The sequence below is a fragment of the Geotrypetes seraphini genome, chromosome 8 (genome assembly GCF_902459505.1).
Source record: "Geotrypetes seraphini chromosome 8, aGeoSer1.1, whole genome shotgun sequence".
NCBI lineage: Eukaryota > Metazoa > Chordata > Amphibia > Gymnophiona > Dermophiidae > Geotrypetes > Geotrypetes seraphini.
Genome location: NC_047091.1, coordinates 140,740,950 through 140,813,038, shown reverse-complemented (window position 1 = coordinate 140,813,038; position 72,089 = coordinate 140,740,950). Strand labels below are relative to the sequence as shown.

The window sequence follows — 72,089 nt, the reverse complement described above, 5'->3', positions numbered from 1 at the left end:
TTCTGAGCAAAGACCGTCTTATGTATGTACAATGTTTTTTTTTAAACATCTGTTTCACAACATCTACTATGCCCATTATTTCACAATACACATATGGGTAGCAGAGATGAGGGAAGGTGTTTTCAGGGCCTGTTTAAGTCGAGGGGGGGGGGGATTTATCTGTGCATGTAGTAAAACTTTATTTTCAAATTCATATGCATAGCTTTGCACCCATTTCTTTGCCCACACAGATAGCAACTGTAAAATACACAAGTAATATTTTTCTAAATGTGAAATCTTCCCAAGAACAATGTGTTATGCAAATTTTGAAAAAGAAACTACGATGCAGACTATCCACTGCATCTAGCTCCATATTCAGCACATCAAAAGTACACTGTGTCCATGATCAGTCTCTAGGTGGCACTGTGGAAACATCCTTCAGCTCCACATTCTTTTTCATGAGTAGGAAGTTTAGTGTTTGACATTTATGCAACATTTGTGAATAAGACACCAAAAACTGGTCTTCGAGGCATTTGGAGCATTGAGATTAAGCAGCAGATTTCTGCGTCTCAATGGCCACGAATTTGGACTTGGAGGATGAGATGTACGGCGTCAACATCTATGAGACAAACATGGGGGTTTTTTTTGTTACATAGAAGTTTCTGGACCTCTGTTCGTTTGCAGAAATTAGATAGTTCCAAATCTAATAGATGCTGGCACTGTCATCTTGATATAGGGACACTGGATCATCTGCTATTCTATTGTTCTTTGATACTCAACTTCTGGAAGTCAGTATGGGGACAGATTAATACCATATTGGAGTCATCGATTCCGTTGACATATGATGTAGTCATATGTGGGATGATATTACATCTTAAACCCCCATTGGACCAATATAAATGTAGGCTTTTCCTTATTATGACTGGGATAGCCATGCAAATGGTTACTCACAATTGGAAAAATTGGGATTGCCTTAGTTTTACTTTTTGGTGGGCGAATATATGCCTATGTTATAAGTATGAAAAGATGAACGCTGACATTCTGGGGCACAATAAGTTATTTAAGTTAGTTTGGGGTCCATTGACGTCTTTTGTGGCTTCGTTATAGTTGTCTTTTACTTTATTTTAGCACACACACATCCAGGGGAGGGGGGTATCTCTTTTGGTTGGTTTTGTTCCCTGATGGAAATTTGGAAGGGAGAGGGGTTTTTATTTTTCTATATTATTATTGATTGATTATAAGTGCTTATTATGATTATTATTATATGGATGTATATAGGTTTGCACTTTTGTTAGCTTTGGAAAATTAATAAAGATTTTTTTTTAAACCCAACATGTGGGGCTACTGATAGGATCATTTCTATAGCCATTTTATTTTGGGCTTTTCTTTTCCATAATCAGAGGAATGGTTCATTCCTAAGACGATTGCTGGCTTTTAGGTAGCTTAAGTGTAACTATGTCTAAGGGATTTATTTTACATTAGGATGGATTAAGAGAAACGTTTCTAAACTTTTTTCCACTGAACAAACAGAACAAGGGTTGAATGTTTTCATAGAGGAGCATCCTAGGAGAGAGCACTGAGTGGCAGTTGCTTTTTAAAGCACATAAATGCTTAATTGGGCACTGTCCAGTGCAATGATAATTTTCTGAAAAGAGGTTACTGAATGCAAGTATGTGGGAGGTTCCACCTTCTGCTCTAGCTGAAATGGGGAATGGAAAACAAGATCAAAAGTCCCAGATCAATAGAGCAGACAACCCTGATGGTTTGCATAACACGAGGAAGAACCTAGGGAAACCTAAAGAATCATCTGAAATTTGGCAGCTAAGAAATGCAACGTCTTGCATTTCGGCTACAAAAAGCCAAGGGAATAGTACCGTTTAGGGGGTGAAGAACTTTTGTGCACGACAGAAGAGCGGGACTTGGGTTTGATAGTATGTGATGATCTAAAGGTGGCCAAGCAGGTTGAAAAGTCAATGACAAAAGCTAGAAGGACTCGTTTTACCAGATTTTATGTTTATAAAAACTGGACCCATGACCACGCCCCCTGAGGCTGGCCCAGCTCCACCAGCCTCATCCCATTCCACCCATATCATGCCCCGTTCCACCCACATCACACCCAGTTCCGCCCAAGCCCTGCCTCCTCGAGTGCTAGGAGCCACTTCTGAAGGGCATGTGCAGATGTTATGTGATGATGCCACACACATGCGCACATGCACGTGACATCACCATGTTGTATCCGGGCATGCGCAGATGCCCTCTCGACAATGTCCTGTCACACTGTTTTTTCGCCTTTAGATCTTCGGACACTATCACCCCAAGGTCCCTCTTCCCGTCCGTGCATATCAGCTTCTCTCCTCCCAGCATATACGGTTCCTTCCTATTATTAATCCCCAAATGCATTACTCTGCATTTCTTTGCATTGAATTTTAGTTGCCAGGCATTAGACCATTCCTTTAACTTTTGCAGATCCTTTTTCATATTTTCCACTCCCTCTTCGGTGTCTACTCTGTTACAAATCTTGGTATCATCTGCAAAAAGGCACACTTTTCCTTCTAACCCTTCAGCAATGTCACTTACATACATATTGAACAGGATTGGCCCCAGCACCGAACCCTGAGGGACTCCACTAGTCACCTTTCCTTCCTTCGAGCGACTTCCATTAACCACCACCCTCTGGTGTCTGTCCGACAGCCAGTTTCTGACCCAGTTCACCACTTTGGGTCCTAACTTCAGCCCTTCAAGTTTGTTCAACAGCCTCCTATGAGGAACTGTATCAAAGGCTTTGCTGAAATCCAAGTAAATTACATCTAGCATATGTCCTCGATCCAGCTCTCTGGTCACCCAATCAAAAAATTCAATCAGGTTCGTTTGGCACGATTTACCTTTTGTAAAGCCATGTTGCCTTGGATCCTGTAACCCATTAGATTCAAGGAAATACACTATCCTTTCTTTCAGCAACACTTCCATTATTTTTCCAACAACTGAAGTGAGGCTCACCGGCCTGTAGTTTCCTGCTTCATCCCTGTGACCACTTTTATGAATAGGGACCACATCCGCTCTCCTCCAATCCCCAGGAATCACTCCCGTCTCCAGAGATTTGTTGAACAAGTCTTTAATAGGACTCGCCAGAACCTCTCTGAGCTCCCTTAGAATCCTGGGATGGATCCCGTCTGGTCCCATCGCTTTGTCCACCTTCAGTTTTTCAAGTTGCTCATAAACACCCTCCTCCGTGAACGGCGCAGAATCTACTCCATTTTCTCGTGTAACTTTGCCAGACAATCTCGGTCCTTCTCCAGGATTTTCTTCTGTGAACACAGAAGACGCAGGAGGATTGCAAAGACCTGCAATGTGACATAAACACGCTCGAAAAATGGGCTGCGACATGACAAATGAAGTTTAACGTGGATAAGTGTAAGGTGATGCATGTCAGTAATAAAAATCTTATACACGACTACAGGATGTCTGGTGCAGTACTTGGAGAGACCCCCCCCCAGGAAAGAGACTTGGGAGTACTGGTCGACAAGTCGATGAAGCCGTCCGCGCAATGTGTGGCGGTGGTGAAAAGGGCGAACAGAATGATAGGAATGATTAAGAAGGGGATCATGAACAGATCGGGGAAGGTTATCATGCCGCTGTACCAGGCCGTGTTATGCCCTCACCTGGAATACTGCATCCAGCACTGGTCGCCGTACATGAAGAAGGACACGGTACTACTCAAAAGAGTCCAGAGAAGAGTGACTAAAATGGTTAAGGGGCTGGAGGAGTTGCCGTACAGTGAGAGATTAGAGAAACTGACCCTCTTCTCCCTTGAAAAGAGGAGACTGAGAGGGGACATGATGGAAACATTTAAGATACTGAAGGGAATAGACTTAGTAGATAAGGACAGGTTGTTCACCCTCTCCAAGGTAGAGAGAACGAGAGGGCACTCTCTAAAGTTAAAAGGGGATAGATTTTGTAACGTAAGGAAGTTCTTCTTTACTCAGAGAGTGGTGGAAAGCTGGAATGCTCTTCCAGAGGCTGTTATACGGGAAAACACCCTCCAGGGACATACGCAGGTAGGGCTGGTCTCGGTTAGGGCACTGGTCTTTGACCTAGGGGCCACCGCGTGAGCAGGCTGCTGGGCATGAAGGACCACTGGTCTGACCCAGCAGCGGCAATTCTTATGTTCTTGTGATGCTGTGAATGGGCAGACTGGATGGGCCATTTGGCCTTTATCTGCCATCATGTTTCTGTGTTTAAAACATAGTCTTATTGTTCCAATGTGCATAGTTCAAGAGCCTTCATTTGATTATTGTGCCATTTAGGGTGGACCGTTTGCCTTCACACCCCAATGCAGCTGGAAATGCGAAACACTGGTCGATGTCGTTGTGATTGATTTTTTCAACAACGGATAAGCACTTAAATCTTTTAAATTAAAATTATTTGAAGTTGATCTTTGCATTGCATTAAACCACCCTTACAGTTTTAGTAAAAGAGGGGTTTTTTTTGGGGTTTTTTGCCAGTGATTACCGGTGTCAGGTCAAAAGCGCGCCCAGACAATTGAGCGCAGCGCGGAGGCGCGCGCCGCTCTAAATTACTGTTTTTAGGGCTCCGACGGGGGGGCGTGGGGGGGAACCCCCCCACTTTACTTAATAGACATCATGCCACGTTGTGGGGGCATTGTGGGGGGTGTGGGGGGTTGTAACCCCCCACATTTTACTGAAAACTTAACTTTTTCCCTGTTTTTAGGGAAAAAGTTCAGTTTACAGTAAAATGTGGAGGGTTACAACCCCCCAAGCCCCCCATAATGCCAGCGTGATGTCTATTAAGTAAACTGGGGGGGGTTCCCCAACAAAACCCCCTGTCGGAGCCCCTAAAAACTGTAATTTTGTGCAGCGCATGCTCCGCGCTGCGCTCAATTGTCAGCACACGCTTTTGTCTTTCGCGCCGTTGTCTATGAACCGTGATTACCCCATACACAAATAGGGAGGTGATGGGGTTCTGAGGCTTTTTCCTCTCCGCTTCTACAGTTTGAGTGGTTTGTGGTTTGTTCACACCTGTGTTTGGTTTGTAGCAGGATTGGTGCAGAAAATAACTAGTCGGCAGTAGACACTCTTTAGCAAGTTTATTTATCTACTAAAGTAGCAGAGAAGATGGAATGTGTTTCAGGGCTGCCCAATACCGGTCCTTGAGATCTACTAGCAGGCCAAGTTTTCAGGATATCCACAATGAATATGCTTGAGAAAGATTTGCCTGCACTGCCTTTTTGGTATGCAAATCTCTCTCATGCATATTCATTGTGGATATCCTGAAAACCTGGCCTGCCAGTAGATCTCGAGGACCGGACTTGGGCAGCCAAGGTTGTAACTAATTGTATTCTGCATTAGTGACTGACTTGTGCTAATGCCCCGACTGCTTCCCAGGGATTTCTTCCTAAAATGACTGCACAGGTTTTTCCATCTACTTTAGGTTCACTTTTACAGCTACATCTGTTAACTACACAACAGTATCAAGGTTTAGTACAGTGGCATTCAACCCAGTCCTCAAGGACTACCTGGCCAGTCGGGTTTTCAGGATATCCACCATGAATATGCATGAGAGAGATTTGCACCAAGAAGGCAGTGCATGCAAATCTTTGTCATGCATATTCATTATGGATATCCTGAAAACCTGAGCACTGGGTTGAAAACCAGTGGTATAGTAAATCCGTTGTCCCTCTGTCCTCAACATGAAATCCTGAAGCTGGAAACTAACTTCTTCCGATTGATCCTTCCTCCTGAGGAATGCTTGTTACCCACCATGCAAATAATCTGTTGTCTCCTAGAATGACTAGATGAGTCAGACCTGCTTTCAGTTGCCAATGTGAACAAGCAACACTGGCCCTTTTCAATGTGCAAGAGCCCACAGCAAATTGCAGAGGTTAGGTGGGAGAGGGAAAATATGATAAAACATTTAAATACCTATGTGGCATAATGCTACTTTCAATCATCCTTACAAAATAGCCTTTAGTCACTTTGCTGCCACCGATGTACATAAGGGTTCACTTAACTGCAGAAGTGCTGGTATTCTGTATATTTGTGCAGGCACCTGGTTATAAAATTACTACTACTACCACTAATTATTTCTAAAGCGCTACCAGACATACGCAGCACTGTACAGAGTCATAAGAACATAAGAATTGCCGCTGCTGGGTCAGACCAGTGGTCCATCCTGCCCAGTAGTCCGCTCACGCGGTGGCCCTCAGGTCAAAGACCAGTGCTCTAAATGAGTCCAGCCTCACCTGCGTACATTCCAGTTTAGCAGGAACTTGTCCAACTTTGTTTTGAAACCCTGAAGTGTGTTTTCCCCTATAACAGATTCCGGAAGAGTGTTCCAGTTTTCCACCACTCAGACAAATGGTGACGGAACCCACAAGGGAAAAAGCGATATTGGATCTGGTCCTCACAAATGGAGAGAGTATCTCTAATGTTCGAGTGGGTGCTCACCTGGGTAGTAGCGATCATCAAATGGTTTGGTTTGATATAACGGCTAAAGTGGAGAGCGGCCGCACGATACTTGAAGTCCTAGATTTCAAACGTACGGACTATAATGCAATGGGAAAGTACCTGAAGAAAGAGCTGTTAGGATGGGAGGACATAAGAGAAGTGGAAAGACAGTGGTCTAAGCTGAAAGGAGCGATAAAAATGGCTACGGACCTTTATGTGAAGAAAATCAATAAAAACAAGAGAAAAAGGAAGCCGATATGGTTCTCCAACCTAGTGGCTGAGAAAATAAAGGCGAAAGAGTTGGCATTCATGAAATATAAAACAACCCAAGAAGAGGAGAGCAGAAAGGACTACAGGGTGAAACTGAAAGAAGCCAAGAGAGAGATACGTTTGGCGAAGGCACAGGCGGAAGAACAAATGGCTAAAAATGTAAAAAAGGGAGATAAAAATTTTTTCAGATATATTAGTGAAAGGAGGAAGATAAAAAATGGAATTGCTAGGCTAAAAGATACTGGGAACAAATATGTGGAGAGTGATGAGGAGAAAGCAAATGTGCTAAACAAATACTTCTGTTCTGTGTTCACAGAAGAAAATCCTGGAGAAGGACCGAGATTGTCTGGCAAAGTTACACGAGAAAATGGAGTAGATTCTGCGCCGTTCACGGAGGAGGGTGTTTATGAGCAACTTGAAAAACTGAAGGTGGACAAAGCGATGGGACCAGATGGGATCCATCCCAGGATACTAAGGGAGCTCAGAGAGGTTCTGGCGAGTCCTATTAAAGACTTGTTCAACAAATCTCTGGAAACGGGAGTGATTCCTGGGGATTGGAGGAGAGCGGATGTGGTCCCTATTCATAAAAGTGGTCACAGGGATGAAGCAGGAAACTACAGGCCGGTGAGCCTCACTTCAGTTGTTGGAAAAATAATGGAAGTGTTGCTGAAAGAAAGGATAGTGTATTTCCTTGAATCTAATGGGTTACAGGATCCGAGGCAACATGGCTTTACAAAAGGTAAATCGTGCCAAACGAACCTGATTGAATTTTTTGATTGGGTGACCAGAGAGCTGGATCGAGGACATATGCTAGATGTAATTTACTTGGATTTCAGCAAAGCCTTTGATACAGTTCCTCATAGGAGGCTGTTGAACAAACTTGAAGGGCTGAAGTTAGGACCCAAAGTGGTGAACTGGGTCAGAAACTGGCTGTCGGACAGACGCCAGAGGGTGGTGGTTAATGGAAGTCGCTCGAAGGAAGGAAAGGTGACTAGTGGAGTCCCTCAGGGTTCGGTGCTGGGGCCAATCCTGTTCAATATGTATATAAGTGACATTGCTGAAGGGTTAGAAGGAAAAGTGTGCCTTTTTGCAGATGATACCAAGATTTGTAACAGAGTAGACACCGAAGAGGGAGTGGAAAATATGAAAAAGGATCTGCAAAAGTTAGAGGAATGGTCTAATGCCTGGCAACTAAAATTCAATGCAAAGAAATGCAGAGTAATGCATTTGGGGATTAATAATAGGAAGGAACCGTATATGCTGGGAGGAGAGAAGCTGATATGCACGGACGGGGAGAGGGACCTTGGGGTGATAGTGTCCGAAGATCTAAAGGCGAAAAAACAGTGTGACAAGGCAGTGGCTGCTGCCAGAAGGATTCTGGACTGTATAAAGAGAGGCGTAGTCAGTAGAAGGAAGAAGGTGTTGATGCCCCTGTACAGGTCATTGGTGAGGCCCCACTTGGAGTATTGTGTTCAGTTTTGGAGACCGTATCTGGCGAAAGACGTAAGAAGACTTGAGGCGGTCCAGAGGAGGGTGACGAAAATGATAGGAGGCTTGTGCCAGAAGACGTATGAGGAGAGACTGGAAGCCCTGAATATGTATACCCTAGAGGAAAGGAGAGACAGGGGAGATATGATTCAGACGTTCAAATACTTAAAGGGTATTAACGTAGAACAAAATCTTTTCCAGAGAAAGGAAAATGGTAAAACCAGAGGACATAATTTGAGGTTGAGGGGTGGTAGATTCAAAGGCAATGTTAGGAAATTCTACTTTACAGAGAGGGTGGTGGATGCCTGGAATGCGCTCCTGAGAGAGGTGGTGGAGAGTAAAACTGTGACTGAGTTCAAAGAAGCGTGGGATGAACACAGAAGATTTAGAATCAGAAAATAATATTAAAGATTGAACTAGGCCAGTTACTGGGCAGACTTGTACGGTCTGCGTCTGTGTATGGCCGTTTGGAGGAGGATGGGCAGGGGAGGGCTTCAATGGCTGGGAGGGTGTAGATGGGCTGGAGTAAGTCTTAACAGAGATTTCGACAGTTGGAACCCAAGCATAGTACCGGGTAAAGTTTTGGATTCTTGCCCAGAAATAGCTAAGAAGAAAAAAAAAAAATTTAAATTGAATCAGGTTGGGCAGACTGGATGGACCATTCGGGTCTTTATCTGCCGTCATCTACTATGTTACTATGAATTTCCTTATGTTTGTACGGAATCTAATCCCTTTGAACTTTAGAGAGTGCCCTCTTGTTCTCCTTACCATGGAAAGGGTGAACAGTCTGTCTTTATCTACTAAGTCTATTCCCTTCAGTATTTTGAACGTTTCGATCAAGTCCCCTCTCATTCTCCTCTTTTCAAGGGAGAAGAGGCCCAGTTTCTTCATGAAGAAGACAGTCCCTGCTCGGAGGAACTTACAATCCAGACAGACAAGACAGACAAATAGGATGCCATGGATACAGTTTAGAATGCCATAGATATAGTTTAGGGGAATGGTTAATCTGCTGGCTAGGTTGGAGGGCAGTGGGAAATGTGGTTATGGATTGAAGGCTACATTGCCCTTCATGTGGCTTTGGACAAATCACTGCCTCCAGAACAATTTTGATTTTAAACGCAATAGGGCCTGGAAATGACTTTTGTAGTTGATTGTATCTCACCTGAAAAGCAGGGCCAGATTTCGGATTACGGCACCCATAGGCAAGACCAGAGAGCAGGTCCCAGAAAACAGTGGGAGAGGTGGAGAGGTTAAAGACCCCAAAGATTGGAGAGCCAGAAGAGGAGCAGAAGAAAACCACAGTGCCACACTGACATCCTTTCAAGCAGCCTAATTTCTCCTACTTTATGGTCATGTGCAATTGACACCTTCAAAATTTGGCGCTCTATATAGCTGCCCATGCTTAAAACCTAGGCATGTTGGGAAAGTGAGTAAATCTCAGTCTACTGTACTTCAGCCCTATTCTGGAAGCAGTTCAAGAGTTGGGAGTAATTCCTTCTTCATACCTGGTTGGGAGGTCTTTGGTCTATCTGATGAAACTGTCACTAGTGGTCTATCTAGTGTTCTGTTAGGAAGGTGCTTTCTTCAGTGCTGGAAACACCTGTCCACAGACAGTTGGACTGAGACTGCATTGCCACCAAAGAGCTTTCAAATAAAATATTGTGACGGTGTCACTAAATTCCTCTTGGCTGTTATGTTAGTGATAAATGACGGTAGACGAACTTATACTGACATTATCCCAAGAGAAGAGGTTTTAGAACTGACACCTTCTGGAAGAGGAGATTGGTCTGATGCAATTTCCTGTGAACAGGATATAGCAGAGGGAAGACCCAGGGCCTGTTGTGCCCTTCCTTAGGAATACCAGAGCTCAAGTGGAAGACCTTGAATTAAGGAAAGGTGGTCCACCGTGTTCTTTGGAGTTTGTGTGTGTGTGGGGGGGGTGTTGTCCACAGATCCCAGAGAGGGGTTCAGGGTATCATTTTGTCAAAAAATCCAATGAACCAAGGAGTAGGAAAAGAGAGTTGGAGAAGTAGGTTGGTGTGGAAGTCTGACCATTAGTCAGATGCCACAAGAGCTTGAAGACATGAGGAATCTGCTTTCCTGTGGGGTATAGAGCGAATCCACAGTAAAGGGCTTAAGGATCAGAAAATGACCATTCTGTGTTATCCTGCTTATGCCCAAATTGTGTTAAAAATAAGGAGGGAGGTTTATACTACACTGAAGAATTTCACCAGTAAAGACCCCTTTTGTTTGCACAGCCATTCAAACTGGACAGTGTCTTTGTGAGAATGACTGCACTGATGGCAATTGGGAGATGAGTGAGATAAGGAACTTCTACAGAGGAAGAGCCTTGAAAGTTATCTTCCCACAATCAACAATGGACTAAATTCACTAAGGGCACGGATCCGATCCGATCCGTGAGGGATTCAATCCATGTCCAGGGGGAGCTGATTCACGAATCGCCCTCATGCAAATGAGGTCAATCGGAATCACGCCCCCAACCAACTGCAGGGATTGCTGAATAGCGATTCCGATGCATGCACAGACCATCTGTAGATGGTCTGTGCATGTGCTGGCCCTTTGTGCCCGGCAGAGCTTTTTACCTTTTTTTTTTTTTTTTATTTTGCAAGCACGTGATTTAACCCACTTTAAACCCACGGGTTAAAACCACGGGCTTGCACTGTGGGGAAGAGAGCAGATGGGGTAGAGATCAGGAGATCGGTCAGAGAGCAGAGAAGCAGGGCAGAAAGCAGGGCGGCAGAAGGCAGGGCAGTCGGAAAGGACCCGAGCGACTGGTCCTCAGCAGTCGCTTATTTTTGGATCGGTCAGCCCAGTTGGTGTGCCTACATTTGAATGCCGTTCCCCCTCATTTGCATGTGCAGATCGGAGGATGATTGGGATAGAGGTTAGTGAATCAGGTCAGAGGGAAATCGGGACGTAAAGGGATCGCTAAGCGGTCGGAACTTGATCGGTGGGCTTAGTGAATCTAGCCCAATGTGCCAGAGGTAAGAGATAAACACAGCCCACCCCTATCCACTTACAAACCCTGAATTCCACCCACAAAATACCCCAATCTAATCTGGCTTTGCATAGGTGTCCAACAGGTACACCTTCTATAATCTTGAGCCAAAGCATTTGGTATATAGCCTATGCCTTTTTGCAGTAGTAGCTCAAGACAAGTTACATTCAAGGATCAAGAGATATTTTCCTATCCCCAGAGGTCTTAAAATCTTGTTTGCACCTGAGGAAATGGAGAGTAAATTAAGATCACAAGAAATGTCAGTGGGATTTGAACCTAGCTTACCTTGTTCTTAGGGCGCAGATCTAACCACATTTCAGCAACAGTATCCTTTTCTTTAGTGGAGATTCTGGGATAATTATTATATTGAAGGGGTTTATTTGCTTGTAAATTTCAGAAAGCTTTGGAAACTCTCTGTTGTACAATATCTAACTATGAACCTCAGATGGAAGAATCTGAGAAGACCAACATGTTTTTAATTAAGGTCATTTATAAAGTAAAAGCAGTCACAAAATATTGTGCTAAGTGAGTCATTTACACCATGCCTTTTGTATTCCCAATCAATATGTGTTTGGGAGGTGTGGGGAAGGTGTCTTGGGAAGATTTACCATTTACAACAATAGCCATGCCTAGGGGTAATTAATGTGGGACCTTTTGCTGTCTTCCTTCTACATAACTCTCATGCTGTCTTGCTGTTATAAGTGGGACATTTCAAAGCTAACCTGTTTAACAAGATAAAGATACACTTTGCGGTTAATGCGGTTACTAAAGACAGCCCACAAGAATGGAGTCTGTGCTGCTGAGAGCTGGTTTCCGCTCCAAGGACTTAGTATAAAAACAGAGTCAAAAATAAACCTATTCCAATAAGGAAGTAACATCGCTTTAATTGTATAATTTATCGTGCAATAAACTCTCCGGAAGGAATCCAGTAATGGGTCAGTCTAGTCTTTGAGGGGAACATCCATCAGTGTCCAGAATAATACTAATTAACCAGATACTGTACTATTTGTAGACTCTGAATTTTGGATTTTGTTCCAAATCACAGCAGAAAGAATTAGGCAGACGTGGTAGGAAGAAAAGGCATTTCTGTTTCCTAAGATAGATTTTTAAGGTTCTTGAGACAGGGATATCACCGGCAGAAGGGCCCACATCAGTATGCCTGGAGCTCTTGTGTGCCTGTCTCGAGTGGTGTCTCCAACATTTTCAGGTAGGAATCACTGAACATCTACCTGGGATTTTTGTCAGCAGTCCAAACATTCTTGGAGTTTTGAACATGGAGGGTAATTTTGTAGCAGGGTAACTCTGTTAAAGTGCCTGTTTTACAAAGGTAAAAATCATAATAATTATAATAATATCAAAAACACCCATCCCAATAATCAAGTACAGTGGTACCTTGGATTACGAGCATAATCTGTTCCAGGAGAATGCTCGTAATCCAAAATGCTCATTTAGCAAAGCGAGTTTCCCCATAGGAAATAATGGAAACTCGCTTTGATAGGTTCCCCCCCCCCACGAGAACCAGCATTGCTCCCCCCGAAGGACCCCCCCTGCGATTTGGCACCCCTCTGCGATTCGGTACCCTCTCCCCCCGCCGCGATTGGGCACCCCCTCGCTGCGATCTGACACCCCCCCCTCGCCGTGATTGGGCACCCCCCTGCCGCTTCATACCGTCATCCGGGCACCGGCACCGGCATGTCCTGTGCTTGGTGCCAGTGCCCAAAGATCAGCCTTCTCCTCTGCTGGGCCTTGAGCATCTGCGCATGCTCAAGGCCTGCGAGTTCACGGTTTCCGGGTACCGATTTTGCAAATGTTTTGCTCGTCTTGCAAAAGACTCGCAAACCGGTGCACTCGTAAACCGAGGTACCATTGTATATCCAAGCTGGGCACCATTTAAAGTACAGAATAGCATTTAGTGCTGGGATCCACACCTACCTTTTAAGTATCAGGATTTGCACTGGCTGAAACCTGGTACAAATCCTCATGGGTGCAGATCTGCCATGTTCTGTAACAGTGTGAGACAAAGGCTCCCAAACTATAAATCTAAATAACAAAAATCATTCACAAAATCATTTTTATGTTGGTAGGATATAGCTCACAGACATGGAGGGATCAACAAGGGGAACAAACCCCGACCACCTCACCGCCCAATCATTGCTTGATCCTCCATTTTTTTATTTTTCTTGCAAAATATCATTTATGATTAATAAAACTTGAACACTCTTCATAAATATTTAGGAAGTGGAAAACACTTAAGTTAAGTTAGTTAGTTAAGTGGTTTTTCACTTCCTAAATATTTATGAAGTGTTCAAGTTTTATTAATCATAAATGATATTTTGCAAGAAAAATAAAAAATGGAGGATCAAGCAATGATTGGGTGGCGAGGTGGTCAGGGTTCGTCCCCCTTGTTGATCCCTCCATGTCTCTGGGCTATATCCTACCAACATAAAAATGATTTTGTGAATGATTTTTGTTATTTAGGTTTATAGTTTGGGAACCTTTGTCTCACGATGTATATTTTTTTATATTTTTTGGTGTTATACCTTTTCCCCTGTATTAGTTTGACCATGTTCTGTAACAGTGCATGCTCAAATTTGCAAAGACAACATTGCACACCATATATAGAATCTGTGGGATAATGTGTGTGTTCATTGAGCAAAACACATGAAAGCTTATCTTCAAGAAAGCAAAGGAAGCACCGCTGCGATCATGTTTCGAGTGCTGGCTCAATTTCAGGTGGCATTCATTGAAAAAACATTTAAAGCTGATTCTTCTCCGAGTCCAAATAAGAGTAGAGGGCTGGTCTTTTGTGAAATCATACTTGCTGAAAGCCAACAAGCCTCTTCTCTGAAGATCCTATTCATTACTTGATATGATCTGATGATCTCATTTGGATATAATTGGTTATTGGGAAGGGCTGCTGAGTAGGGATAGTGTGCAACTATCAAAGCAGGAAACAAGTGTCCTCAGCAGCAGACTGGCTAACCTACTGAAGAGGGCTTTAAACTAGAATCACTGGAGCACTGGAGGGTGATCAAAGCCCCCAGGTGAGTACCGTATTTTCACGCATATAACGCGTGCGTTATACATGATTTTACAAACCGTGCATAACCTTGTGCGTTATATGCGTGAGCGCGTTGTACAAATTTTTTTTTACATAGTTCCCCCCGACGTCCGATTCACCACCCCGCAGGACCGCTCGCACCCCCACCCCGAAGGACCGCTCGCACGCACCCGCACCCCCACCCCGAAGGACCGCTCGCATGCACTCCCACCCGCACCCGCACCCCCACCCTGAAGGACCGCTCGCACCCCCACAGCCTCCCGACCCTCCCCCCATCATGTAGACGCTCCTACCGGTGTCCTGCTGCTTCCTCTTGGCAGTCCCGGCCCTTCTGTGAGCCCTGCGCTGCTTCCTCTTCTGGCAGTCCCGCCCTTTTTCTGACGTCAGAGAAAGGGCGGGACCACCGGAAGAGGAAGCAGAGCAGGCGCAGGGCTCAAGGGGGAGAGGAGAGTCGGGGCGGGCGAAAGGAGAGTCGGGGTGGCCAGAGGAGAGTCGGGGCGGGCGAAAGGAGAGTCGGGCAGCGACGGGAGAGTCGGGGCAGCATGTGCGGTATACGGGTGTGCGCGGTATACAAAATTTTTTTAACATATATTTCGGTTTCCCGTGCGCTATACCCGTGTGCGCGTTTTACACGGGTGCGCGTTATCTAACTCAGGATCTTCCATCTAAATTAATAGAGAAACCACAATTTGTGGTTGATTGTTCAATGTTATCCTATGGCTTTTCGTGTCGAGAAGTGAGTGGTAATACTAACACTCACTTCTCTTAATTAATACAATGACGCAGCATTTTTCACAATCCTTATCTTTATTTAACAGAAGGAGGTACAGAAGGAAAAGACCACGTTACCATGGTTACAGAAGAAGAAGGCGTGTCATTAGAAAAAGAAGAATTAGAAGACACAAAGTCCGCAGACAATTCCTCAATTTTAAATATACAATGATGGACACTTGGGCCTATCAATCTGGGGATACTGCTAAACAATTTGACATTACTTTAAAGCAAATTACTGATGATTGGGTTAAAGCAAACCCGGGCAGAGTCCATCCAATCCTTTATATGGATCAATACAGACTTACAGGTTGGGGGTTTGAAATAATACCCACCCATAATTGCTGGAACCAACCTGTAACTACTAATGACACACCTTGGATACATTTGTACACAACAGTCATTGACTATGATTCTAAAAGAGAAATAACATCACTAAAATTTACTGAATTTAACAATAGATCTACAACTAGAACAAAAAGAGCTCATATGTATACAAGGAGATTTTTTAAACCAAAGCCTAACTTTCTCCTTGTTGCTGTACCATCTTTAGAAACACAACCTACACAAGTGGGAGCTATATTTCCCAACTTTATAAGCAAAAAATTATGGGTAGACACAACAGATTACAATATTACCTGGAATGGATGGATTCTAGCCACACAAGGTGTTTCTGGCAATATTCCAGAAAAACTGCAAATAAGGCATACCTTTTATTTTGCAGGAATGAACCCCCAATTTTAAATTTTTCTCTTTGTTAAAAGGGGGGCTGCACCCCCCTTGACATCCCCTAGGGCCTTCGGCCCATAAGGTTAATAATCAATTCGAAACCTAATGAATTTCTGGGGACAATGCTCAAACACCCCAGGGGGATTATTCCACCATATGTACTTGTTTATTCTCCTATGTAAAGCAGGCATTCTTTGCACTGCATTCTCAAAGTTGTACCATTCTTGTGCATAACAATTACTTGTAATAAACAGCCTTTTTGCAACAAATTCTGTGAATCCTCCTTTTATTGGTACTTGGTGTGGATATCTGTCCATTATCCTCAATATCTGTCCATTATCCTCAATATCTGTCCATCTCCTCAATGGTGAAATACAACACGTATCCACCACTCCCCTGAAAAAGAAGGCCCGAAAGGAGAAGAACATTGTGGTAAAAAACAATGTTAAATATTCTAGATGGTGTTTTACATTGAATAATTATGTTAATAATGATATAGAGAAATTAAAGCAATTAAAGCATGTGAAAATACGGTATAAGCCCTCAAGTAAGTGAATCACTAAATACCTCTACACAAATGGGATAAGGGGGCAATGTCTGGAAAGCAGTACATGTCTCCCTCCGTATCCACGGCGGTTAGGGGCAGAGCCGGCTCACAAATATTAAAAAACCGCGAATAATATTTGGGCCAGTTCTGCCTCTAACTCCCGCTTCCTCCCGGCTATTTTAAGCCCTGTAAGCCCCCCCCCTTCCCCTAAGCCTTGCCTAGTGGTTTAGCGGGTTTTCAGGGCAGGAGCAATCTTCCCACGCTCCTGCCCCATGCAGATCGCTCACAGGAAATGGTTGCCTTGAACTCCCATAGTCTCTCGAGCCATTTCCTATGAGCGATCTGCATAGGGAAGGAGCATGGGAAGATCGCTCCTGCCTCGAAAACCCGCTAGACCACTAGGTAAGGCTTAGGAGGGGCTTAGAGGGCTTATAATAGCCCAAAAAAATTAATTTTTTTTTGTTTTAAAATCGCGAATAACCGAATTTGTGGATGCTGAAACCGCGGATTAGGAGGGGAAAGTGTATATACTAATGCTCGAAGTATGGGAAACAAGGTTCTGGATCTAGAGGCTGCGATGTAAGAGGTTGAGTTGGATCTAGTGGCGATCACAGAGACGAGGTTCAAAGAGGACCATGACTGGGATATAGTTATACTGGGCTATAATCTGTTCAGGAAAGACAAGGTAGGAAGAAAAAGAGAGAGAGTGGCATTATACAGTATGTTAAAGATCTTATTAAAGCTACTTAATTGCAGGATCTCCAGGGTAAGAAAAAGGCACTGTGGGTCAATCTGAAAAGATGGAATGGAAAATGTATTTACATTGGTGTGCCTCCTTCACAGACAGAAGTGGACAGAGATTTAATAGTGGACACTCAGGGCCAGAGCCTCAAAAATTGGCGTTAAATACCGACGGAGTGCTGTCGCAGGCGTTCTTGTAGCGATTTCAAAAACGTGAGTCATTCTCAAAAAATCGCTCATGCCAATGATGTCAGCAGACAGTAGTGAAGATTTTCTAAATTTTCATGTTCCCATCGCTGGTGATAGAGATGGGCACATGCGCAGAATAAAGGCATTAAAAAAATAACAAAAAAAAATCGAGCCACAAATAACCCTCTCCTGCCGCCAAGCAATATCCCTCTTGGCAATAGGAGAGTTGCCCATCCTCTCCCGGCACTAATTGACACAGCCTCCCGGTAGCGGGAAAGATGCCCACTCGCTCCTGCTGCCAACTGACACAACCCCCAACCCTCCTTAGCAGCAGGAGAGATACCCAAACTCTCCCGCCACCAACCGACACAACCCCCAACTTTCCTCGGCAGCGGGAGAGATGCCCATGCTCTCCCACTGCCATGCTACACAATCCCCCATACATCTGAGGACCCCATCCCTCTCCCCTTTACCTTTCTTTAGATAGCTGGCCGGAGGGATTACTACTCCTTCCGGCCAACAGGCCTGCCTCTTCAAAATAGGCCTTCCCCTCCCTAGTGTATCCTGGCATGCACCGGTGAGGGACCTGAGCCTCTGGCCCAGATTGGTTAAGGTCTCTCCTATGGGAAGGAAGACCAGGAAGGAGCCTAAGACTCTGATTGTTCAAGATTGTTTAAGGCCCCTCCTGCGAGAGGGGCCTTATGCTTCTGGACCAATCAGAGCCTTAGGCCCCTCTCCAGATGAATCGGTGAGGAGCCAAAGGCTTTGATTGGCCTGGACGCCTAAGGTCCCACCCATAGGAGGGGCCTTAACCAATATGGGCCAATCAGAGCCTCAGGCCCCTCCTCAGTGCATCCCAGGATGCACCAAGGAGGGGAAGGCCCATTTGGAAGAGGCGGGCCAGCTGGCTGGAGGGAATAGGCATCCCTCCGGCCAGCCATCTAAAGAAAGGTAAGAGGGAGAGGGTAGGGGTCATTGGAGGCATGGGGGTGTAGCATGGCAGCAGGAGAGTGTGGGCATCTCTCCCACTGCCCGGAGGGATGTGTCAGTTGGCAGTGGGAGAGTGGGTATCTCTCCCACTGCCAAGGGGGGCTATAATGCACACGCTCAAGAAGCATGCTTTTACTACTCCCACCAAAAAAAAAAAAAAAAAAACCCTGTAATTTTTATTTTTTGTCATTAGCCACAGACAAAATATACACTTTTAACAGTGCTGACACTTTTAACAGTTGCTGATTTTTGTTCCATCCCTTTTATCATCTTGGTTGTTCTTCTCTGAACCTTTTCTAGTGCCGTTATATCTTTTTTGAGATAAGGAGACCAGAACTGCACGTAATATTCAAGGTGAGGTCGCACCATTGAGAAATATAGAGGCAATTGTCGGTGCTAATTAGCTTGTTACTCAATTAAATTATACACGCAATTTGCATATGTAACCAAAATTGCGTGTGCAGTTTTTAGCATTTTTTTATAGAACTTGGGGGATAAGGGGAAATTCTATTTACATCGCCTAAAACTTGGCACTGGAACTTGCACCTAGCACTATTCTATAAAGTGCATCAGGAGTTAGGCGCGGCTTATAGAATAGGCGCAGCGCCCATTCACATGACTAAATTTTAGGAATGGTCATTTACACTAACATAAATGTCTGTGCCTAAATTGTGTGCAGATCAGGAGTATTCTATATCACTGTGCCTAGTTTGTCAGAACACTCACGGCTCACACATGCTTCTCCCCTAGCCACGCCCCCTTTTGAGATCCTTGCATTAGAATTTACATGTTTCGCTTTATAGAATATGCTTAGAGTTGTGCACATAAATTCGAATTAGAGCCAGTTAATGCCAATGTTACTTGGTAATTATCAGTGCCGATTGACTTGCTAAATTGTGAGCACAAATTGGAATATGCACAGATTCGCATCTTTAGTTGCACTATACAGAATCTGGGAGATAATATATGTTTGATATTTATAGCCCACTCTTCGCTATAACATCAAAGGGGTTTACAAAAATTAAGAACAAAAAAGCAAGGAATTCCACTATCAGAATAAAAGATTAAAATACATAACCAGTGGCATAGTGAAGGTGAGTGGCTTCTGGGGCGGTGGCAACCCTCCTCACCAATCCCACTTCAAGACACACTAATATATGTAAGCCAACCACTATTCAAGCACTCCAACAATAGTTTTATGGGAGTTCAGAATCCACCAATTCTTACGAAGTTGGCAGTAGTGGTATTCTTCATTAATCTCCTCATAACTGTTGTAGCATCTTATTTATATTTTTTAAAAACTTTTTTACTTTGCTTTACTTGTTAAAAATAACTATTAAGAATCAAAGGGACTTATCTTATATTCATTATCGGTTCCCCTTCCCATCTGACAGAAATGGGAAGAGTTACTCCTTAATTTAGTTCCCCCGACCTTGAAAAAGACGAACGAAACGCGTCGGGAAGGGGAACCGATAATGAATATAATTTAAGTCCCTTTGATTCTTAATAGTTATTTATAACAAGTAAAGAAAAAAAAAAAAAGTTTTTAAAAAATATAAATAAGATGCTACAACAGTTATGAGGAGATTAATGAAGAATACCACTACTGCCAACTTCGTAAGAATTGGTGGATTCTGAACCCCTCCTCACCATCATCTCAGCCCTCCGCTCCTTCCTGACCCTCTCCCCCCTTCCCCCCCCCCCCCCCCCGCTGCATGCTCTTCCCCTTCCCCTATACCTTTTGAAGAATGGAGTTGAGATCTAACAAGAAAAGACCTGACAGAAGGCAATCAGTAGCCTATAAATTATCTATTTATGGAATAACGAGTTACTGGAAAAATAACCCTCTTCAGGACTGAACTTGTTAAATGGTTAATACGTGCAATAATTGCTGTTATGTTATAATGTGCGATGTGTGTATTGCAAAGTTTTGTCTATAATGAATGTGGTTTTGTAACGAGGCTCACGGGGGGAGTGTAAGGTAATGTTATTTAATGCAAATTGTATGTTTATAAAAAGAATGTTAGAAGTGCAAAGAGATTAATATTATGATGATTAAAATTACATTTTATAATTGAAGTGCTCATGTAAAATAGCTTGCAGTGGGCGGTAAAGTAAATAGTTTTTTCATTTTCCAGGCATGAGCAACCTCATGAACTTGCTGCCTGTGTCATGTCAGCTATCCCTCTGATATCACTTTCTAGGTGGGGGGGGCCGGAAGTGACGTCAGAGAGAGGTGACACTGGCGTGGGTAGCAGGTTCGTAATGCTGCTCGTGCAGGGACAAAGTGCCGGGTTTTGAAAAGCCGTCCAGAAACACCCCCCTCCCCCCCCGGACATGTCCTCGAAAAGGAGAACATGTCCGGGAAAATCTGGACGTCTGGTAACCCCAGTCAGAAGGAAGGCTGTGGGGCTTGTACGAGTAGCACGCATCGGTCATGCTGCTCGCTGCCGGGAAGGGGTAAAACGTGGACCTGACGGACCTCACAGACCTCGCGGATCTAAACCCGTACGGCCTTAAAAATCTGAGGTCCGTGTCGGTCCGTGTCCCTGCCGCTTGTAGTTTCTGTCGCTGACAGACCTTGATGAGATTTTAGCGCTGACGGATCCTTCTCAGCATAGGGAGGGAAAAGTGTTAGGATCCGTCAGCGCTAAAAATCTCTTCGAGGTCTGTCAGAGCCAAAGACTAGTGCTGGAGCGGCAGAGCAGAAGCCAAGAGAGCGGGGACATAGGTTTTGGACGTGCGTTATGGAAAAGAAGTCTCCAAAGTCCAGCACTAGTCTCTGGCTCTGACAGACCTCGAAGAGATTTTTAGCGCTGACGGATCCATAGAAAAAAAAACATAGAAAAAGACGGCAGATAAGGGCCGCGGCCCATCTAGTCTGCTCACCCTAATAGCCCTCCCCTAACATTTTTCCCTCCCTATGCTGAGACGGATCCGTCAGCGCTCAAATCTCAATCAAGGTCTGTCAGCGACAGAAACTACAAGCGGCAGGGACACGGACCTCAGATTTTTAAGGCCATATGGGTTTAGATCGGCGAGGTCCGTCAGGTCCGCGTTTTACCCCTTCCCCTCGCTGCCAGCAAAGATCGGCCCTTTAAAGGTACACGGAGGAAAGATTTGGGGAGTTTTTAGCTGGTGAGGCTTAGGGATCCCCCACCAGCTCCCTCATAGATGTGCTGCCACTGAGTGGGCCTTGCTAACGGTCTTAGTTTCCCCACCTTTTTTTTTTTAATATGATACTGTAAACTGCTTAGATTTTAACCCTGGTTTTATATTTGCGGTATATCAAATAAACTGAACTTGAAAACATTAAAATACCTGTAACTGGATATTACTATAGAGTAAAATGTACCATATAATACTATCTCAGCTGCTATAATGAGGCCTTTTAGCCCCATGGATTCTGAATGTAGATAAAGGGGAATCAATGACTCAATTTGTAGTTACACTTCTGTGAACACTGAGCACTTGGAGTAGGGCCAGAAAGCACGCTCCGTGATTGGCTACACCACAAACCAACCGCTTTCACGAAATGCAGAGTAAATGCTGACACCGTGTTTTAACGAATTGCGCATTTTTTATTTGTTTGTTTGCTTGTTTCCAGTTGACAAACTCGGAGATTGTTTCCATGGTCCACCAAAACAATCTCATTTATGAAAAGCTAAGTACGCTAATCGTGTCTGGTACGTGGCTGTCATTTATTTGCAGTTGTCACAGGTTGGATTCTCTCCACGGACAAAGGTTTTACCCTTTATCTTAATACCAGTTCATTGCTATGATTGAGCCTCTCCTGGAAAGAAGCCCACTCTGACGATTACAGACTAAACAGTGCTATTCTGTTCTACAGCACTGAATAAAGAGCGTATTGTTACTTGGTTAAATGCCTTTGGATTGGCTCCCAGATGGGAAGGAAGCAGGGTAATTACTGTGTTCAGCATACACAGTGGTGTGCAGCATTGCAAGGGAGCCTGTCAGTGAGCACCTAGGAGGCATAGCAGCACTGTGGGACTGTACGAAATGGACAATTTTCAGATTACTATTCTGTCTGTATGAAGACAGAAAGAATTCCAGACTCGAAAACCAGGCTACCTCCAGAAACACAATGAAGTCAAGGATTGAGTGAACTGCCCCCAGGTACGTTATATAGATTGCAAACCCACCGGGCAGAAGGAAGGAATGGCCTAGTGGTTAAAGCTTCAGCCTCAGCACCCTGAGGTTGTGGGTTCAAATCCAGCACTGCTCCTTGTGACCCTTGGGCAAGCCACACAATCCTCCATTCCCCTCCCCCGGGTACGTTAGACAGATTGTGAACCCACTGGGACAGATAGGGTTAAATGCTTGAGTACCTGATTGTAAACCACTTAGATATCTTTGCTAGGCTGTATAGAATAAATTTAACAGAGATTTATAATTGTAAACTAAATAGTGTGGGAATGGCGCAATGGTTAGAGCAGCGGGCTGTGAACTGGGGAACCTGGTTAACTCCCACAGCTTTCAGACTGGTAGGTGGTATATAAGGAAATAAAACTCACATCCAGCATTCTCTCTTATGATGCGCAGGAGTTGGCTACCTCCATTCTTCTGTTGTCAGCAGTGATGCTGTACTCTTGCAGTTTCAATCGTGTGGTGCAGACAATTTCTGCAGGACCCCCAAGGAACCTGCCAGCCTTGCATGATTGAAACCACACAGGTGGTTAGTGACTCAGCTGTTTGGGGAGGATAAGGTGGGTGGGATATGGTACAGGGTAGAGCGGAGCAAGTTAAAATTTCTGGGAAGGGGTGGGTAACACCTATGTTAGCAATAAAGGGATATTGGGAACTTTTGAGCACAGCAAGGAAAGAGTCCTTCACTCTAGTGCAGCTGTCTCATCGGTGCTCGGGCCGCTGCTATTTAATATATTCATAAATGATCTAGAAGCAGGGACGAAGTGTGAGATAATAAAATTTGCAGACGACACCAAACTATTTAGTGGAGCTCGGACTAAAGAGGACTGCGAAGAATTGCAAAGGGACTTGAACAAACTAGGAGAATGGGCGACGAGATGGCAGATGAAGTTCAATGTTGAGAAATGTAAAGTATTACATGTGGGAAACAGAAACCCGAGGTACAACTATACGATGGGAGGGATGCTATTGAATGAGAGTACCCAAGAAAGGGACTTGGGGGTAATGGTGGACATGACAATGAAGCCGACGGCTTTAGCAGCGGCCGCTAAGAAGGCAAATACAATGCTAGGCATAATCAAGAAGGGTATTACAACCAGAATGAAAGAAGTTATCCTGCCATATCGGGCGATGGTGCGTCCGCATCTGAAGTACTGCGTCCAATATTGGTCGCCGTACCTTAAGAAGGATATGGCATTACTCGAGAGGGTTCAGAGGAGAGCGACACGTCTGATAAAAGGTTTGGAAAACCTTTCATACGCTGAGAGATTGGAGAAACTGGGTCTCTTTTCCCTGGAGAAGAGGAGACTTAGAGGGGATATGATAGAGATTTACAAGATCATGAAGGACATAGAGAGAGTAGAGAGAGGCAGATTCTTCAAACTTTCAAAAAATAAAAGAACAAGAGGGCATTCAGAAAAGTTGAAAGGGGACAGATTCAAAACAAATGCTATGAAGTTCTTCTTTACCCAACGTGTGGTGGATACCTGGAATGCGCTTCCAGAGGACGTAATAGGGCAGAGTGCAGTACTGGGGTTCAAGAAAGGATTGGACAATTTCCTGCTGGAAAAGGGGATATAGGAGTATAGATAGAGGATTACTGCACAGGTCCTGGACCTGTTGGGCCGCCGCGTGAGCGGACTGCTGGGCACGATGGACCTCAGGTCTGACCCAACAGAGACATTGCTTATGTTCTTATCCTCCTCCCCCTTCCTTCAGTATCTCTTTTTCTGATGGCAATATGCACATTGAATACACTCCAGATATTATAAACACAGTTCCATAAATTGATGTCTATGGATAGGCAAAACAAAAGAAAGGCAAAGCCGACATCACAATACAACACAAGGGGTTTTATTGGAAGTTGCTATGGGAAGTCCCAACTAGGATTCTGGTTTGGGCAGAACACCGCCTTCCTCAGGGGACAAACCAAACTGATAACAGGATATTCCAGTGGTATCTCTATTTCAGGGCCAGGAAGTGACATCAGAATGAAGGTTCAGCCAGTGCGAGCAGCAGGTATTCCAGCTTGCTCACTGCCGGTGAAGATGTGAAAAGGTACAGATGGTGTGTGGCAGCAGGGAAGAGCAGGGGGCACAGCATGTGATGTCAGGGTGGCAGGGAAGAGAGCATCAGGGGGTGCACGAGGCGGCGATGACGGGTGCCTTTGCCCTGGATGCCAACTTCCCTCACTACACCACTGCTGTCTTTGCCTGATTAGCCACGAAGGTACCAGCACTGTATATCAACTGGCAACCGCATAATTCCAGGTCAGCGGCTGACCCTAAATATTCAGTGCTGGTGCCCAGACACAACTTGGCATGGAATATCTAGGCTTAATCCTGCCCATCTGTTAGCGACTTTAAAACCACTAACTATCTTTGGATGAATATCAAATAAAAGATTCTGTTTTCTACCTTTGTTATCTGAACATGAAAAAAAAATTTTTTATTATTATTTTGTTGGTCTCCATCTCCGGTTACTGCTTTCATGTCTAACTCTCTTTTGCATTTCTTCTTCAACTCATTTCTTCTTTAACGCATTTCTTCTTTAACTCTCTTTTGCATTTCTTATATACATAAACCACCTACCTGTCCATTTTTATTTTTCTCTCTTCCTATCTTCTTCTTCATTGTGTCTAGCCCCATTATTGAGCTGTTTCTGTCAGCTTTTTTCCCATTGTCTCTACCTCTCTATCCACTCAGATTTATTCATTCTTATTATAAGTACCCCTTTTTTTTCTGCATTGTAGCTTTCCATCTCTTTCCCTTATCTCAGTCCTCTCATTCTCTTTCTTCTAATTCCCCCCATCTTTCACTAACTCCTCCTGGTCACAGAGCACCTCCCCTCCCTCCCAAACCATCCAGCATCTCCTCTCTCTTTACCACCTGCCATCCAGAATCTCCTTTCTGTCTGTCTCATCCTCCCCCCCCCCCCACCCCACCCACCATCCAGCATCTTCTCTGTAGCTCTGCCTCTCCCTGTCATCCAGCATTCCTTCTCTGTCTCTCCCTCCCATTTGCCATCCAAAATCTCCTCTCTCCCCCTCCCCCTCCCCATTTAGCATCTGCCCTCTGTTTTCTCCCCCATCCAACATTGTCTCATCTGTCTGTCTGTCTCCCCCACCCACTACATCTAGCAGTAACCTCTCTCTCTTTCTATACCCCATCCAGCATGTCCCCTCTCTCTCCATCCAGAATCAACTCACACGTCTGTCATATTTAGACTGTAAGCTCTTTGAGCAGGGACCGTCTCTTGCATATTTGCTGTGCAGCACTGCGTGCGTCTGGTAGCGCTTTAGAAATGATAGTAGTCGTGAACCTGAATGTAAGCAGTGTATAAATACTAACATTAATAAATCTTTCCAAGATTCAAAAAGCGAAGAAGGTAGCACTATCTCAGGTTGTTGAAAAAGAAAAAGAAAAAAAAACAACACCCCAACCCCAAAACAAAACAGGCTTTGAGAGATGTTTAAAATGGTGAAGAGCCTTTTAGACTCAGAGAGGGTGAATAAGAGCTGAGCAGTTAGCAAATTATTGTGTTGATACTGTCAAATTATTATGTAGATACTGTAAGTTAATTTACTTGAAGCAAGCTTTGGGCACTGGTGTTACCAAGGAGATGAATTTGGACAAGAATTCTTCATTCCCCAGGTTGAAACAATTTTACTCTGTTTCATTAGATAGAATTAAACAATCTGTAAGCTCACTACATGTAAAATACTTAATTCATGATCCTGCCCTAACATGTTTGTTTAAATGATGTTCAGACTCGATGGCGCTTATTTTCACAGCATATGGATGTGTCAAAAGGTCAAAATGGACATCTATGTACTTGAAACGTCCAAGAACCAATTTTTGCAAGACAAGGGATGTCCAACACTGCAGCACATCCAAATAGCAAGGGGGGGGGGGCGTGTTTTGGGCAGGATTAGGGAATGGCTGAAATCTAGACATCCGAGAGGGATGACCAAAGGGGAAGAAACGTAGGGTTGCCAGATTTTATAACATAACATAACTTTATTTTTCTATACCGCCTTAATCAAAAGAATTCTAGGTGGTTTCCACAGAAGAGAAAAACTGGGCAATCAGTGAAATACAAAATAATAATGATAAAAATACAGCCTATTATTTAAAAAGACGTTAAAAATTTAAATTGATACAGTAAAATAATTGTGTTAAGAATAAAAGCACAAATTAAGAGATAAATTTATCAAATAATACTGTCTTAATTTCTTTTCTGAAAGCGCCATAGGACAGCATGGCTCCGCTGATATTACTCAACCAGGACTTTTGTTTGCTTGCTTGAAATGCAAGCATCCTGTCTAAATAAGACTTAAGTTTGCAGCCTAAAATCTTTGGGTATGCAAAAAGGTTACAATTCCTGGTTATCCTCATGGGGTTATATAGCACGAAATGAGATAGCAGGTAGGTAGGTGCCAATCCCCAAACGGACTTAAAACAGAGGCATGAAAATTTAAACATTACTCGTGCCTCCACTGGCAACCAGAGCAATGATCGGTAATAAGGACTGATATGATCGCTTTTCTTCAGTCCAAATATCAGGCAAACAGCCATATTCTGCACTATTCTTAATTTTATGACTGTAATATCCAGATACATGGCCCCGCCCCAAGCACTGCCCAGTTCCACCCAGCCCCGTCATGTTCTGTCCAAGTCACGCCCCATTCTGCCTCAGCCCCGCCCCAAACCTCTTCTTCTTGAGCTCAGAGCTGTGTTTGGAGGACCTCCGAGCATGCGTGGGTGTGACATACATAGATGCCCTTCAGACGTGGCTCCGAGCTCAAAGCTTTTCAAAACCCAGAGAATGTGTGGTGGGCTTGCAGTCTTAAGGCAGGGTTTTTAGTGTACTGTTTGAGCATTGGGAGGAAATAGCTAATGACCTCATGTACATCCATTTGCATATATTTAAATGCAATTTGCATTAATCTTTGGCATGCATTCGGTTTCCTGTGTTAGAACCTTCTGTGCACATTAATGCCAGTGCTAGTCTGGTGCTAATCATCTCTAGTGCTGGCATTAGGTGTTACACATCGACCCATTAGTGCAGTGGTTCCCAAACCCTGTCCTGGAGGACCCCCAGCCAGTCGGGTTTTCAAGATATCCCTAATGAATATGCATGAGAGAGATTTGCATATAATAAAAGCGACAGGTATGCAAATCTCTCTCATGCATATTCATTAGGGATATCTTGAAAACCTGACTGGCTGGGGGGTCCCCCAGGACAGGGTTTGGGAACCACTGCACTAGTGCTTAGTGCGATGGCAGTAAACCAAGTGAAATATCTTCAAATTTGGAACACTCTCAATAAGTGAAAGCAGTAGCTCAAAGAGTGTGTGAGAGAGCCTTGAAATGAGTGTGACACACTCCTAATAAGTGAGGGAGCCTTCAAATGTGTGATACCAATTATGAGTGACAGAGAGGGATCAAAGAGTGTTAGTGAGTGAAAGAGGTTTGAAGTGAGTGTGATGCACTCCTAATGAGTGAGAGAAGAGGCTCAAGGAAGGAGAGAGCACCAAGTAAGTGTGACACACGCCTGATGAGTGAGAGAGCCTCCAATTGAGTGGCATTCCTAATGAGAGAGAGAAGGGGCGGAGAGAAGGAGCTCAAAGAGTGGGCGAGAGATGTTCAAATGAGTGTGACATATTCCTAATGAGAGAGGGAGCCTTCAAATGCATGATACTCATTGAGAGTGAGAGAGCTTTCAAATGAGTGTGACACACGTCTAATGAGTGAGAGAGCCTTCATACACGTGACATTCCTAATGAGTAGGAGAAGGGGTTCAAAGAGTATGAGTGAGAGAGCATTCAAATGAGTATGATACACTCCTAATGAAAGAGAGAGTGTGACACACTCCTAATGCGTGAGGGAGTCTTCAAATGTGTGACAATCCTAGTGAATAAGAGAAGGGGCTCAAAGAGAGTCAATGAGAGAGCATTCAAATAAGTGTGACAGACTCCCAATAAGAGAGACTTAGCATCTCTGTGAGGAACATGACTTACAAGCTTAGGCCCAAGGTAGGAAGTTAACATGAAGAGGAGGCCTATCTTCACAATGATTTATGTCTTTAATAGAGGATACAATGGCCTAAAGCTTGCATGAGTAATACAGGTATTCTATTTGTTTCCTTGTGCTGAATAAAGCTTTGCTTTCTGCTCTGAACCTGGTTCCGCTGGCTTTTGTTACTTGAAGGACCCCACCGCAGGTCCAGAATCCTTAAGTGACCCAGCTGGAGCTTACACTGCCCAATATAAGGATAAACTTACACATACACGGTCTGTATAAGCGTATCTTTACCTGGACAGAATGAAAGCTTTTCCCAGGGTGAAGCCGGGGAGGGTTTTTGTATTTACATACAGACTTCAAAAACACCTGCAAATGTGTGCAAATTAACGCAAAACATGTGTAAGTGTACCAGGACAGGTGTAAATGTAAATGTGAGCTTGAGTGCAATCCTTGATTCTTCTTTGTCAGTGAAATCACAGATAAGAGAACCGGAGAAAGTACTGTTTAATTTATATAGATAGATAGATATAGATATATATAGTGAGTTAAAAATGAGTTAAAAAGACTAAGTTATTCTAGATTACAAAAATTTTAGAATTGTTTTGTAGTTATTAGACTTAAGAAAAACTAGATTATTGTAATTTGCTCAACATTAGATTGCTGGAATACTTTAAGAGCAATAAAAAATTATGTAAACTATAGCAGCAAGATTTATTACTGGGATAGTAGGATAAAGCAAGTACTATCTTCACTTCATTGGTTGCCCCTGATCTGCTGTATTATTTTCAAACTATGAGAAGTAGGAAGCTTCGAAGAAGCTGGCTTTAGAGGAAGGTGCATCAGAGGAGGTTTCAGGGCAGTCACGTGGGACTTGCGGGAACGGTTATCGCATCCAGACACCTCAGAGAAAACTCTGAATAGCGCCCGCGAAGGTGAGGGAAAGGGAGGGAGATGGCTCGACAAGGGGAAGAGGTTGAGTGGCACTGAAGGGAAGTGGAGGGAGATGGGGAGGGGAGAGGGGAATAGACACTGAAGGGAAGTGGAGAGAGAGGGAGGAGCAGACACTGGATGAAAGTAGGGAGGGGAGAAAGAGGGGAACAGGCACTGAAGGGAAGTGGGGAGGAGAGAGAGGGGAACAGATGCTGAAGGGAAGTGAGGAAGAGAGAGGAGTAGACGCTGAAAGTGGAGAGAGAGGAAGCAGATGCTAGAAGGAAGTGGGGAGAAGAGAAAGGGGAGCAGACACTAGATGGGAGAGGAGAGAAAGAGGAGAACAGATACTGGTTGAGAGAAGGGAGCAGACTTTGGAAGGAAGGAGAGAGGAGAGAGATAGCACATACAGGATAGAAGGAGGGGATAAAGAAAAAAGGGCACATACTGGATTGGAGGAAAAAGGATAGAGTTAGTGAGATACTGGAAGGGGTGAAGGAAAGAGGTGATAAACTGTAGGTAGACACAATGAAAAGGAAATTGAGTACTGGAAAGTAAGAAAGAAGACAAGAGGTAGAAAACAAATTGAGAAGGAAGAGCAGAAAAGAAAAGGAAGGGAAAGGGAGAGGAGAGAGAGAGATACCAGAGCATTGAGGGAAGGGAAGGAGACAGATACCAGATCTGAAGGGAGGAAAGGAGGAGAGAGATGCTATAAACCACCTGGGGGAGTTAGTAAGAGATGGATGAAGATAGAGATGCCAGACCATGGTGGGAGCAGAGGGAAGAAGATGGGTGCTATACCAATAGCTGGGGGGGGGGGGGAGATAGAAGGGAGAGGCAGACAGTTTCTGGTAGAGGCATAGAAATAGAGCAGATGCCATATGGAAGAGGCAGAGAGAAGGCAGACAGGGAATGGAAGCAAGAGAATGGCGAGAAGATGAGGAAAGCAGAAACCAGACAACAAAGTTAGGGGAAAAACTTTCTATTTCTATTTCTTTTCTCTTTTTTTTTTTTTTTTTTTGCTTTAGGATAAGGTAGTATTATAGCTGTGTTGATAAATGTTTATAAACAAAGCCCTGCCAGCTGAAAATCTCTTCCTCTAGTTTGGCAGCCAGAACTCTGATTTATAAAATGACAATTTTACAGAATATTGTTTCTTTATATACTTTAATAAAAGTTCAGTATTATATTCGAGGCTTGTGCAGATCAGACGGTTAGCAGGGACGGAGCTCGTGGGAATGGGGCGAGGATGGGGACAGAGCTCACAGGCTGGTAGGCCCACCCCAGGAGCCGTGAAAGGGCCGTCACAGCCCAGGAGAGTCACAGGTTTGTTGGGGGGAGTTTTGCCACTGGTAATCGGGGAATGCTAGACATGCAATCACGAGGAGGGCTGCTGACTAGGAGGGGTGGGAAAGGAGGAAATACGGCAGATACTTTACTGTGGGGATAAGGCCATTCACCGCTCCACAGAACGGTGAATGACCTTGTCCCCATACCCGCTGCAACCAGTCTTTTTCCCTCCCTTTCCTGCGGGAAACAGTCACCGTGTCATACACTACCTGAGAACCTGACTGGCTGGATGTGTCCCAAGAGCTGAGTTGAGATCCTCTTTTCCATATAAGGGCCACTGTATAATATCTCCTTATACAGATATGCTTGGGATATCATCTTTTCAGAACATTAAATTCTTTGCAAGCCTCATCATTTTATCTATTCTATAAACTACATAAATCTTTTATATAACAGCAATGAATGTTATTTAATGTTATTACACCACAATAAACAGTGGAGATGACAACTAACCAGTTAATCAATGATGTTTAGAAGATCTCTGAGAAATATTTTCCATATGACTTGACACGGGCCATGTTTCATCTCAATGGCCTGCATCAGAAGTCTGAAAATATTAAAATCAACAATTGTTCTTTTTATACAATGACCTTGATGAGAAAGTTCAAAAAAACATGGCAGTTATTTGTCATATGTGAAAAATATATCATGCAACACCGACATCAACATGGCTGACCAAATCTTAAAAATTAGGGTTGTAGTTAATTATACAAGTTACCTGATGTCAGCCTGCTTTGATACAAAACTGAGAAGCATGTTAGACCATTAATGCGCCAACTTGGCAAATCACTCCTACACTTGGACTAATTTGGACCTGAGCATCTCTGGCTACCAATAGCATCTAGAATACACTTCAAAACATCTTGCATTCTGCACCAGATACGCCACGCCAACTCACTGGATGCTATAACCCAAACCTTCTCCAAACTTCAATTCTCTTCTGTCAGAATCTTCAGCACTTCCAAAATGTTCCTCCCCTCCCCAAAGGGAGTGAAATACAAACGCATATTCAGCATGCTATTCACCTATGTCACAACCAGTAGCATAGTAAAGGTAGGAGGCACCCAGGGCAGGGGCACCCCCTGCCTCCACTCCTTCCTCTCCATGCCCCCACTACTTCCGCACCTCGCCGCTCCTTCCCGCATACCTCTAAATTTTCATCAGTGCGAGAGGCTTCTCTAGCATGCTCCTCCTGCCAGCATTGGATTTCCCTCTGATGTCACTTCCTGGCCCTGTGACCTGGAACTGATTCAGAGGTAGACCAGACTAGCGCAAACAACAGGCAGAAAAAGTTGCTCTCGCTAGCGAAGAGGTACGGGGTGGAGAGGTGCCCCCCCCCCCCCCCCCCCGCGCGCTTTACTGCTCACAACAAAAACCTGGAACAGCCTCCTCATGGATTCAAGATCGGAAACCAACTACCTGAACTTCAGAAGAAAACTGAAAGCGTTCCTCTACAGCAGCTATCCCCTAACAAGATGACCCTGTAAACTTCCATGGATTCCAGGCCCTGACTTTTAACAATCCTCCCTCTCAGCTCTCCCACAAACCTTTGTCTCTTCTTGTTTGTAAAATGCTGTATTGTCTACCTCTGCAAATTCCTGTTTGTAAAATGGTATATCGACCACTTTTGTAAATTCCCCATGATGCATAGGCTCTTGTCTACTTGTAAATCACATTGAACCTTTATAGACACAGGGCCAACCACAAACCTCTGATTAGATTAGATTAACATCATCTACAGTAGTGGTACTCAGTGTAGTCCTCCAAGCTAGTGAAACTGTCAAGCTATTCTGATGATTGTGCATGAGATATTTGTATTGCTTCCAGGGAATGCAAATATATTCATGCATATTCATTTGGGAAATCCTGAAAACCCAACTGGCTTAGAGAGGAGGAGAGGGAAGAGCACTTACGGATAGTTTAAGCACCACTGATGTATTAAACATATGTGTTAAGAGCTAGGTTTATATTAATTCCTTGACCCATACAAAGTTTGGATACCGGTAATTGATTTTCTGTCTGATTTATAAACCAGGATGATGGCAGGTCTTTGCCAGATAATATAATTGCTATTCACATTCTTTAAATGTATTTCTTTGTTCTTAGAGTAGCAGTGAAACAAGCACACATACCCGGTGCATTCAAACATACACACATTACAAGAGGAGATGACCCTTCATAGAGGTTTTGCTTAAGACTAGCCTGCTGTAATATTACAAAGTAAACGAATGAATGCATAAAGGTCAGTGAAGCATTTGGAATTCTTTCCCCTGGCTTGTTGTTATTAATCTGCCGTCCTTGGTACCCATGAATCATCAAGGAAAATACAGAGGACAAGCTAAGGTTCAAACGGCTGTGACAGCTTCTGAGAAATGCATCAATGAAGCTTATGCTGGAAGTCCAGAGGAGTAATGATTCTAGGGAGAATTCTGAATGACATTTTTCAGGTCTTTTATTGTGTTGAATTACCAGGAAAGACTACTGGGAAATGAAAAAGATCTGTTGGTCCATTCCAAACAGGATTAACTGTTCCCTTTTTGCTATATTTAGGCACATGGAGCAAACACAGAAGTAGAGAACACGAAAAAAAAAAAAAAAAGAAAAGTGCACTGCTCTAAGAGATATTTAGAATGTTTTAGGTTCCCAGTTGGGAAGTAGGTGGTGATGAATAATGAAGTGTTCTAATTGGCCGTAACCAAGTGTTCCAAAGCTATTCCAATATGTCATCGCTCAGAGCTCTCTTTTAAAGAGGCAGAATCTATCTCTTTATACACCATACACTAGGGTTGCCAGATTTTCCTTTTGGAAAATCTGGACCCTCTAGCCCCACCCCCCAGGTCCCAGTTCTGCCCATCCCCACCCTAATTCCACCCCCAAGCCCGCTCTAGCTCCGCCTCCCACTGCCTGCTCTTGTTGGGCACATGATGTCATCGCGTGTCGGCACATGATGTCATCGCGTGTCGGCCGTGCATGCGTGGACTTCCTCCCTACTCAACACAGATTTTTAAAACCCGGACGAAGTGCTGGGTTTTGAAAAGCCGTCTGGGGAAATCTGGATGTCTGGTAACCCTACCATACACCATAAGGGGGCTATGGTGAGATGTGTACCTGGGACCTTTGATGTGAAGTTCACTGCGGTGCCCCACTGCTCTGATGGGATCTCTGTGTGGGCAGTCTACTAGAAATGCTGGCCCCCTCCCACATTCCAATTGCTTGTTTTGTGCATTTTTCATTTGGACGTTTTCTTTTTCAACAGTGGTCAAAAAGATTGATGCACTAAGGGTGAACATGTCTAGAAAAGTCATTTTTGAAAAAAAAAAAAAAAAGATAAGACGTTTTGTGGTTTTGAAAATGACCATGTTTTCTACCCAATTTTTGGACATACTTCACGAACAAAACTTGAACAACAAAATCCAAATAGCACCAAAAGGTTCCACAAAGGAAATGAAGCAGCAAAACAACAAAAAAAATTGTGAAACAGATCAGATGTACCAGTTTGTAAGTTAATAAGCATCAAAATTACTTAAAAACAATCCATAAAGGGTGTATACTGTCACATGTGACTCATAGGATAGAAATCAAATAATGTATAAAATAAAAATGACCCAACACAGACCATGTTTCGGCAAAATAAAAATGCTTAACTCAGGGGGCCTTGGCTGTCTTCAATATAAAAACATAAAAGTCACAAAAAAATCCAAGTAGTTAAAAGGCTACATACAAGCAGCACAGCTCACAAGACTTTGATGTAGGATTGTAGATTGTAGATTGTTTTTAAGTTATTTGGACCTTATTAAACTACAAATGGATAAATCTGATCTTCTGTTCCACAATCTTTTTTGTTGTTTTGCAAACTCAAACTTAGACATCATATCAAAAATACCCCGCCACACGTTGCAAAGATTTTAGTGGCAATGGACCTTCTCTCTGGAACATGCTTCCTTTACGCCTTCATTTGGAATCTTCTCTTTCACAATTCAAAGCAGGATTAAGAAACATGCTTATTCTCAGATGCATATGACAACATATTATACAGCGCCAACGAACTGCCTCCTCCTTGCTCCCCTTCCTGAACCCCTTCTCTCCTCCCCCTTCCTGTTTCATGCTCCCCTTCCCTGTTTCCATCCCCCTCCTGCTCCCCAATTACTTTCCCTCCCTTCCCTCTCCCCCATGCTCCCCTCCCCTTCCCTCTTGATGTCTTCTTCTCTGCTCTCTTCTATGAATGCTTCTGTCCTGTAATTTTTATTTTGGAATGTCAACTGTAACCTGTTCTGAGCCCCCAAGAGAACAGGATAGAAATATATATAAATAAATACATGGAGGAGTACACAGAGCCTGGAATCTGCTGTTCCTCCCCTAATCTACCCATTATATTACTATACCTATGATTTATTCCTCCTCACTACTAATTGGTAGTTAGGCGCCACAAGACGCGATTCTATACATGGCGTCTAACTGAAGATTGAGCTGCTATTTTTAAGCACCATTTATAGAATCGGGACCTCAGCGCCAAACACTCTACACGCTCCAACCAGTTCCACCCCGTCCCACAAATCGGTCTTAATGAACAATGCTACCTGTGAATACACTGCGTAGGCTGTTAACGTGTTTGTGTGGTAGCTGTTAACATGCACCGAGCCGCACATGAACTGCAATACATGTGAATGGCGTCTATTTGGAGGAGAGATAGCCTTATGAATGCTTTGACAAAAGCATCAATGACATTTAGACACTGAGCCGTCTGTCCAACTACTTCTAACTCAAGTACATTTCAGTTTTCAGGAAAGCCCTATCTATTCCTGTTGCTTCTATCTCTTCAATATCACCAAAATTCGCTCCTTCCTCTCTGAGCACAGTACTCGGACTCTTGTCCAAGCTCTCATAACCTCACACTTAGATTACTGTAATCTACTCCTAACTGGTATCCCTCAGTGTCGCCTCTCCCCCTTGCAATCTGTGCAAAACTCTGTTGCACGTCTCATCTTCTACCAACCTTGCTACGCTCATGTCACCCATCTCCTTAAGTCACTTGACTGGCTCCCTTTCTTCCATCGCATACAGTTCAAGATCTTATTGCTGACCTACAAGTGTGTTCATTCTGCTGCCCCTCAATATCTCTCCTCGCTTCTCTCTCCTTATACACCTCCTAGAGAACTCCATTCTCAGATAAGCCGTTCTTAGCTTTACCCTTCTCCTCCACTGCCAATTCTAGACTTTGTTCCTTTCATCTAGGTGCCCCCTATGCCTGGAATAAATTACCCAAGTTTGTCCGTCAATCCCCTTCCCTTCCCGTGTTTAAAAGCAGACTGAAAACCCACCTTTTTGATATAGCCTTCAATCCTTAACCCTACTTCTCTGCCCTCCAACCCAGCCAACTGATTAACCATTCTCCTTAACATGACATCCTGTTTGTCTGTCTTACCTGTTTAGATTGTAAGCTCTTTAGAGCAGGGACTGTTTTCTTACTCTTTATGACTCTGTGCAGCGTTGTGCGCATCTGGTAGCGCTATAGAAATAATTAATACTAGTTCCTTGTGCATCTTTCTGCCCTGAGTACAGTAGAACCTTGGTTTGTGAGCATAATTCGTTCCAGAAGCATGCTTGTAATCCAAAGCACTTGTATATCAAAGCAAATTTCCCCATAGGAAATAATGGAAACTCAAGATGATTCGTTCCACAACCCAAAAGCTTTAATACAAAATGCTATACATACTTGTATTGCAAGACCTCGCTCATTTAGAACAGTCACTACACTCCTGCAGCATCAGAGAGAGAAGAACCATCGGCTCAGTTGTGATGATATGACATGTGTATACTGTATGTACTCGTATTGCAAGACTTTGCTCGTTTAGAACGGTCGCTACACTTTTGCAGCGTCAGAGAGAGAAGAACCATCGGCTCAGTTGTGATGATGTGACGCGTGTATTCTGTATGTACTTGTATTGCAAGACATTGCTTGTATATCAAGTTAAAATTTAATAAAATGTTTTGCTTGTCTTGCAAAACACTTGCAAACCAAGTTACTTGCAATCCACGGTTTTACTGTATTTAAAAGAAGTGAATTCAGTGCCTTAAATAACCAAGGTCAGATCCCTGGTATCTTCTAACTGTAGCATTGTTCTCAGATTCATTGTCATGTGTAGACAGAAAGACCCTCCAAAGGCTGCTTAATAACAGATATTACTTTTCAGCAGTGATGGGAGTGGAACACACCAAAAATTACAAGCTTTCTTTTCAGAGTAATTTGATATTTTAATGCTGTCAACTGGCAAGAATGGATTTATTGTTATTAATAACAGTGATTTGCCACATTTTACTTCTTAAATTACAGTGCTGTATAGTTAGCTTCACAATAAAGGCTTGGCAATGTGCCAAGAGATTGCTCATAGTTGAGAACTGGAGCATTTGGCAACAGTCCCGTTAAGGCATTAAAATTTGAGTCAGAAACCCAGCAGATGCAAAACAAAACATGAGGCCGCTCGCGGGGATTATATAAAAACGATTAAAACAAATTACCAGTTATGTTAATGCTGTTTCGTGTTGGTGCTGAATGATTACAAATCCATGCAGGGGTCTTTAAGAGACCATAAAGTCAACAAGGGATTCCCCAGGGGCTGAAAAAGAAGTTGTGGACTGCAGTAGGGTGCATAGAAAGACGAGCACCAGAGACACAGCCGGCATGCCACCGGGGGATTTCTGCAGCGAGAGGTGCTAGGAAAGGGGTGACGGTGCCCAAAATTTAGGCATAAGGGATTGCACTTCACTCCATCACCAGACTATAAATGTTCCGATGTATAACTTCCCTGTAATCTTCTGGATATGACCAGAATTTCTTCCTTTTGTAATCCGCCTAGAACCGCAAGGTATTGGCAGAATAAAAGAAACTTATGTAACGTAATCTAATTACATTTGGTATGAGCTGTTGGATCTCTTTCGTGAAGCCTTTTCGGAGATAAGTGGAATGGAGGTGCAGCCTGATAGTGGTGTGGGCTTTGATCCTGTCAACACCGGATTCAGTTCCCACTGCAGCTCCTTGTGACCTTGGTGAGTCACCTAACCCTCCATTGCTCCAAGTACTAAGCTTAGATTGTGAGCCTACTAAGAATGGATACCTGCATATAATGTATACATCTAGCAGTGCGCCCTGGGCAGAGGGTAGGAGAAAGAGAGTGGTGCTTGGACCCGCAAACCATCTGATCCCATCCGCACAAGCCTCAGTTATGATTTTATATTGAAAATATTTTATTAAAGTATAAAAATAAACAATATTCTGTACAATTGTCATTTTATAAATACAAATATACAGAGCAAGGACCAACAAAACCCCTGTATCCCCTCCCCTTCACATATATCCCCTCTACTATCAAGAAAACTGAACAAGCCAAGTTATTACAGAATGCTACACAGAAATATCATGCTAACAGAATACTGCAGTCACACAAGACAGGAATAGTGTTAGGGGAGTGCCCCCTGGTCAGAGAGAGCCCTAAGCCAGCTGGAAGCTAAAGAAGCACTGCCAGGGCTTCGCAGTCCCCAGTTATGTCTCTAGCAGGATATATATTTCAAATCTGATATATTCTAATGACAAAATAGAAATAAAATTATTTTTTCTACCTTTTGTTGTCTCTGGTTTCTGCTTTCATCTTCTTTTCACTCTTTTCCTTCCAGCGTCTGCCCTGTCTCTTAAATCCAGCATCTGCCCGTTCCATCCACTGTCTGCCTTCTCCACCTTCCATATGTATCTGACTTCTTTCTATGCCCATCTCCCCTTTCCGTCCAGCCTCGTTCTCGGAGAGAACGTGAACTCGCAGGCCTTGAGCATTATAACATTTTCATCTTTATTTTTCATTCCTTTCCTGATAATTCCTAATATTCTATTTGCTTTCTATGCCGCCGCTGCACATTGAGCTGAGGGTTTTAATGTATTCTCAACAATTACACCTAGATCCTTTTCATGGGCAGTGACTCCTAATATGGAACCGTGCATCACGTAGCTATAGTTTTGGCTCCTCTTTCCCACATGCATCAGTTAAATCGACATTCAGAACTTAACCAGCCATGGGTTGCTGCATAAAGAGAAAAAATATGCTTTAGAGCAGGGTGCCCAAAAAATTGATCGCGAAGACAACGCGATTCGATCGCAGAGCCCATCCCGGGCTCCGTGATAGACTCGCGTTGCCTTCGCATTCTCCCTGCTTCCCGGTCATAAACAGGACAGCAGAAGCACTGGGCCCACCAGCCCCCCCCCCCCCCTGTTAATTCTGACGTCGGAGAGGAAGTTCCGGGCGAGCCTATCGCTAACTGGCTGGCCTGGAACTTTTCTCTTTGACATCAGAATTGACGTCAGGGGGAAGGCTGGTGGGCCTGGTGCTTCTGCTGTCCTGCTTACGGTGTTGAGAAGCAGGGAGAGCTCAGAATTCGGCAGCGGTGGACTGGGGGCCTGTTCCCTGATGGCTGCAACTGTGGCTGGGGGGGGGGGGGCAGGGAGACAGAAAGAAAGAAGGGAAACAGAAAGAAAGACAGACAGAAAGAAAGAAAGGGGGCATGGAGAGAGAAAGACAGACAGAAAGAAAGAAAGAAAGAAAGGGGGCAGGGAGACAGAAAGAAAGACAGACAAAGAAAGAAAGGGATAGGGAGAAAGAAAGAAATGGGAGGAGGTCAGGGAGAGAGGAAGAAAAAGTTTGGGGAGGGAATGAGGTCTGGAGGAGAGGAAGCATACAGGAGGCTGAAAGAAGGGAAGAAATATTGGATGCACAGTCAGAAGAAGAAAGTGCAACCAGAGACTCATGAAATCACCAGACAACAAAGGTAGGAAAAATGACTTTATTTTCAATTTAGTAATCAAAATGTGTCTGTTTTGAGAATTTATATCTGCTGCCTATATTTTTCACTATGGCCCCCTGTTACTAAACCATAATAGCAGTTTTTAGCGCAGGGAGCCTATGAGCATCGAGAGCATCGCAGGGCATTCAGCGCAGTTCCCTGTGCTAAAAACCACTATCACAGTTTAGTAAAAAGGGAGGGTTTATATTTGACTATTTTTGTATAGTTATTACTGAGGTGACATTGCATAATAGTCATCTGCCTTGACCTCTTTGAAAAAACCCTGGAATATAAAAGATAATTAACATTTTCCCTGTGTACAGTGTGCTTTGTGTTTTTTAAAATTTTATTGTTGGTAGATCATTTTGACTTGGTCATTTTAAAAGTAGCTCGCAAGCCCAAAAAGTGTGGACACCCCTGCTTAGAGAGTCCCATTTATGCTATCAGCATTTGATCAGCCAAGTGCTGACTCTGCCCCCAGAATGCCTTCAGAATAGCTGGCTTTTATTTAGGTGCTAATTTCCAGCAGCGATAACCAGTTACATGCCACTGAAAATTAGCAGATAGCCCTAAACAATTGATTTAACTGGACAGCAGCCATTTCCTGCTGGTTAAATCAAATTACTCTGGCACTGACTACCTATTGATTTCAGAATCTGTTGCAAAATTATAATGCTGATGCGTAAAATAATAATCAAAAAGATATCTCCAGGAGTGGCAGCATCTCTTCATTTACATTAGCCTGCTGCGGTACTTGACAGCTAACTCATTGGATGTGCCCTCTTATAAAATGATACCTCAAATTAAAAAAAAAAAATCAAATGTAGTAATCAAATATGAAGGTCAAATATATGCTCAGAGACCCGGAGACTCCATGAGATACCACTCTCAAAAAGGTCCGACCAACCAATCATTGCATATATATATATTGTGGAATTTTTCTATGCATTACTGAAACTCTAATGTTCCCCCCCCAAAATATCAAAACCAAAAACTTATCTCAAACTTGTAGGGTCCCAACACGGACCATGTTTCGTTGCTGCTTCTTCCTGCCATGTCGACCCCACCTCCCCCGCACAAGAAAAAATGGCAGAAAGGATGACTGCTCCCGTCTGCCATAGTGACTCACTCTTGCTATGGTGACTCCCCCCTGCCATGGTGAGAGCAAATGGTAGGGGGAATGCCTACTTCCTCCTGCCGGAATGCCTACTCCCTCCTGCCAATGAAGGCCCACTCAAACGCCAGGTGCCCTCCCCCCACACACACACACATCCTGTACCCTCACCCTTTCCCCCTGAAAAAAAAGGCAGGAGGGATGCCTACTCCCTCCTGCCATCGGAGGTGCCCTGAAACCCCACCCCCACCCTCTGAAACACCCCCCATACTTTTTTAGAGAAGTTGGAGCGGGAAGGAAGCTCAGTCTGTCCCACTCATTGGCCTGCCAAATCAAAATGGCAGGCCTTTCCCTCCTCGGTGCATCATGTGATGTATGGGGAGGGGGCCTAAGGCCTTGATTGGCTCAGACGCCTAAGGCCCATTTAAAAAAAAAAAAAAAGAAAAAAGGTTTCCTGTCCCAAACAGTTGAGTGGCAGAGGGCTGCCTTTTGTGGCTTTCCCTGCCTCTCAGCTATTTGGGCTTCTCTGCCGGCTCTGCACTTACGTGAGAGTCAACCTCACAGCGATCATCGGACAGCAGAGTCAGGGATTACGACAACCATCGGCATGAATCATTTGCATGCAGACTTCTTAGTGCATCAATAGCTCTTTCTGAATCAGCCAAAAAAATCAGATCGGTGCAGACCCACACGGTCTTACCGATCCTCTTAGTGCATCTAGGCCCCAGTAAGGCTCCGAACTGGTGAGATTCCTTTTTTACTACTATTACTTATGATATCTATAGCACTACTAGACATATACAGTGCTGTACATCAAAACATAGAAGAGACAGCCTCTGCTCAAAAGAGCTTACAATCTAGTCAACAGCAAACAAAACAACATAGGTGACCAACTGGTGTTCAGTCTCTTTTATTATGATGGACTCGACATGATCGTGTTTTGGCCCACGAAGGGCCTGCCTCAGGAGTCTTTTTATAATCAAATCGTACAGAATCCACAAAAATTCCACCACATTCTATAGAGATACAAGGGCAGGGGTAACTAGTGTCTGCCTCTTTCAATTAACCGCGGGCAGCAGCAGACACTAGTTACCCCTGCCCTTGTATGGCAAGACCACACCTTGAATACTGTGCAATTCTGGTTTCCGTATCTCAAAAAAGGGTCTATGACAATTGGTAGGAAGACAATTCGTAGGATACAACAATTGGTAGGACAACAATTGGAAGGAAAATCCTACCAATTGTCTGGATCCCCTCAAAAAAGATGTAGTGGAATTAGAAAAGGTACAGAGAAGGGCAATGGAAATGATAAAAGGGACGGGATGACTTCCCTATGAAGGAGAGGCTAAAGCTAATAGGACTGTTCAGCTTGAAGTAGAGATGGCTCAGGGGCGATATGATATAGGTCTATAAAATACTGAGTGGAGTGGAAAGGGTAGATGTGAATCGCTTGTTTACACCTTCCAAAAATACTAGGACTACAGGACATGCAATGAAGCTACTAAGTAGTAGATTTAAAATAGACCGGAGAAAATATTTCTTCACACAATGTGTAATTAAATTCTTGAATTTGTTGCTGAAGAATCAGTTGACATCAGTTAGCTTAGCAGGGTTTAAAAAAGGTTAGATAATTTCCTGAAAGAGAAGTCCATAGGCTATTATTGAGATGGCTTGGGGGAAATCCACTGCTTATTCCTAGGATAAGCAACATAAAATCTGTTTTACTCCTTGCTTATTCTTTGGGATCTAGCTAGGTACTTGGGACCTGGTTTGGCCACTGTTGGAAACAGGATGCTGGTCTTTATAGACCTTCAGTCTGTCCCAGTATGGCAATTCTTATGTTCTTTATGTTTTGTTCAAAGTCATATTTTTACTTAACTAAGTCCCACAATCAAGCCACTTGTCCAAACCTTCCACACACCCCATTCCAAACAAGCCTGGGAGTTAACAATGTCATTTTCTCCATGCCCTGCAATTGATCCTCATTGGTAAAAGATGTGGCCTGGCTATTCCATTGGCAAATTCTTACAACTTTGTTGCGTGTGGATTAGCCTTTAGATAAATGGCAATTTACACTAATTGCAACTAGAGCAGCATGATTTGTAATACAGAAAATTCTAGCCTAGACTAAAACCATTAATGACATTCCTAGTCCCATGCTGGAGCACACAGTTCAGGAGAGATTTGATAGAGGTGTATAAAACACTGAGTGGAGTGGAAAGGGTAGATATGAATTGCTTGTTTGCTATTTCCAAAAGTACTAGGATTATGGGGCATTCGATTAAGCTGCTAAGAAAAAAATATTTCTTCACTCAACATGTAATTAAACTCTGAAATTCATTGCCGGAGAATGTGGTGAAAGCAGCTAACTTAGCAGGGTTTAAAAAATGTTTGGATAATTTCTTAAAACTAACGTGACCATTTATTTTTTTCATCAAAATTGGGTATCTATTAATATTCGGTCCCGCCCCAACCCTGCCCTGGCCACACCCCCAATCCCACCCTAGCCCCACCCCAGCTCCACCCCCAATTTCTTCCATTCATTTTTCATGTACACATAATATCTTATTAATTCATAATGATAACCATAAAATTTTTTAAAAACCACAAAGCATACTATACGCAGAGAAAATGTTAATTATCATTTATATTTGTGGGGTTTTCAAAGATGTCAAGGCAGATGAATTTAAAATATGCAATGTCACCTCAGTAACTATAGAAAAATAGACAAATATAGTACAGATATAAATTTTCAAAACGGACACATTTTGATAACTAAATTAAAAATAAAATCATTTTTCCTACCTTTGCTGTCTGGTGATTTCATAAGTCTTTTGTTGCGTTTCCTTCTGACTGTGCATCCTTTCTTTCTGTACTTAGACCCAACAATTGTCCCTTTTTATTTCCTCCCTCCTTCCTTCCTATGTCCTCAGTGCCTCCTTCCTATGTCCTTAGTGCTCCTTCCTGTGTCCTTAGTGCTCCCAGTGCCTCCTTCCTATGACCTTAGTGCCCCTTCCTATATCCTTAGTGTCCTTGGTTCCTCCTTCCTATGTCCCCCTCACTGCCTTCCAGCCTTTGTCTCCACTCCCTCCACATGCTCTGGCATCTCTCTCTTCTCCTTTCCTTCCTTCCTTCCCACTCCACCCCATGGTCTGGCATCTCTATCTCCTTCCCATCTCTCTCCTCTCCTTCCATCTCCCCCTCCCACTCCATTTTCTGGCATCTCTTCTTCCTTTCTCTCCTTCCTTCCTCCTGGTCTGGCATCTGTCTCCTCCCCCTCCCCCTATATACCCTGACATCTCTCCCCCTCCATAGTCTGGTAGCTCATTTCCCTCCCTCCCATGGTCTTGGCATCTCTTTCCTCTCCTCTTCCTTCCCTGGTCTTCCTTTTCCCCTCTCTTTCCCCAATTGGGTACAGCAGCAGCACTTCTCTTCCCCTCCCCCCCTTGGGTGCAGCAGCAGCAGCTTTTCTCTTCCCCCCTCAGGTGCAGCAGCTTTTCTCTTCCCCCTCCCCCCTTGGGTGCAGCAGCAGCAGCTTTTCTATTCCCCCCTTCCCCCCTTGGGTACAGCAGCAGCAGCTTTTCTCTTCCCCTGTCCTTCCCTTGGGTACAGCAGCAGCAGCAGCAGCTTTTCTATTTCCTCTCCCCCCCTTGGGTGCAGCAGCAGCTTTTCTATTCCCCCCTCGTCCCCTTGGGTGCAGCAGCATCATTTCTCTTCCCATCCCTCCCATCGGCAGAGTCGCAAGCTTCCCTCCATCGCTGACCTATCTTCCATAGGTCAGCGACGGAGGGAAGCTTATAACTTGCTGCTCTTCCTTGCTTCGGGCCTTCCTCGTTGCCGGGTCCTGCCTTCGCGGAAACAGAAAGTAGGCAGGAGTCGGACCCGGCAGCGAGGAAGGCCCGAAGCAAGTTGTAAGCTTCCCTCCGTGTCTCCCTTAGCTTCCCTCCGTCGCTGCTCGTAGTGAACTCCTGCTCCGAGGCTCTAACGTGTGCGTGCCGGCTTCCCTGCTCTTCTCCCCCCCCGGGATGTAACTTCCGGTTTCGGAGGGAAGAGAAGGGAAGCCGGCACGCACATGTTAGAGCCCCAGAGCGTGGGTTCAATTTGAATGCTGGAGTCAGCCCGGGAAGGAACATCAATGGCAGCAGCAGAATTAGGGCGCGGAGAACACTGCGGGGGTTTGGTGCTGGACCAACTGTCCCCTTGTCCCCGCGCACAGCTTCGGGACGCTGTCCCTGAAAACGGGACATTTCGGTGTCCCGAAGCGGTGGCTCAGGACAACGGGACGGTCAGTCCAATAACGGGACTGTCCCGTTGAAAACGGGACGTATGGTCACCTTACTTAAAACAAAAGTCCATAAGCCATTATTAAGATGGCTTAGGGAAATCCCCTGCTTATTCCTAGGATAAGCAGCAAAAAATCTATTTTACTCTTTGGGTTCTTGCCAGATACTTGTAACCTGGGTTAGCCGCTGTTGGAAACAGGATACTGGACTTACTACTGCTACTACTTATCATTTCTGTAGCGCTATTAGATATACTCAGACCTGTACATTAAAACATAGAAGAGACAGTCCCTGCTCAATAGAGCTCACAATCTAATCAAGACAAACTGGATATGAGAGTGCATATATACACAGTGCTCAGGTAAGAGAATTACAACAGGAATGATAAGACAGATACTGGTGCTTAGCAGGTGGGTTGGAGTTTGGAATTGAAAGCAGCTTGATGGACCTTTGGTCTGTCCCAGTACGGTAACTCTTTTTATGTTCTTATGAGCATAGAGAACTCGTGCCACATAGCTAAACAGTGAGCAGACAGAGCTGCATTCAATTTTTGTGTAGAAATTATACAGTACTTTTATGCTCTAGTACTGTGTTTCTCAACTTCTTCAAGCAAGTACCCCCTAAGTCTAACAAAAATCAACTGAGTACCCCCGCCCAAGCTCTGCCCCAGGCCCGCCCAAGCTCCACCCCAGAACTGCCCAAGCTCCGCCCTGACCCCACCCGAATAATAATAGTACTAACTGTAATGCAATTTCTTCCATTCATTTTTCATATAATCTTATTAAATACATGATGGTAACCACAAAATTAACAAAGCACACTGTATGCAGAGAAAATATTAATTATTATTTTAGGGGGGGGGTTCAAAGCGGTCAAGGTGAAAGGGCCTCTTTCTTACAGTATTTCATCTTCTTCTTTCCACTCCCCTTTTTTGTCTCTGGAGTTGCTCTGTCTCCCACAGAGTCTGTGTGTCTTAGGGCTAGATTCATTAAGCAAACCGGCAGCGATTCACTAACAAAAACCCTGCAACACCGACTAGGCTGGCCAATCACACACAAGCGACTGATGGGGATCAGTGCCATCTCCTGCTCTCTGCCTGCTGTCTACCCCGACTTTCCAGCTCTCTGCCCCTAACTCTCCTGCTCTCTGCCGCGATTTTCTCCTGCCGGCCTGCTCTGCCCCGAATCTCCTCTCCTGCTCCCTGCCCTGACTCTCTGCTAATTTTGCTCCTGCTGGCCTGCTCTGCCCCCGACTCTCCTGCTGTCTGCCCCAAGCACTGCCCTGGCCTTCCCCTGCAGTGCGATCCCGTGGTTTTAACCCGCGGGTTTAAAGCAGGTTAAAACCACAGGCTTGCTGGACTAAAGTTTTTTAAAAAGTCGCTGCTCTTCAACGCATGCGCAGACCATCTACAGAGCAATCTGGGTGCTCGGTTGGGAGCGTGATTCTGACTGCCCTCATTTGCATGAGGGCAATTTGTGAATTAGCCCCCCGGACACAGATCCGATCCGATCCGTGCCCTTAGTGAATCTAGCCCTTAGTCTCCACATTTTTTTTTAATTATTATTGTATCTGGCTTAGACCCTCTCCTTTTTCTTTCTCTCTCCCCTTATCACTTCTCTTTTATCTGCTTTGTTCGCTTTTCCTTTCTTGACATTTTTCTTTCTGCTTCTGAACATTTTTTTTATCCACTTTAATTTAATTTAGTTATTATATACCACTTATAGCCTAAGTGGTTCATATTCAGGTGTTCAAGCATTTCTCTCTGTCTGTCCTGGTGAGGTCACACTCTATGTAATGTACCTGGGGCAATGGGGGATTAAGTGACTTGCCCAGGGTCACAAGGAGCAGCGTGTGATTTGAATCCACAACCTCAGGGTGCTGAATCTGTAGCTCTAACCATTGTGCCACACACTCCCCCTCGTTCTGTCTCTCTGCCTCTTTCCCTCCCTATTTTCTTTCTTTATGATCCATGTTTCCCTTCTGAGAGCAGCTTTTTAGCTAGAAAAATTGCCCAGCAGATGGCACTTTCATCCAATCTTCACAGCCAACTGAAGGATCAAGGAAATTAGACAAATTAGAAATGTCAGTACAAACAATGGTGAATTGAAAACGTCTCAGATGGCTGAAACCACAGTGTTTCCATGTTCCAGAAGTGAATTCTAGTCTCTGTCTGACCGCACTGCATTGTACAATACTACAGGGTCAAGGTATACTCGTAGACTCACAAAAAAATGTTGCATTTGAGGTTATTTTAATTATAATTAGGAACTATATCAATAGCTCCCAGTTTTCTGTGGCAGCCCATGGGCAGATTCAGCAGCAAGAGTTAGAAAATTCTAGCATCAAAAGTTAGACAGGTAGTACAAAATATTGGGGTTTTTTTAGACATATGTCACCCCAGTGAAAATATATACGATATCTCCATGTTTACCAGGTACTTGCTGGACATGGTCACCATGTTAAAAAAAATGGGACCACTTCTATACAAATAAAATGTGTGTAGAATAATAAATCTTGGCTCACAAACAGGCCTACGACAGAACCTCAAAATGATTATACAATAAACTATGCAGCATGATAAATATTCTTTGCAAATCATGATGTCATTATTGTAACCACACCCCTCAGAGCAGAAGTCCTGCCTTATTTTACACACTATAGATAAGTGATCTCAAACTCAAACCCTTTGCAGGGCCACATTTTGGATTTGTAGGTACTTGGAGGGCCGCAGAAAAAATAGTTAATATCTTATTAAAGAAATGACAATTTTGCATGAGGTAAAACTCTATAGTTTATGAACTTCTCACCCCCCCCCCTCCCCAAAGGCCTGCATGTTCCCCTCTCTTTGCAGCATCCTCCATCTTACCCCTGGCCTTCCGGTCTTATATTAGTTTCAGCTAATTACCGCAGCCTGCAGAGACGATCACCGGTGCTGTAGCATTCCTTGCAGGTTGCCATCGGTCTCCGCAGCACATTCCCTCTACTGCGATCCTGACCCTCTTCTGACGTCAGGGGCAGGATCGCGGTAGAGGGAACGTGCTACTGAGGACGACGGCAGCCTGCAACGATCGCTACAGCACCGGCAATCCTCTCTGCAGGCTGTGGTAATTATCTGAAGGTAAAAGTGGGAGGCCAGGGGGGAAGCCGGAGGACACTGCAAAGAGCGGGCAGCACTAGTACAGACTGCGGGCTGCAAAATAGTACCTGGTGGGCCGCATGTGGCCCCCGGGCCGCAAGTTTGAGACCACTGCTATAGATGTAGTCGCTGACCAGGCCGATACCTCAGGCAGTACTTTCACTCCAAGGAATGTGGGCAGAAATAAATAGGGAAAGGGAATGGGGAACTCAGCAAGCTACAGCTGCTGTATAAGTAAGAATAAGATGACAAAATCTTACATTAATATACGTATATAATAAATAAATGACAATACAACAAGAGTTTGTTTTTATAATATTTTTATATAGAAACATGATGGCAGATAAAGGCCAAATGGCCCATCTAGTCTGCCCATCCGCAGTAACAATTATCTCTTTCTCTGTCCGAGAGATCCCACGTGCCTATCCCAGGCCCTTTTGAATTCAGATACAGTCTCTGTTTCCACCACCTCTTCCGGGAGACTGTTTCATGCATCTACTGCCCTTTCTGTAAAAAACTATTTCCTCAGATTACTCCGGAGCCTATCACCTCTTAACTTCATCCTATGTTCTCTCATTCCAGAGCTTCCTTTCAAATGAAAGAGACTTGACTCTTGTGCATTTATATTATGTAGGTATTTAAACGTCTCTATCATATCTCCCCTCTCCCGCCTTTCCTCCAAAGTAAACAGATTGAGATCTTTAAGTCTGTCCCCATACGCCTTATCACGAAGACCACACACCATTTTAGTAGCCTTCCTCTGGACCGACTCCATCCTTTTTATATCTTTGTGAAAGTGTGGCCTCCAGAATTGTACACAATATTCTAAATGAGGTCTCACCAGAGTCTTATACAGAGGCATCAAACCTCCTTTTTCCTACTGGCCATGCCTCTCCCTATGCAATCTAGCATCCTTCTAGCTTTCGCCGTCACCTTTTCAACCTGTTTGGCCATCTTAAGATCATATGACCCTCCTCTCCCCCAACTGGATCCAGTTCACAAACTAGAATAACTACGATTAAATACGATTGGAAATTTCTAATTAAAAATTCTTTAAAACATCCTATTTAAAACTGTTCAATGTTTAAAAATATAACCAAAAGTGTGTAGGTACTTTTCCTTGTTTGTCCTCTAGCTCCCCAGTCTCCAGACTCTACCAACCCACTTTAATATCAGATAAGTATCATCTTATGTTTCAATAATTTACTCTAATATTTTCATAAAAGAAATGGTTCTTTGTGTATAAATCTTGTTTATTTTTTTTCAGCTCCAGTGACGCCCCACCTAAAGGCGAAGTCACTCCACCCGCAGGTAAGTAAACTCAGATTTGTGTTTTCAGTGTCCCAATGTAGGATTGTATCATTCGGAATCTCTTCAGGGCACACCACTGTGCCAAGACACACAGTTTGAGAGACACTGCTCTAAGCCCTAATCTGACCTCTGCCAGAGTCTTTAAACCACTCAGGCTATCTTCTTCTTTTTTTTTTTTTAATATTTATTAATTTTCAAAACTAATACAAAGTGCCAAGAATTGTACATACATTAATAATCAACGTAAGCACTTAAATTCCATCAATAACAATGCAGAAGAAAAATATCCCTCCCCTCCCATCCAACAATTTAATCAAGAAATAAGCCAAAAAGATTCCCCCCCCCCCCAACCTGCCCCATCCTGGATATGTATAGAAATAAACAAAAATAAAATAAAAGATAACTATGTTGTATCTTTTAACTCAGGACTCTTTTTACAAAGCCGCAGTAGCGGTTTAACATGCGTAATAGTGTACGCTAAACCGCCGGATGCGCTAGCTGCTACTACCTCCTCTTGAGCAGGCGGTAGTTTTTTGGCTAGCGCAGGGGTTAGCGCGTGATTAAAAGTCATGCGCGTTAAAGCCGCTACCGTGGCTTCGTAAAAGGAGCCCTCAGCCTCCACCAGACTATGGGCTTCTTTTATGAAGGTGCGCTAGCGGTTTTAGCCTCTATAGAGCTTGCGTTAGTATTTCTCGTGTAGGGCGGGGATTAGCGCACGCTGATCTTCAGCGCGTGCTAAAAACGCTAGCGCACCTTAGTAAAAGGAGCCCTATATTTCCTTTAAAATTACAGCACAGGTGCCTGCTCACACAGCAACATCTAACCTGTCGCTAAACCAGAGGCGCAGTAAGGGTGAGCGGCGCCCGGGGCAATGGGGACCCTCCCCCGCCCTCCTGCCGCACGCGGTGCCCCTTCCCTTTCCTCATCCCTTTTTAACTTTTCTGGCGTGAGCAGCATGCCCATGCCACTGTCTGCTCGCCCCTTGACATCACTTCCTTGGCGTGGGTCCTGGAAGTGATGTCATAGAGAGCCCTGATGGCAACGCGGGCAGCAACTTTGTGCTAGGGAAATAAAAATGGTACAGGGGGGAGGCCAGGGGCACGCGCACGTGGCGAGGAATGAGGGGGGCGGAGAGGAGGAGAGGTGTTGTACTTTAGAACTCTCCCAAAAAGAGAACTGTGCTGTCCAGAATTCCACAGGTGACACGTGCAGCTCTGAATTCTTAAAGCTACAAAGACAGGGTGGTCTCCCCTTAGATAACTCTAAACATTCTTCTTTCTTTTTTTTTCCTGGGTGACATTATGACATCATAATTTGCAGTTTGCCAACACAGATTGTTGCTATAATATAAGCACATAATATAATCTATGAGACAAATGAAATTTTGTGGCGTGCATTAGGTGCATTAGGGCCTTAACGTGCGGAATAGTGTGCACTAAAATGCCCCGCGTGCTAGCCACCACCGCCTCCTCTTGAGCAGGCGGTAGCGTGCTAATTCGATGCGTGCACTAAAAACTCTAGCGCACCTTTGTAAAAGGAACCCATAGTCAAGTATGAGTATATGGTAAGTCCAGGATGATACTCTTCAGACTCAATCTTTGTGGTTCATAGTGCAGCGCTTTAGACAGGAGAATTCTACACCTGTTCAATTTTTATTTTATTTTATTCAATCTGTTTTTTAGATATTTCATGTACCACCATTTGGGACCTCTGAGAAAGGAGCGTTTCTTCGAAACATGGACCATGTTGGGTCCGGTCCACACTAATCTTAGGACCAGTTTTGGGATATTATTGTTGTAGTTTATGTATTTGTTGTATATTTGTTATATATGTTTTTGAGATTTTTGCTATTTTAATAAATTCCTACACACTGTACATTTTCCTGCAGTTTGGTTTTGGTTTTCGGTTTGCATCTTCACTGCAGGCTTTTGTTGGTTTTCTTTGTTTGGTTTTCGATCTATGCAAAGACATTTTAAACATGCACTTTAAACTGGCAGTGCAAATTACTTAAATTCAACAAATTTTTGTATGCAAATTGTTTTTGAACACGACATTTGTTAGCATTCATATTTATCATTTTCATTTGTTCACGTATTACATTTTGAAGCACTTTCATAATGCGAAGTTTACAGAGCTTATTTATCATGCTACATATTGGTTGCATGATCATTTTATAGCTCTGTCATAAGCCTATTTGTGAGCCAAGTTTTATGATTGCACACCCAGCCATTTATTTCTTATAGAGAAAATTAAAAGGGTCCTGTTTTTTTTTTTTGAAACATGGGGCTCCTTTTGCTAAGGTGTGCTAGCGTTTTTAGCGCACGCAGCAGATTAGCACACGCTAACCCCATGCTACGTGGCTAGAACTAACGCCAGCTCAATGCTGGCATTAGCGTCTAGCGTGCACTATTCCACGCGTTAATGCCCTAACGCTGCTTAGTAAAAGGAGCCCATGGTGTACTATATACGTATTTAACCTTTTCAGTTAAATCACTTCAATCAAGAAATTTACCCAAGGCACCTCTATATTGATCCAAAAAATTAAAGCATTGTTACTCACAAAACAATGCACATCATCTTCAATAATACTTTTCTGCCCACTTTTAGACAGAATATATTACTTATTCTGTTGGTGGATAAAGGAGACCTGTCATCTGTTTAGCATGCATGTGGTTACAGAAAGCAAATTACAGCTCCATTATTCAATTGTATCTTGTCCACTGACAACAGGACAGCCATTTTATTTGGCTTTCTTGTCACTGATGAAATAATGCCTTACAGCAGTGACACTTTGATTTTTGCTGTTGCATTGTACAAAAGCTGGTTAAAAGAGGAGGGGAAGAGAAGATCTGATAAGCATTCATTTACATATATTACTACTGTGTGCCACAATATATGCTTACCAGGCAGAAAGAAGGGTCCCTCGCCTTTGGATACAAGCAAAGACAAGGAAAGGCAAGAGGGATGTCTTTATAACCAAAACAAATCTTTATTAGAAACAGTTGGTCACAAAGGATCACAGTTTTGGCGAATAGAAGCATACAGAGTGCATTTTTTCTAGAAAAAAATGTGCCAGTACTCAAATACTAGGCCATCCTTCAAGATTGAGGTGATCACTGAGGGTTCCACTCCACAGTAGCCAGGCCCCCTGCAATCAGCTACAGAATCCATGAAAAGGCAGAACTGAGTGTACAGAACCTAAACTCTTATTAATACTTGGAGACCATGGGTCACTTTTATCAAGCAATGAAAAAGGTGCTGGTATTCAGTACCCCCTGAGCACCCCCTCAAAAAAATAGCCTTGTACGCATACAATATATTTTGAAGAAATTATGAGAAACAGGCTCAACCGATCGCCAGTTAGGAATTGCAGGGCCTGATCAGTTCACACTGAAGAAAACATCGCAACAGAAAAGTGATGTCATCCAGGTGAGGTGGGCATTGTGAGTGTAGGCTTATTGCAAATTTATTCAGGATGATATATGCCAAATTTGATTGAAATTGGTCAAGTTTTGACTGTTATGCAGAAATAGGATTACTAGATTTTTGTCCGGAGAAACCCGCTCACGCCCCATTCTGCTCTAGCCATGCCCGGCCTCATTCTGCCTCTAGCCCCGCCCCATTCCACTTCTAGCCACCACCTTCGCAAAGCCTCTTGTTTTCCGACCTCTGGGCCGCGTCTGGAGGGTCTCCGAGCACACACAGTGTAGGTTAGAAATAGCAGAGAGGGCCCTGCGGGATTGAGCAGAACACTGTGAACAATTCTGCACTTGTTGTTTGGTCCATTAAGCTTCTTACCTTTTTCTTTTTTTAACTGTGCAGTGAGACAGATGGAGAAACTGAAATCCATTTTGGTGGCTCCAACACTCATAAATGCTTTGCAGGGGTCTTTCAGGCAATATCCAAACTTAAGTATCAGAAACAAAGTGCTAAGAAGCACCTCCAAGGAGGCTTCTATGTTTCATTCGAAGCGTCTGCAAACAAGTGATTGTCTGATGTGAAAATGGTCCTCATCCAAAACACACAGAGCTTGGTGCTGAGCTTCTAATCCCCTGCAAGCATCATGGTCAGAAGAGGCCTGTGGAAACTTGTGAAGAGAGCTAAATCATGATAAAACAGCTCCAGCAGCAAGGTCAAGAAACAGACAAGGAGCCCTATGTGGGCCAGGAAAATTAAGCCAGAAGTAAAAACAACTGAACCTCTTCCACTGCAGGCCATTCCTTTTAAGGTTTCTTTAGGTTTGGCATGCTTTGGTGTGGTCTCCGAGTTGATAACTGCTTTTTCTGTATTGAAATGAAAGTAGGGTTACCAGATTTTACGACTGTAAAATCCAGACACGTGGCCCTGCCCCAGACCTGCCCTATTCCGCCCCAGCCCTGCCCCCCCAGAACCTCTTCTCGAGCTCAGAGCCACGTTTGGAGAGCCTCCGAGCATGCGCAGATGTGATGTGATGATGTCACACGCGTGCGTGATGTCACTGTGCTGCATCCACGCGTGAGCAGATGCCCTCCGAAGGCAGCCCTGAGCTCGAAGCTTTTCAAAACCCAAAGTGCCAGGTTTTGAAAAGCCGTCTGGACACCTGGACAGTCCTATAAAAAGAGGAAATGTGTGGGTACATAGGGACGTCTGGTAACCCTAGAATGAAAGTACAGCAGACCCTCAATATTCGTGGGGGTTAGGAGCAAAGCCGGCCCGTGAATATTGAAAAATCACAAATAATTTTTAGGGCCGGCTCTGAACCAACCCCTACATCCCTCCTGTGTCCTGGACCTTCCCCAGACCTTACCAGTGGTCTGTCAGCGATCTGGGGCAGGATCGATCATTTTACGCTCCTGTCCCGTGCAGAGCCGTCATCAAAATGGCTGCTGTGAGTTCCCATTGTAGCCTCAAGACTATAACGAAAACTCACGGCAGCCATTTTGATGATGGCTCTGCATGTGACAGGAGCATAGGACGATCGATCCTGCCCCGCGTTGCCACTAGACCATCAGGTAAGGTCTGGGGAAGGTCCGATGCAGAGTTTTGTTTTTAAAAAGTTGCAAATAACCAAATCCACGGGTACTGAAACCGTGGATTCGGAGGGGTTACTGTATATGATTTTCAGATTAGGTATAATTACACATTTCCTTCCATAAATCTGATAGTAATTATTTTGATTCTGTTATCATTGCTTATCATTCATAGACAGAGATCAGGTAGAGTCTGCATGAGTCCGCATTACAAGACCTCCAAACTCCGGGGGGGGGGGGGGTTCTCTGTATGGGTAGTATGCCTTATGGTGATGTGAATCCCTGACACCATAAGGTTAAGTTTATGCCCCTGAAGCAGTCCATATAGGGTGAAACACAACCATGGCAGGCATTATTTTAATTCTACTACTAATAAAGACTCTGCCTCCACATTTTCCTTCCTTCGGGACTTAGCAGACCACTCGCCTATCTGGTTTTGGAGGGGACTTTACAGTGGGATTGCACATGACTGTCCATTTCTCAGAGCTCACCCCTAGATCTCTAACATTTTTAAAATGAGTTTTTCAGATTAACAATGCCCATGTGATAAGGAACAAGTTGAAACCTAAAATCATACAACCCAGCGGTATATGTCACAATCACAAAAATGCTGTAAAATATCACTTATATAGAACAATACACATCAGTATTGTTAAACCCTACCACTGTAGGGCTTGCTAAACGGCCTCAGAGATGGAGCCTGCGCACAGCCATACAATCACAAGCTGGGATGATCCGCGTAGATGTAATACTCCTGCTCCAATCATTGGCCAATAAATACTTGTTTTAACTTTTTTTGCGCTATTTTTTAAAGCTAATATAAACCCTTCACCAATCACTACTGAAGATATAGTGCGTTTTCAAAAAAATCTTCAGCGAATACTGTGCATAGTGTCCAAATTTGAAAAACTAGACCACACAACTTATCTTTTTTGTTGAATAGTCTTCGCTGTGGGAGTCTTTTTTTAAAACCTCACTTAGTTCATGTCCGTCTGCCACGCACACATCAGAAGAATAATTAGAAGTTTAAGTCCTGAGGTTTACTCCTTGTTTTCTATGGGGAATGCTAGCACAGGTCTGCTTTTCTCCAAGGCTGTAAGCTTGTGGCTGCCTCTCCCTCTGCCAGTTGAGCCAGGACTAAATGACTTGTAGTCCTACTTAGAGAAATTGGACCAAAGACGGGTTCAATTTGTATCCCCCATAACTCAAAGCTGTTGGGTCACTTTATATGCGTTATGAATGCATTTACAGAATCGTGCTGTACTGCCAAAGGCCATGCAAATTGCTTTTACATAGTTTATAATTCAGACAAAACCACAAGAAAAAAAATTAGGAGCGAAAGAGAGAAGGAGGTAAGATAAAGAGGAGGGAACAAGGGAGGGAGGTGACAGGAGGCAGCCAAAGGTTTCTTGAAAGAGGTGATTCTTGAGTAATGCTGAAGGCTCAGCAGGACAACAGTAACAGCAGGTACACTGTTTTGGTTTATTATCATGAGAAGGAAAGACAGATAGGAAAATGAGGCCAGTTCATCTTCATAGTATCAGATTCGACCCCTGGGAGAGTTAAACCACTTACAGTGTTCTGTACTCTGCGCCCACGCACAAGTAATTAAGGTGAAGCAAGGAGCAAAAATAAATAAAAGTTCTCTTCCACAGCTTGATCAAACTGGAATTCAGATCCTTCTACGGGACGTGGAACAGGCAGAGTGTTCTGTTCTCACAGCAGAAAACTCCTGTCTGACTTCACTGCTGGGAATCTCTGGGGCGCTGCTTTCTTCTGACACAGTGACAGCATCTCTTCGGTGCATGCTTGGTGCGGGTTTGGCAGGCGCCTAGGTAGATTCTCTGGCATGCCAGTCACTGTGCATTACTATTTAACGTAATATGATTCTTACATGCAGATAGGCTGCCCTCACGGACCGCCCCTGGCTGCTGTCACTCATCAGCAGTGATTTTAAAGTTAGAATTATTGAAGGGGAAAGAGCACCCATCCTCCCCCTTCTCAAGAGTAACCAGTTCTTGCTGCATCTTGCAGAAACCCTCAGCAAAAGAACAGAGGGTGGTAGTTTACCAAGGATTAATTTACTTTGAGAGGTTTGTTAGAAGAGAAATTATTTCCAAGGCAGCAGGATTAAATGCTAAATTACTATCAGGAGGAAGAAATTAAAAGGAGAAAGCGGAAAAAAGAGAGGCATGAAGACAGAGAGAGATGGATACTGCAGAGCGGGGGAAGGGATTTTTTTCAACCACACTCAAAGCGGTTTACATACAAGTATTTCAAGCATTTTGCCTGCCTGTCCCAGTGGGCTCACAATCTATCTAATCGCAGTGTTTCTCAGCACGGTCCTGGAGTACCCCCTTGCCAGTCAGGTTTTCAGAATATCCACAATGAATATGCATGAACTTGATTGGCATACACTGCCTCCATTATATGCAAATTTCTTTCATGCATATTCACTGCGGATATCCTGAAAATCTGACTGGTAAGGGGGGTACTCCAGGACCAACTTGAGAAACGCTGATCTAATGTACCTGGGGCAGTGGAAGATTAAGGGCTCCTTTTATCAAGCTGCGTTAGCGGGGTTAACGCGCGTGACTTTTCATCACGCGCTAACTCCCACGCTGGCCAAAAAACTACCGCCAGTTCAAGAGGAGGCGGTAGCGGCTAGCGTGGCCAGCGGTTTAACACGTGCTATTACGCGCGTTAAACTGCTAGTGCGGCTTGATACAAGGAGTCCTAAGTGACTTGCCCGGAGTCACAAGGAGCAGCACAGGGTTTGAACCCACAACCTCAGAGTGCTGAGGTTGTAGCTCTAACCGTAGAATTCCTGTGAGCGTTGAAGCTGTTACTGCTGCAGCTGACGCTAAAAACCGTGCTATGGTTTTGTAAAAGGGGGGTTTGGTATGCCTACAAGTACATTGTTTAACATCATTTTGTACAATTCTGTCTTAATTCTATTTAAAAAAAGCACCTGCCGTTAGGCACATAGATTGGTGTGCCACTGTGCCTAGCTGATCTAGGCGATTAACTTTTAAGTGGTTCAATGGGCGCTGTTAATGGACAGCGCCATTAAAACCAACCCCCCTCAACAAAAAATTATGGGAAGGTGCCCTGTAGGCATCTACACCGAGGCACCTACCCCAAATGTAGATGTAGTTAGGGGTGTGGTTAGGGGCATGGATTGAGTAAGGCACCGGTATTTTAGGCCATGAAAACCTTGGCCTAATACACCAGCACCAAAATTGTAGGCACATACTGGTGCCTAACATGAGTTAGGCGCCACTAAGTGTGATTCTATAAACAGCACCTGACTTTGAGTGACATGCGGTAGAGCATAAGAATTTCCGCTGCTGGATCAGACCAGTGGTCCATCGTGCCCAGCAGTCTGCTCCCGTAGCAGTCCTTAGGTCAAAGATCAGTGCCCTAACTGAGTCTAGCCCTACCTGTGTACGTTTTGATTCAGCAGGAACTTGTCTAACTTTGTCTCGAGTCCCTGGAGGGTGTTTTCCCCATAACAGCTTCTGGAAGAGCGTTCTAGTTTTCCACCACTCTCTGGGTGAAGAAGAACTTCCTTACGTTTGTACGGAATCTATCCCCTTTTAACTTTAGAGAGTGCCCTCTCGTTCTCCATACCTTGGAAAGGGTGAACAACCTGTCTTTATCTACTAAGTCTATTCCCTTCATTATCTTGAAGGTTCCAATCATGTCCCCTCTCAGTCTCCTCTTTTCAAGGGAGCAGAGGCCCAGTTTCTCTAATCTCTTGCTGTACGGCAACTCCTCCAGCCCCTTAACCATTTTAGTTGTTCTTCTTTGGTTCCTGGTAGGTGCCATTTCCATAGTCACTTACCAATTTAGGAGCTATTTATAGAATCAGGCCTTTTATGTAGCACTGTAGCTTTAGGTATGATTTCTTTGTAATATAGTAGGGATTAAGGAGCCCTAATGGTATATGGATCCCAACAGATATTCAGCTGAGGCCCACATAGATGTCTTATGGGGGCCTAGCTGAATATCAACCCATAAGCTCCAATGGCCTGGAGGGATCCGGTGAATTGCCAATATTCAATGCCAATGCTTGGACTTTGCCCATCATTGAATGCTGAGGTCTAATTTAGCTAGCGCCAGTCAGCATTAAACAATGCTGACTGCCATCTAATGAATATTAGCTGGCAGGTGATCAACTTGAAACCCAACTCTTGAGGAAGAGTGGCAGGCAAAAACTTTCTGTGGGGAGGAGGAGAGTATCAGTGGTGTAGCTTTACTACACCACTGATACTATACCAGTATTAGTGGTGTAGTAAGGCTAGGAGGTGCCTGGGGTGGTGGCACCCCACCGCGCCCCTCCATGCCCTCCACTCTGTAGATAGATTTATGGATGACTAATCAGTTACATAAACAAGTTACGTGCCTGCCTTAGTTTTCTAGGGGAACCATAAACTCCTTACCCAAGGTTCGTTATTTTGCCAGTTTATACTAAGAATAGAGAATATGAATTTTATTAGAAATATAAAAATATAATTCACAAGCCAGCAGTAAATAATAACTAATTATTTGTTCACAATGTCTCTGAATACATATATATATATATCTCATTACATAATTATTACACAATAATTCCTAAGTAAATGAGTGAATATACTAATTCTTACACACACTAGATAATTCCTTATAATAATAATTCCTGATTAGCAGCAATCTATTACAGTTTATCACCAAGAGTAACTTCACAAATCCTTATCCTATACAACAATGGAATACTTTTATCTAGCCCCAGCTGATAAGATAGATAATTTCCTTATCTCACCATCCGATTAGGCCTTAGCACAGAATCAGGTGAAAGGGAAGACGTCTTCTTCTCAGCACTGAAGATAAGAATTCTCTTGGTATAGGAACAAGAGTCCGTTAGTCACTGGAACAGCTGTAAATTAGGTTGGCAGCAAAGGTTTCTTTTATGTGATGGAATCCAGATCTGTATAAAAGTCCAGTTTCTCTCTCTCAGGCAGAGAATCACAAGAGGTAACGTTTCAGGTCTTAATTATTAGAAGGTATCCGTGTAGAGAGCACAGCGCTAAGATTCGAGCTTCCCCACACCCTAGCACAGACTAATCAATTAATTAGGCACCTTCTACTTGGTTTTCGTCAGATGACCTCTCAGGACCAATCCAGAAACAGAACTTGAATAAATAGCCTTTCTGTATAGAGTCTCGTACAGGCTGTGAAACAGAGGCGCCTTCGTTGGATAAGAACAGCACATGAGCAATGCCTCCCCCAAGATTCACACAGGCTGAGCATGTAGGCATAGCTGGATGTCCTTGACTAGAATACAGTTCTGGTACATACCCAGAATGCATCAGGCATCATAAACAGCAAAGATGTTTCTTCTTTCTCTTCTTGCTTGGTTCATGCTGGAATGATTTCTGGCAGACAATGGTTCAGGCTTTATGTCAGAGAGGCCTAACCTTCAGGTGTGAATAAGGAAACACCCCTACAGTCCCTAGCTCTCTCATTTCCCATCTCACTTATTTTCAAGCTTCCTATTTCCTTCTATCTACTCTCCATTACCACATTTCTACCACTGTACTCACTGTTCTCTCACTCATCTTGTCATCTCCCTTCTGACTTCATCCAAATGGCCATATCTCCTTGTTTCTTTCTCTCCATCCCCAGCACAGTATCTCACAAACTTTCTTGAGCAATGGTACACTAATGTTAGTGGCCATGGCTCGAGGAACCTGGAAGAGCACAGACATCACTGTGATGACATCACACATATGCATAATGTCATCATGTCGACATCCACGTGTGCGCGAAGGCCCTCCAGACAAGCCCTGAGACGTCAGTGGGGGAGGGGGGTTCAAGCAGGGAAGAGGGCCAGAGAAAAGGAGAGGTGCTGGTGCTTGCTGACTGCCTCCAGAGACGCAATCCAGCGCCAATTTTACAATCCTCACAGACGGCAACACTTCAAAACATATGGAGAGTGTTCCAGAAGTTGGAAGCTGCCTCTACAAAACCTGCAAGAGACATGCTGAATGTTGTGAGTAAACTGGATGATTTGACTACTTCGATTCAAAATATTAAGACAAAAACTAATATAAAATTCGAAAAAATTGAAAAAGAGATTTCTTCATTGCAAAATGTTTCTTCAGCTGTGGTAAAAGATAGACTTTTTCTTCAAAGGAAAATTGAACAACTGGAGAATTATAACAGGCGTCTTAATTTGCGTATATTGAATTTTCCTAAAGTTGCTTTTGCTACACCAATTGAAACTTGAAAAAAAAATATTTGAGAGGGAATTTGAAATTCTCCTCTGAACTTTTGCCATCAGTAAATAAAATTTACTACTTGCCTAGGAATTCAGAAAAGTTGCCTCCTAATCAACTTGATAATCCTCAATCAATGGACTTAAATAACATAACAGGTATACTAGAAAGCTCCCAGGAAGAAATTGAATACCGTGGAATGTTGATAATTTCCTTAGTGTTTGAGCAGGATTTGAATGCAATTATGAAGGCTTTCTTTCAATCTTCACAGAGTTTCTTTATGAGTCAAAATATTTGGATATGCCCAGATGTTACAAAGGCTACTCAAGACCGCAGAAAGTTGTTTTTAGTTATGTGGGATGAAGTATTAAAAATGGGAGCCACATTCCTACTCAGTTACCCCTGTAAATGCCTCTTAAGATATGCTGGAACTAAGTATATCTTTTTGTACTAAAACAGCTTCGACACTTCTTGGACACAAAGAAAGTCACTAATTAATATGAAAGTGCTGCAGAAAATTTAGACCGTGTGTCATGTTAAGTCTTTGCTTCAGATTTATGTTACGATTTGTTTAAATTAATGGAGACCTCCTTGTCTCGTTTATTTCTTGTTCCCAACTAGTCTTAATAGAGGTCTGAGTTTTCATAATTATTTTGAAAATGAATAAGGGTTTTTCCTATATTGTTCTTTAATACTTTATGGTTTAATTAACTGTTTTCCTTGGGTGTTTAAAATGATACTCCGTATTGATGCAACAAGTGGATTCTTGTATATTTGATTTGAAATTTATAAATTAAAAAAAGAGTTCCTATGAGTGTCGGGAGCAGCTGTCAAACTTCTATAGCAAATTGATTTGCAGAACTGAACTGAGGTTTATTATTTATAAGGAACATGTTCCATATGTTTCTCCCGCCATCAGGCAAATCAATACCAAGTACATGTCGCTTATAGCTCTGAGTCTGTTCATGAATTGTTGCCCACAGTGCGTTTGTATTAAGACCATAAAGCAAAATCAATGCACATAATTAAACAATACAAGACTTCCATTTTGTTGTTGCACATCTAGACACCAATTAAACTTGAATTTTGAGTTCCTTACTCTTTGGAATACATTACCTACCTGCTGTTTGGTTCTTTCCTTCTGCTCATCAGCTGTGCTGTTAGGTCATAGCCCCTGGCCAAACTGTAATAGAAGAACCGGATTGGGAAGCAAATGCATCTGGGTAATCTGACCTGACCTAACCCTAATCTGACTATAAAATCCTGCCCATCAAAACAGCTAAGGATGACCGCCACACTATCCCTAAGGACCCCCGACATAGTTAATCAAAATTACAAATCATTCTAAAAAATCCAACTTCAAATATCATCAGATCATAAAGTAATCAATACTATCAATGAAAACTATTATTTACTATTAAGCTACCCTCGACACAGCAACCTAAACCCATTCTTACTTTAAACTTAGAACATAAACCCTTTTGTGTCTAATTCCTAAATGTAGCGCATTCCAGAACATAGGGACCAACACTAACCCCCTCCTTTACAAAGCCGTACCAGCATCTCTAGCGCTGGCCACTGTGGTAAGAACTTGGACGCTCATAGAATTCCTATGAGCGTCCAAGCTGTTACTGCCACGGTCAGCACTAAAAACGTTAGTGCGGCTTTGTAAGAGCATACAAAATTGCAATTGGACCTTACCTACCTCCTTAGAAGAAGAAGCCAAGAGAAAATTAATCTGAAAACTTTGTAAAGAACTAGTTGGCTTATACTACCCAAGAGCAGAATGTATATTTTAAGGCTCCTCCCTCGACTACCCTAAAAATAAAATACATAACAGTATCTTAAATTGAACACTCTTCAAAGCTGGTAACTAGTGTAATATACTGTACATAACAGCAGAACGCTAGACATGTGTCTGTTTATTTATTTATTTAATTTGTTTTCTATCCTGTTGTCCCAAAAGAGCTCAGAACGGGTTACAGGTTAAACATGCGGAGGGGCATAATCGAAAGGAACGTCTAAGTCCGTTTTCGTCTAAGTCTCAAGTCGTCCAAAGTAAAAAAAAACAGCCTAGGATACATTTTCGAAAAATACGTCCAAACATTTTTTTGTTTCGAAAATCGTCTAGTTATATGTCCAAGTCGCTAAATCGTCCATCTTTATACCACATTTTCGTCCAAGTCAAAAATGCCTAGAACAAGCCCTGTTGGACGTGGGAGGGGTCTGCAAAGTGATGGACTGAACACCCAGACATGGCATCTAAATAGTGGGGTACCTTACATGGCACTGCTGTGAACTTCACAAAATGGGTGCCATGTCTTCTCCTCACTATAGCTCCCTTATAGGTCATGGTGAGCCCCCCAGAATCCTCTAGACCCACTTATTTACCATCCTAATAGCCCTTATGGCTAAAGGAGCCACTTATATGCCAGTAGAAAAGGGTTTTGGGGGTGTATAGGGGAGTGCACGTTTCATTATCAATGCAGTGATTACAGGGGCTTATGGGCATGGGTCCTCCTCTCCATGGATCCCTAACCCACCCCCAAGATGGCTTGGGTTGGACAACTAGGTTTTCCTATGCCAGGCTGCCAGGTGATGATGGGCTGGAGGCTGAATTTTAAAGGTGTGATTAAGATTTTTATGAGGTTGGGGGGTAGTGTGTGGGGGCCTGTTTTATGTGTTTGCAGTGCTTATCTGGTGACTTTAGGTAGGTTTTTGCGACTTAGACCGTGTTTTAAATGGTCTAAGTCACAACGTCCAAGTTCCGTCGATCCTGGGCTGTATAATTTTCGGTTATACATGCTGTACGACTAAGTCTAAGCCGGCCCACATCCCGCCCTCGACACTCCTCCTGAAATGCCCCGTTTAGCTTTGGTCGTTCAGCAGCACTGTGAAGGCCTAGGTCATTTAGAAATACGTCCAAAACCCGTTTTTATTATCGGCACTTGAACATATTTTGACAATGTTCGTCCAAGTGCCAGCTTAGGCCAGTTTTTGGACGTTTTTCTCTTTCAATTATGAGCCCCATAGTATATAGTTAACAGGTTACAATTTGCCCTGGATTTTTGCCATAATTTCAGTACAAGTTTACGATGCAAGTTTTTATCCTAACTTGACACATACTAGGGGGGTTTAATATTACTATACATAATATACAGTTTACTGGTTACAGTTTGCTATAGTTATCCTTACAGTGCAAGTTTTCCTGTACAAGTTTTATACTAACCTGACACACAGTTTACAGCAGGGGTGTCAAAGTCCCTCCTCGAGGGCCGGAATCCAGTCGGGTTTTCTGGATTTCCCCAATGAATATGCATTGAAAGCAGTGCATGCAAATAGATCTCATGCAGATTCATTGGGGAAATCCTGAAAACCCGACTGGATTCTGGCCCTCGAGGACCGACTTTGACACCTGTGGTTTACAGGTTAGATATACAAAAACACAAAGTAGAACACGAGTCTCTGGATGTCTAGGAAAAATTGTTTATTCAAATAGTCAAATTAAAAACCAAATAAAAGCAACCTCAGGATTTATTTAGGTACAGAATGTGTCACTGATGGTACACGCTCACCCTACACCAGGGGTGTCAAAGTCCCTCCTTGAGGGCCGCAATCCAGTCGGGTTTTCAGGATTTCCCTAATGAATTTGCATGAGATCTATTAGCATACAATGAAAGCAGTGCATGCAAATAGATCTCATGCATATTCATTGGGGAAATCCTGAAAACCCAACTGGATTGCGGCCCTCAAGGAGGAACTTTGACACCCCTGCCCTACACGGTCCATGTTTTGGCGCATAATCAGCCTTCTTCAGGGGTCCTAAATTAATTGACACAAATTTTGTGGTGCCTAATACCTCAGATGAATATTTTGTTGAAGGTTTGGAGAGCTCACCTCAAACTTGGATGATAACACAAAAAAACAGTGTACTAAGAAACATGAAACTATTACGGAAATGGCCAAATTATTCAGCAATGTATAAGTGTCATCCTGTTAGTGTTTCGATCACAAAGCATTCCCCATCATTTTAGACAATATGAAAGATCCCTGTCTTTGCATGATTTAAAGTGCTTCGATCGCTTAGTGGAATACATGGTGGTATCTGTATTGTTGAGTCCTAACACACAGACAGTTTACAGGTTAGATTTGCCATAGTACAGTGCAAGAGTCTAGAACACAGATCTAGATAAAACATTCTGGACTACCTGTAATCTATGTACTATAAGACCCTCTCAGAAAGACCCACACAGACTATTACAATACTCCAGTTAAGAGAAAACTACCATAAAGTTTAAAATATTTCAAATCCAATAGGTAAAGATATTCAAAAGAGAAAAAAGTCCCAAAAATGGCATAACATGGCGGTTGGACGTTTCATTTCCTAAAATGTTCAAATTGTTGTTTTCAAAACACTTTTAAAAGATTTTTTTAATGCTGTTTGTCTGCAGTACACTTCTCTGTCCATATTCGCTGTTATAGGGGATTAACAGAACCGCAAATGCAGAAAAATCGTGAATAACTTTTTCATATGTTATTCGCTGTTTTCTATTAAAAACCATTGTGAATATGGTGAAAACCATGATTAACATGGTGGGAGACCTGGTCTGTTCCTGAAGGAGAGGCAAAACACGGTGAAGAAAGTGCTGGGAATCAGCGATTTTTCTATGCAAGCTAATGTAATTTGGGGGGAGGAGCCAGCAAGCTAAAAACCGTGAATAATCGAAACCGCGAATGCTGAAACCGTGAATACGGAGAGAGAAGTGTATGTCTAAATCTCAAGGGAGCTTGTTGGGGGCATGTATTTTTCTACAATAATGGAACATTGAAGAAAATGACTAGGGCAAAACCTGCCAAGTAAAGGGTTAAGCAAAAACATTAAAAGGAGTAGCCATTTTGATCTGGTATAACAAAATTGACAGAGGCAGGTGGCACTTTAGAGATGAGGTTGATGGATTTCCACTTCACACTGCTGAATTCAGTGTCTTCCGTGATAAGGTGTCACTTGACTCTGTAAACATAGTCTCCCCAAACAATCGGAGAAATAAACGGCTCAAGAAATCTTGAGAGTAAACATCATCCCCAGATCTTTCACCACCAAAGACGGCAAGACTCTCCACCCAACTCTTAGTGGTATAAGTTAGTACAAAATGCTGTAGCTAGGCTGGTTCTGGGGGTTGATAGGATGGCACATATCACGCCAGTTCTGAAGAAATTACATTGGCTGCCAGTTGTATTTCAGGTGCAGCATAAGGTCATTTCTGTGATCCACCAAACTGTTTATTATTATAATTTTTTATTCTTTTAAGATTGTTGTACCCTCTTGTTATGGCATGTATGTATTTTTCTTATATTATATGCATATAACTTGTTGATTTCAATGATTTGCATTGTTCGTATTTCAATTAATTGTTGTAAACTGCCTAGAACTTCCTGGGTATGGCGGTATACAAAATAAAATTATTATTATCATATATCAAACTCTTGCCAATACTAACCATATTTCCCTTACAGTGTAAGAAATGTCATTATCACAGAAGAAATGCCAGTCCCTCCAAACATCCGCTATTAGAGTAAATATTAAACAACTTTGACCCATTGGTAGCTCTTGAGGACTAGGAGTGAAGATCAAAGTATTAGACCAGTGTCTCCCAAATTTTTTTTAGCTCTGGCACACTAAACAGAGCAAATGTTTTTCACGTCACATTATAATTGAAATTATAAAATTGTAAAACCAACAAAAAATTAAATTTGAGAGTTATTTATTTATAGTTCTTTAAGCTATGTATTGATAATTGTAACAATGGTGAAACTAAAATAGATAGAATAGAATTGCTAATCAATGCGATGGATAAGAACATAAGAACATAAGCATTGCCTCCGCTGGGTCAGACCCGAAGTCCATCGCGCCCAGCAGTCCGCTCACGCGGCGGCCCAACAGGTCCAGGACCTGCACAGTACTCTTCTATCTATACCCTTCTATCCCCTTTTCTAGTAGGAAAATGTCCAATCCTTTCTTGAACCCCAATACCGTACTCTGCCCTATTACGTCCTCTGGAAGCGCATTCCAGGTGTCTACCACACGTTGGGTAAAGAAGAACTTCCTAGCATTTGTTTTGAATCTGTCCCCTTTCAATTTCTCCGAATGAGTGCATATGAACTCAAAACGCCACTCAATAGTCCACAAGCAAACATGCTTTTCATTATCAAGTTTACGTTTCAAGTTTATTTAGGTCTTGATATACCACTTTTATAAGCAAAGCGGTTTCCAATTTATCCACCATCTGCAGTCATTCTCTTTTTTTTTTAATTTAATTTCTGTCAGAGCTGAAAATCCAAGTTCGCAAAGATAGGAGGATCCAAACGGTAACAAAGCCTTGATTGCTTTGTTGCTCAAGTTAGGATAACTACTGCATAAAAAATAAAATTAAAATTACTTGCTGTTAGTTTTCAAGGACCAATCGTGTCAAAGAATGATGCTTTTCTGGTTGGTTCTATCCTTATGCACACAGGCGCTCATAACATTGACAGACTCTTGCGTACACGACGTGCATGTCACCTATTCTAGTGTACACTTAGGAAGGGGATTTTTAAAAATAAAGTAAAATTCTGGAATCTCTCATGGCACATCACTGTGCCGTGGCACACAGTTTGAGAGATACTGTATTAGACTATTGACTGCATCAATGAGAATACACATAGATACTTGGTAGAGAAAAAAAAGCAGGAACACCATGAGCCACAAGGAAAGATTAAATGAGCCACAAGGAAAGATTAAATCTAAGAAGAACCTCCCCTCTCTCCCCCCCCCCCCAGATGCATGCAACCCCTGAAGACGTCAACAAGGAAGGAGATCAAATTTCCTTTGTACAGAAACAAATGGACTGCCAATCTGGGATCCAAACACTATTGTTTTCCTTTGATGATGAGGAGCTTTCAAAAGAATTTCTTTTGATTATGTGGAAATTTAAGTTTGAAGTTTAGGCTAGCAAGTCAATGTTCAAATGAATACTCCTGTTGGAGAAAAAAAGTAAATTATAAAAAAAGGACATGAAATGTATCTTTGGGTAAAGATCATTACACATTTCTGATGCCCAGTTCTCTAAAAATCGAAAATCAAGACTGAACTGCACTGCAGCCTATGAAAATACAACTGCCCCCACCTTAAGCTGAGTTCTCAGTTGCAGAATCAGTGCTTTATTTTCATATGCGTTAAAATCGCATGCCCAGGAATGCTTAGTAAACAAGTATAATGCATTGTATCTTTCAATACACTCAAACCCCCCCCCCCCCCTCCCCCAGGCATCAACTTTGCTTCGGAGACTCAAGGTCAATCCAGATCACTTGAGTTTTCATTGTCTCACTTAAAACAATAGAAGAGCTGTCATTGATCGTGGCATGTTCCTTCCATTTCACTGCCCATAAAATAATCCTTCAGTGCTTCTGTGCTTTGCAGCACTTGACATGCGACATAGCAGTCACTTTATATGTACCATTCTTTCATCCTAAGACACATCTTGTTGGCATTGTTTCACTTATCTAGGAGCCATGCCACTATGTATATTGACATATTGTCAACTTACTGTCATTCTGTATCAAGATAAACTTTTAAGGGCCATTGGAATTATCTCTTTAAAAGGCTGCCCTTCCTAATGCAACATATACTGTATAACCTGGGTCCAGTTTCCAAAAAGGAAGAGAAATAAAAGGGGTGTGTGATAGAGGTGAGCAGCGTGCTCCGGAGAAGGGTTGCACAGACAGACAGATCACACTCAGCATTCAAGGGAAAAAAAAACCAACTTTGTAATTAAAGAGTAGTGCAGAGCATGTTTCTTCACAGGCTCCTATAAGTTTGTGTTCTTCAAAGAAAACAAGTATGCTTTTCTCAAACACAAGTCCCATTCTCCGTAGGGCTTGACAAACCCAAACAGTCTTTATTTTAGGTGCAGGAAACAATTGGGCAGCATTTGGTCCCCAGTCTTAGCAGGCACTAGAACAAAGGCAAGTTTTTAAATGCAGTAGAGTCTTACCTCCTACAAACTCTGTCAGTACCAAGGCCTTCCAACCAGCTTCCCCAGCTCCTAGGTTCCCTCTAGCACACCTCTCCTCCTGGGTCTGGCTCGGCCTTTTAAGTTCCCCTGAGTCGCTTCCAGGTTTCCTACTTTTCTTCCCTCCCCCCTTCCTGAGGAAAACTCTTTCTCATTGCTGCTGTGGTAGTGAGACAGTTTAGCCAGGAGGGGGAGTACCAGATTTTCCTGAGGCTTATTCTGAGATTGAGCAGCAGTGTCAAGCCGGGGAAGTGGCAGGGTTTCATACACTCTGTCACAGGGAGGTAAGGGGAGAAATGACAGTCACCAAGGGAGGGAGGAGAGAAATGCTGGAATACAAACCCTTTTAGGAGAAAAATGTTGTCTTGACTTATTTATTTATTCATTCATTCATTTAGCCCATCCTCCCAAAGGAGCCCAGAACAGGTTACAAAAGTGCATTCACAGTATAGACAGGATGGACTTGAGTGAAAAGTACAAACTTGGCAGACATAGCCTAGTTAAGGGGTAGGGAACTCCGGTCCTCGAGAGCCGTATTCCAGTTGGGTTTTCAGGATTTTCCCAATGACTATGTATGAGATCTATTTGCATGCACTGCTTTCAATGCATAGTCATTGGGGAAATCCTGAAAACCCGACTGGAAAACGACTCTCGAGGACTGGAGTTCCCTACCCCTGGCCTAGTTGATATTTCAGCTTTCACAGTACAGATATAACATAACATACATAGTGTCATTAATTTTGCAGTATTCACAGTACTGACAGAACATAACCTAAAGCTAATACATCTTTTTGCGTTGCAGGAGAGTACATGGATGATGGTCAGCGTTTGGGTTCCAGCGGGTAGTACAGATAAGTTTTACTGGGAATAACATTTGAATTTTTGTATGTGGTACAGTTTGGTTATGCTTGGAGTGTTTGATAGGATTGGAGACTGTTTAAGTTATATTTTGGTGGCATTTAAGTTACTATGGGAGTCTATTTGTTGTACAGGAATTGCCCTTGAGTTCCATTTAGCCAGGAGTGGAGGCATCGGTCGTTAAGGAGCTGGATTTTTTTTAAAGAGGAAGGTTTTCACGGCCTTCCTGAAGTTCCATAGACTGTCAAGCGATCTAATGGATGTGGGTACTATGTGCCATAATCTGGGTCAGGGGTGCCCAAATGGTCGATCGCGATCGACCAGTAGATCACAAAGGCAATGTGAGTCGATCGCATTGCCTTTGCGATCTTGTTCTTCCTGTCTCCCCGAGCCAGGCCAGGCGCGTACAAGCGTTGGACCCAGAAGCCTTCACCTGTACCTCCGACATCAATTTTGACGTAGGAGAGGAAGTTCTGTGCCAGCCAATCGCTGCCTGGCTGGCCTGGAACTTCCTCTCTGATTTGATGTCAGAGGTGAAGGCTTCTGGGTCCGGCGCTTGTACGCGCCTGGCCTGGCTCGGGAGGCAGGATGAAATTGGCGTGGTGGCTTGGAGGGGAGCAGGGAGAGAGAAAGAATTGGGGAAGTGGAGAAATCGGCACGATGGCTTGGGGGGCAGGGGGAGAGAGAAAGAAAGACAGAAATAAAGTGGGTGGGGGAAAGAGAAAGACAGAAATAAAGAGGGGGCAGAGGGAGAGAGAAAGAAAAGGGGAGGAGGCAGACAGAAAGAAAGAAATATTGGATTTACAGAAGGAAGTGCAACTGGAGACTCATGAAATCACCAGACAAAATATAGGAAAAATTATTTTATTTTCAATGTAGTGATCAAAATGTGTCCATTTTGAGTATTTATATCTGCTGGCTATATTTTGCACTATGGCCCCCTTTTACCAAACTGTGATAGTGGTTTTTAGTGTCGGGAGCTGCGAGGGGCATTCAGCGCAGCTCCCTGTGCTAAAAACTGCTATCGCGGTTTAGTAAAAGAGCAGGGGGTATATTTATCTATTTTTGTATTTGTTACTGAGGTGACATTGCATATTTTAAAGCCATCTGCCTTGATCTCTGGCAAAAAACCCCAAATACAAATGATAATTAACATTTTCTCTGTGTACAGTGTGCTTTGTGTTTTTTAAAAAATTTTATTGTTGGTAGATCATTTTGACTTGGTCATTTTAAAAGTAGCTCGCAAGCCAAAAAAGTGTGGGCACCCCTGATCTGAAAATCTATGCTATGTGTTTTTACAGGATTCTTCTGGAATGATGGGTGCTGGAGTGATCATAATATTGAGTTTAAGTATCAAAATCTCAGGGGGTCCTCTATGGTGCCTGAAAACTAATGGGGGCAGGGGGGGGGGGACACAAGGCTGAAGTTCACCCAAAGCACCTGATACCCTTGCAGTGGCTCTGCTTGTTTTCCTTTTGGATCCTTTGACATTACATCTCTCTGTATGTATTCCTTTACAAAACAGAGACCAACCTCTCTTCACATTACAGTTGCTGCTTGCAGCGTGGACAGAAATACCTGAATGAGCTGTTATCGGCTAGGTCCTGTTACATTTGCTTGCAAGCTAGTCGGCCTGTTCTACCAGGATTCTGTGTCAATCAAAATGCGAGCATATGTTAAAAATCTGCCAGTGTCATCTCCTCCAGAAAAAAGTCCTTGCCATATTGTCGTACAAAGTCCCATGCCTATCTTTGCTTAACACTTGGCGCTTGAATGCCAAGAAGCTTTGTGGGCAGAGAGGGGAAAGAAATCACAGCCTTTCTGGGTTGGTAATAGTTGCCAATAAGGCAGGCTGTGTCTGTAGCATTTCCAAGGCAATCCGCAGGCAACATTTATGAAAATGTGTAGAAAATTTAAAGTATAGCTGAACAGCCAGATATAATAGATCACAGTGACTATGAATCTTTGTTAAGCTTCAAATGGCAATTAAAAGGGAATGACCTCACAGATGTACCTGACAATGGTATAGCCACAGGTGTGGCCTGGGTGTGTTACTACGCTGGGTGTGTTACTACGCTGGGTTGAGACATATCTGATGGACTTTGGCAGCTAAGTGGGGTTTTTTTTGGCCTAATGCTATGATTTCGGATCACTGTGCCTTTGGGCCCTGTTGCCACATATTTTTCCCGTGTGGGGTTATGTACCCCTGGTGCTTTTGAACATTGACTTGGCAAGCTATTACGGTGCTTTCTTCACCCTACCGGTTTGTTTGTGTAGGAGTGTATGTGAAGTGGAGTTTTTTTGCCAAATGAAGCTGAACTGAGGCTTTTTCGCCACTTCTTTTTTTTGTTTTTTTTTCTGTTTGATTGAGTGTTTCTCCTGCTGTGGATGGTTAGGTGTATGCATGTTTAAGCCTTGTAGCGTTGCTGAGCAGGTTCGTTTGTTCTGTGTGGGGTTGTGTTTGAGATGGTTCATAGACAACCCTGCGAAAGACAAAGGTGCGCGCCAACAACTGAGCGCAAGACGGAG

The 72,089-nt window shown here is 43.4% G+C and overlaps 1 long non-coding RNA gene across 1 annotated transcript; it reads right to left on the bottom strand.

Annotated features, from left to right (window-relative positions):
• Positions 1-12,084: 12,084 nt before the first annotated feature.
• Positions 12,085-68,761, bottom strand: LOC117365019. Its single transcript, XR_004540341.1, has 2 exons — positions 68,685-68,761; positions 12,085-12,534 (listed from the first exon to the last, which is right to left on the bottom strand). It is a non-coding gene; the product is annotated as an uncharacterized LOC117365019 (long non-coding RNA).
• Between the last annotated feature and the right edge of the window lie 3,328 nt (positions 68,762-72,089).